Source organism: Oryza sativa, chromosome 1, assembly GCF_034140825.1.
Source record: "Oryza sativa Japonica Group chromosome 1, ASM3414082v1".
In the NCBI taxonomy this organism is placed as follows: Eukaryota; Viridiplantae; Streptophyta; class Magnoliopsida; order Poales; family Poaceae; genus Oryza; species Oryza sativa.
In genome coordinates, this window is record NC_089035.1 from 22,585,115 (window position 1) to 22,656,060 (window position 70,946).

Consider the following 70,946-nt stretch of genomic DNA (forward strand, 5'->3'; position numbering starts at 1 on the left):
TATAGCTAGCCAGTACTATATCTACTCCCATAATTAAGCATAGAGGCCCCATTTGTAGCGATGTGATTTAGCGATCCTACCAATATCATGCGTATATATGCACACGTGCCAATTAGCTGCAAATTGGACAATTACTACTCCCTTATCTGTTTCCAAATATATATATATTTGACTATTCCTATTATTGAAAAAATACAAATGTAAAACATATATCGTATATAAAATACCTTTAATAATAATAATGTCATAGTAAAATAAATAACATTTACATAGTGTTTTCAATAAAAATAAATGGTCAAACAGTATGTTTGAAAGTTAAACAAGCTTATATGTATTTGAAAACTGAGGTAGTAGTATCACTACTATAGAATTGGTCATCTTGATGCTGATAATGAAGATGTTTTGGGTTGATTTTCTACATGTATGATGATTCACTACTTCAACTTGTTTGAGGTCAGTCTAATATCTGACAGGGTGGTGCACTCATATGTGAAGTGTGCTAATTACTACTCGTCACAATTGTCTATCATCATTAATGGGTGTTGACTTGTCATAGGAATGAGGTATTCTCATCGGTGACCATTGATCTGTTATGTACTCCCTCAGTCTAAAAAAAGACAAACCCTGGTTTCCGTGTCCAACATTTGACAATCCGTCTTATTTGAAAAATTTATGAAAAAAATTAAAAAGACAAGTCACGCATAAAATATTAATCATATTTTATCATCTAACAATAATAAAAATATGAATTATAAAAAAATCATATAAGACGGACAGTCAAAATTGGACACGGAAACCCAGGGTTTGCTTTTTTTTTTGAGACGGAGGGAGTAACCAATAGCCATCATAAATGTGGGTTATGACTCGTTATCATGAATGCTAATTCCCTTTAGTGTATATAGAAGAGGTACACATGTATGCGCACTTAAAGCATGGCTTGCATCTACGTTTACATAAGAGCATTCCCAATAGCTCATCTGTCACACACGCAATCTTGAAAATAGCATACCGAAGGAGAAAAATGGGCTCTAGTAGATACGTCATCGCTACTTCCAAATTTGACGTTTCTCTCTCCACACCATCTTGTAACCGCCTAAAAACAGATCAAACTTCCGCCCCCATCCGAATCAATGGACTCATCCACTGCCGTCAACACTATCCCGTGTAACCTCGACTCCTCATTTTTCATGGCGATGACCAATGAGGACAAACCTAGTCGGCCACTCCGCCACCCGCGCTACCCATAGTGATGCAGACTGTCTCCCGATATAATACAATTGTTACAGTAGAGGATACCGATAGAGTGACCGTGGATATCACGGTAGCTTTCTAAGAAACGTGGTGAGGAGCGCCGGCCTAGGGACAGTAGTGGGGGTGGGATGGAATGGGGAGGGGAAGGGAGGAGAGCTAGCCAGCCGCCCAGCGGGGATATGGTACACACACGCAAGCGTACGTGCACGCGGTGACTGCAGGAACATGTCCAGGATATTCCCGGGCGTGTCGGCAACAGACCATGTACAGTATGTACTGCACGCATGCTTGTGCAGTTACTACCGGACTGGTGGTAAATCCTTCGTCCCGCCAAATTCCTGCTGTAAATGTACTGGCATATTGCATATATATACGTAATATATTCATATATAGGTGACTTCGCACATATTTTGCTGGAAGTGAATGTTTTTCACTGTGCATTTTCAAAGACTATATGTCCGAGCAAGAATAATGTAGCAAAACTATAATTTTTTTTCTATTAATTATAGTATGAAATGCCCAAATTAACGATTCAAGAAAAAAAAAAGACCCCCACCTATTCTACTAATAACTATTTCCTTCATCCCAAAATATAAATATTTTTAGCATAGTAAAGTCAAAACATTTTTAATTTTGACTATTAATAGAAAAAAAATCAATCATGTAAAATTCATGTTACTAGATTTATTATTAAACAAACTATCATAATATGTAACTCTTTTTATTTAAAACATCTTACTTTTATATATATTATTAGTCAAAGTAACATTTCGGAGACCATGTCAGAGTCCAAAATTGCTTATATTTTGGGACGGAGGGAGTAGCTAGTAACATATATACCACTGATCAAACCCATATATATAAATAAAGATATCTAGCCTATAAGTGTGATCGAGGATAACATATTAGATTGTTGGATAATGATTACGTATATGTTACCCAGGTAAATGCGTGGTGGGAGGAGGGGATTGAGATCCTCTTCCTTCACAGACACCATACCTTTGTTACTGACAGATAGGTTCAGGGTTCATCGGGTCCATATATAAGTGATAAAGTTAAATGTATTTGAAGGTAAAGGAGCCTGATCCGGGAGGAGGGGGGCAGAAGGAGGACGACTTTCGCTTGCATGTGATCTGGACAACGCGCTCCTCTGACATGCACGCAGTATATAGTAGTCCTGCGCGCAGAACGGCTGAGGTGTGTGTTGATCAGTTCAGTGGAGTACGTACGTTGTGCACAAGTCGCATGCACGAGCAAGCAAACGAACGTAAAACATAATGGTAGTATGGTACTACTACTAGCTATAGCTGACAGCGCTGCATGCTTCACACAGATGGAGTCATATAGATATAAGATGTTGCACATGTATACACTACTGGAGATACAATCTTTGCTGGGTTAGCTAAAAACCACATTAGTCCCGGTTCCTGTAACCGGTTGAAAAGCCAACGTCACTTTTATAATCTTTAGTCCCGGTTAGTGTTATCAATCAGGACTAAAGATCATTTTTAGTCCTACAGGTTCAAAAAACGTCCAGCCCCTTATTATCTTTAGCCCTGGTTAGTATTGGTATTATCAACCAGGATTAAAATTCAATGCTTCATATATAATCCCTCGCATTTATCCTCTCCTTCTGGATCACAAACATTTCATCCTCATTTTTTAACTTCCTCCTCTCTTTTCTCCTCTCTCGACTCTCTCTTTCCTCTCTCTTATCCTCTCCTTTTCTTTTTCTTGCAGCAGCAGCAGCCTGGAGGAGGGGGCAGCCTGCTCAGGCCTACGTGCAGCGGGCGGCGGCCTGTGCAGGAGCCAGCCCCGGTTGATTTAGTTGTTAGATTTTGTTGATTTATCTATGAATTTGTTGATTTATGATGTCTTTTAATATGTAAATTTGTGATATGAATTATGAATGTGGATGTGGACAATTTTGTGATGTTTATGTGAATGTTGATGATTTTATTGTTGAGTTTGGTTAGAAATCAATATATAAAAAACAATAAAAAAAGACTAAAGATGACATCGTCAGCCACGTGGCGCTATCATCTTTAGAGATAACCGGGAGTAAAGATATGCATCTTTATTTCTTGATTCGGATTTCGGTTACATATCCAAGATTAATTAAAGAAGTTACGAACCGGAGAGTATAGATGCATTCTTCAGCTGTGACATGAGATAAATACGCGTGTATACATCGTACTGAGCTCCAGGGCCAATGGAAAACATTATTGATCACACATGCATAAGCATATGCATGCATGCTGCCGCACACGTGGGACGTACTGTGCTTGGCTAGTTGCACTGTTGTACATGCATGCATTTGCCGGACGGTTGGGACTTGGGACTTTGGGACCAACCCCAACCCAATGCATGGGATCCGGCCGGTTCACCTGCAGTCCCAGCTCTAGCCAGTGCGACTGCAAGTTAAGCAATCACACTAGGATGTCCAGTTTAAATCCAATGATTAAATCATTCGAGATATCGTTGAAAAAAAAAAGGTTTTTACTGTAGCTTTAAATCTAAACCCTCCATAGAAAAGATAGATAGCCAAGATTAGATCTTGTGCAATCGTTATCTTGCGGTCCCTAGTGGAACTGTATTTGATCTCAATCCTAACGTATGTAGTTACACATATCATTGAAAGATGAATTAATGTCGATCGTTTTCTTTATTACAACTTTTTTATTTCTTAAATTTGGAGTGCACGCTACAGAAAATTATTTGTGGAGGTGTCTTACATATTTGTCTACAAGCATATCCTAAGATGCACCCGTATGTTGCTAACGCAGAGGGACCTTTAGGCTAAATGAACACCTGCTGTAATATGTTATGCGAGGCAGATGATGAATAAATTCGTCCACCGTGACTAGATTATGAAAAGTATGTTGTATATTGTATTCTCATGTATACGATCAAAACATTAGGTTAGCAGATATTATAAATATAGGATCATTTCCTTTTCTTCAGTTTGATAGCCACACGAGGGAGCATGGAGGTGACTTATTGCAAATGTGAAGCCACGGTGGATTGCCATGTCAGGGGTCGTAGCCAGTCAGTCGTGCTTTAGTTTTTAGCCCTATGTACCATGATATATTAAGTCAAGATTACGGCTCCAAATATATGATTCACAAGATTATGGATCTAAGTGGTACCACGACACAATTAAAAGAGTACTAGCTACTCTAGGTTTACACTTTATTTTATAATACACTTGTGAATAGAGCGAGAGAGAAAGAGAGGTACTCCCTCCGTTTCACGATGTAGTTCATTTTAGCATTTCCCACATTTATATTGATGTTAATGAATCTATACCACATTTATATTGATTACACCGTGCATCAACAGCTGGGCCACAAAGCTGAGCCAAAATTACACCGTGCATCTAGACATATAGACATAATATAAATGTGGTATAGATTCATTAACATCAATATAAATGTGAGAAATACTAAAATGAATTACATTGTGAAACGGAGGAAGTATGTTGGGAGGGGGGCATATTAATTCTCTCGAAAAGAAGAGAAGGGATATTAATTGGTTGAGTCCTGTTGAAGACACTATACATGAACAATAGTATCAGCTGACCCTAAAAGTCGGATATACTAGTAAAATGCCTTCAGAAAGCCACTAAAATACGTACGGCTATGTGTCAGCATTGACAGTGCTGCATGCACACACACTTGACCTCACACTTGGCCAAGTGTCTGTTTGATGGATAGAGAAGAGCAAGCAAGCAAGCTGCAGGGCAGCAGCTCTGCATGGTGAGAGCCAGCTGGGGTAAGACTAGCATCACATGTGGGCATATGTATGGTCCGGTCTCGCACGTACGTACGTACGCCTTGCCCTTCGCTCCATGTGCACGCCAGCGTCGTCATCGCCGGAACCGGTCGTGTGTACGTCTCTCCCCTACGAATGTTGAAGCTCGATCGAAACGAATTAAACTAGCTACTTCCTCCGTTTCAAAATGTAAGACTTTCTAGCATTACCCATATTCATATAAATATTTAGATTCATTCATATCTTTATTAACGTGGGCAATGCTAGAAAGTCTTACATTGTGAAATGGAGAGAGTAGATCCTTACTCTCTCTTTTCCCTCAGGTCGTAAATATTTGACACTTTAGATAAGATCCGATGAAACTTTCATTGTCAAACAACAAACCTTTAATGTATATACTTAATAACTACTTCCTCCGTTTTATATTATAAGACCTTCTAACATTATCCACATTCATATATATGTTAATGAATCTAGACATATATGTATGTGTGCCTAGATTCATTAACATCTATATGAATATGGACAGTGCTAGAAAGTCTTATAACCTGAAACGGGGGTAGTAATTAGTTCCAAAACATAAAACTGATACCAAAATACATAAGAAATAGTGCACAATGATGTAAGAAAAGAGAGTAAATTATGATTTAGGGGATATATATTCTTGCTAAAGTTTTACTTTTTCCTCCCTCCATTTTACAATGTAAGTCATTCTAGCATTTTCCACATTCATATTGATGTTAATGAATCTAGACATATTTACATCAATATGAATGTGGAAAATGATAGAATGACTTACATTGTGAAACGTATATGTCTAGATTCATTAACATTAATATGAATGTGGAAAATGCTAGAATGACTTACATTGTGAAACGGAGGAAGTACCACTCTTGAAATGTTTTTTCTTTCACTTTGGACTAGCTACATAAATATTTTTTCACTTGGGACTAGTAGCTACGTATTGTTGCCAGTGTTGCACTTTGTACCTTATGTCCAAGTGGCCCATATATAAGTGAGACACGGACACCAGAGATGGTTAGTCTCATTGATATATTGGTCATCGGTTTAAAGTTTAACTTTTTGTTGAAAATACCTAGTCCAAAGTAAAATAGATACTTTTAAGGTGGTTTGAAGTGAAACTTTAATATGGCAAAGTGTAATTTAATTTTAAAGAAGATGTGCTAAAAAACTGTTGACATTTTTTTCCCAAAACATTCAGTTTGTGGACTGTTAGATCGCGTGGAGATTCATGCAAGGGAATGAACAATTCTTTTTACATCGCCATGGGTGGAACTACCACTATGACATGCTGTGGCGCATGCCATAGCTAACCTTCTTCGCGAATACCCCCACCCCCAACTTCCCAGAGGTGTTTTTTTATCATCGCCAGGAGCGGACCTACCACTTTGGCATGCTGTGGCGCATGCGATAGCTAACCTTCTTCGCGAATACCCCCACCCCCAGCTTCCCAGATGAACCATCGCTTCAATGAGGTATTTCGTGACTGCAATGTGGGCATTTTTACGTTTTTTCTTTGATTGGAATGAAGGGGGTGTTCAGATTCCGGGGTGTAAACTTTTGGCGTGTCATATCAGGTGTTATATAGGGTGTCGCATGGGATGCTCAGGTATTAATAAAAAAACTAATTACAGAATCCATCAGTAAACCACGAGACGAATTTATTAAGCCTAATTAATCCGTCATTAGCAAATATTTACCGTAGCACCACATTGTTAAATCATGGAGCAATTAGGCTTAAAAGATTCATCTCGCAAATTAGACGCAATCTGTGCAATTAGTTATTTTTTTAGTCTATATTTAATACATCGTGCAGGTGTTCAAACGTTCGATGTGACAGGGTGAAAAATTTTGGTGTGGGATCTAAATAGGGCCAAAATGCTTTGAATCAACTCGTTTGTCTTCGCCATAGCTATATTTTTATCCTGGGTCCGCCACTATACATCGCTATGCCGGCTGGAGAGTGAGAGCCCGCAACCTCTTGGGTGAACGAAAATTGCGTTAGCCAGCAACCAGGTTTTTGTTGATCTTATAGTAGTTACATACAAATTATAAGTATGCAATTACATTCTAACTATGCATTTAAAGTTTTTCGACAAAAAAATGTCGGATGTCATATAAGTACTCCAAAAGAATTCACAGCTACAAGCTACATAGAAAACGCATCTACACACACCACACCTACTGACCAACACAAACACGCACGAGTACGTGCCTTTCAACTGAGTTTAAAGCTTTCACAAGCAACCCAATAATGGTAATAATACAAAGGTTGCTTTAACTTAATCCCTTGTGTTAGTTTGGTGTCTCCAGAGGAATGCTCTAATTCGATTTATGCAAAAAAGAACCCAACACTTCGAGCAAGAACACCTGGAATCGGAGCATGTCATATATGCCATCGATCAGGACCTTAGTACTACATGGCACGACACGATGGACATGACATGACACGACACGTTGGGTAGACTGTCCCGAATAATGCATTTCCATGTGATCGACGCAACTACAATAATTCCATCATTCCACGTCCACGACGCACTCATGCGCCGAGGAAAACTGTCGGTCGGAGCGCCATCAGCAATCCAGTCATTATGTTTCAACAAGGAAGGCATAATTTAGCTCACACTTCAGAAAAAAAGAAAGAAGAAAGGCACAATTAGCTCACTGGTCTGGTCATGTCCATTCTACTATGATTGCTCTCCTAGACTCCATCCATTGCATTTTACAAAACTGATGAGATAATACACAACATATGTCAGGTCAGGTTAGCGGCTCACCCTAAATAAAGGCAGGCAAGTTGGCATGTATGTAACCTAATATCGCTGGCATTAGCCAGCTTGGTGCTCCACCTGAGTACCTGATAGAAAGAACTCTAGGGTACCAAACAGCTGAAGTTCTCTTTTTGTGTGGTTAGCAGCTCCTAGATCATTCAGTCTGATGGTGAAAGCATCTTGGATCGATCCGCAAACCATACTTGCAACACCAACAATCTGTGGACAGAATATTTGAATGAATACTAGCTGCAAAACAATTTTCGGTATGGTGTGCATCAGATGCATGCAAGTCACCTGCAGACACCTCAGCGGAATTCATCATGAAAATAGTCTTCGTCGTCGCTAAGGAAGACGCTGCCATAAAATGCATACGGGTTCTCAATCATCTCATCCAAAGTTAGTCTTCCATCATGATCTTTGTCAGCCTGCAATTTTTGGATTAGCCAATTGAACATGTCATCCTCGGGGAACAAGAGACACATCATGCATCAGAGGAAAGCACATAATACATTGAGATTTTTCACAGGCAAACTTTTGGACAACCTTGTGCAAACAGGAACCACGACAGATTATCGAGTTTTTTTTTAACTTTTTAATATATTTGACAATTGAACTCTACCGAAACATTATTTACATATCTAAACCTTTAGCTTCTTCATTCTCATTAGTGTGGCAGCACAATGCTGAAGCATGGGTTAAAAACCTTGGTGTGGCAAAGATTTGGTCATGCCGCTCATAGAGTCATACTGATGTGGTAAATCAGGGTTGATATGGCATGAAAAGAGTCGGTACAGTACCTTATATATCTCCACTATTCATGGAGTAGCAACATTTGCCCTCCACGTGTGACAAAAGGTGTATTTTTCAAAATAGGTTGTTTTTGAAATTTTAAATAAGAAGGCTCAAAATAAAAAAAAATCTCAGATTATCTGTGATTTTTTCTATGCATAAAAAACTAGATTTATTGAATTCTGGATGATACTATAAAATGAAAAGCAAATGATTTGCGGTGGACGGGCAACTTATACACCTATTTAATAGGGTATTCTTATGTCCCACTATACTGAGATTAGATAGTTACAGCCTGTATTAGGTTTTGACAATATCAAATCAGGACATGTCAAACCTATTAAAGACTAAAAGTTCATCTACTGCTATGTTCAGGAAAACTATAGAAAGCTGTAGACATGCATGACAAAGGGAAAATAGATTTCAAGATATCAAAGAACAATAGAAAAAATGTAGAAATTCCAGGAAAACAATGAGAATCAAACCTCTGAAATAGCATGGGCAGCTTGTTGTCTAGCATAATAACGTTCTGAAAGATGGAGCTTATCAAGAACAGGTTCTAGTTCGTGCTCTGAAATAAACCTACATAGGCAAAGAGTTTATCTTAAAAATATAAAATGAAAATACTTCAGTAAATAATTATATCAGAGGAAGTCATTAATTAAAGCTCCACTTCCATACCCATCACTGTCTTTGTCAAGTTTGGAAAACCGCTCCTTAGCTACTGTATTGTTCCCAATATGGGAAATATCTGCGTTCTCGTAATCATAACCATGTATATGGTCATGTAGCCCATGAAAATATTCTTCAAAGTTTAGCTTTCCATCACCATCCTTGTCTCTCTGTCTGGGTATGGCACGATATGTAAGGAATTTAAAATGTCAGCTCAAGGAACTGCGGTGTTATCCTACAATCCACACAAATAAGGAAATAATGATAGGAATCTGTTCCTTCCACGAAACATATAGTGATATAATATTGCCAACTTTACAGAAAAGGCAAAATATATTTATGTGCGTTTGGAAGTCCATAGCAACATGCCTTGCCCAGGAGTGTTACTTGGAGTAGCCCTGGCTTGAAGAGGAATAGATTCTCTAATTAATAGTTTACTAGAACCTAGCATGTTCATTGCAATGAATTTAAGATAGTGAAAATATGGTTAACGTGCCATGATTTTTTTCTTCAAATGAAATATGAAGGAGGAAGCAGATTTTAAAGCTACAAAAACATTAGACTTAACTTTGCTAACACTTCAAGGCCAAGAATAATGGGTACCAATATCTAACATGGTTGCTTAAAAGAATATGATATTACAAAAGTATAAGATCAATTGCTTTCTAGAAAGGATTAAATTACAAATGTGTATTTACTACCACTAGGTAACGATCTAGAGATAAATGTTTAATCACACAGCCAGGAACCAAAGCAAGTCCATCTGAGCAATGACCTAAGCCAAAACTAACTTGACCTGTTGAACCAAGTGCAGTCCAGGTCAACTTAATCTTGTCCTAGGCCCATCCTAGGACTAACCAACTAGGAATAGACCCTACCAGCTTATCCCACCCAAACCCACTATTTCCCTGCTTTGTTCACTTGTTAATCAAAAGGCCATTGTAGTACTATGATGCGGAGCAAGAGTTGAGCTTTATTTGTGAGCAGGGTTATTCTGTTAGTAATAATTGATTGATTAGTTCATTCTAACAGACACACAAGAGATTATCCAATTTTATGATATGGGACAACTCAAGAAAAGAATAAATGCTATAAGGATTTACATGAGCCCTGACCAACGATAAATAGCTTTATTGAAGGCCTTGAGGAGAACATGCTCATAGCACAATGGTAAGACCTCCAGGTATGAGGCTGCCAACCAGGGCTCAAACCTGGGATCACGCAAAGAAAGGCCCCTTGCTGTGTATGCCCCATGGTCGTGGCAGGTCACTATTCACTAAAGCGATAGCTGGCTTTCTGGGCCTTTTCTTGACCTTAAAGCAATGCTTTCGGAACGTCTCTCCACTTGGATCGAGTGTTATTATTATTAACAATAATATTAAAGGCCTTGATGCCAGCATTCACTTGTTCAATGAACCAAATTAACCACTTCATTTTGAAGTGTTATATCATCTACATAAACATGATCATGTTAAATTTTAGTTCCTTCAGTTTTTTATTCCCTCCTTTTCATATTATAAGACGTTTTGAGTTTGTCCTAAGTCAATTTCTTCAAGTTTGACCAAGTTTATAGAAAAGCATAACATCTACAACACCAAACTAGTTTCATTAAATCCACCATCGAATATACTTTTAAGTATATTTGTTTTGTGCTGAAAATGTTGCTGCATTTTTCTATAAGCTTGATTAAACTTGAAGAAGTTTTACTTAGAACAAACCCAAAATGACTAATAATATGGAACAGAGTGAGCATTATGTTTACGGGTGGTAATGGGCTTGGCCCATGGGTCCTTTCACAGCCCAATTTTCTAGGCTAAAATGTTGGGCCCTTTACCACCCTTAATTCTGTTAGGTGTCATACATCAGGAATTCAGGATTACTTGCAAAGTGGCAAGTTCTACCTTGTATTAAAATGCAGCTGTCATGTGTGTGAGCACTGAGCAGCAACCATGAAACTATAGCAGCAGCTTTGTTGGTTGTCATCTAATCTCCTATTTGCAAATCTTATTTAGCAACCTGGAGGGATATGATATTATCTGGTTGAGAATGTCTATCTCCAATTGTTAATTTGTTAAGACAAGCTCTAAATACACGGACCTTTCTTATGTAATAAAAGATGGAGCAAATCTAAGTCCCAACCCCCTTTGTCCGTCCCATTATCTAGTCTCTACTCTATTCCCTTCTTTAGCGAAACCAGCTCCACCTGCTTTGTATGTATCCTGGTGTTTACTTCATCATGATCTAAGGATCCTTACAGTGGAACAGTAAGGAGTCAAGGGTATACTAACAAAGTGGAAAGTTCTACCTGTCAATAGTAGCTTCCAAGTTTTAAATGTGAACAGCTCTGGAACTGTTCTTAGAATCAGAGAGCAATTATAGTGTTTTGAACACTAAGGAAGTAAGGATTTCTGATCAGATACTCAGACCTCAAACAAAAGGGCTTCAAATTGAGGTTATGTACGTTACTGAGTTTCTGGAATGTTATCCAAGCAAACAGTACTACGAAAAGAAACGGTCATCGGGTTGAAGAATTAAGCACCTTATTTCTTGTTTGCAGAGCAAATTGATAATTTGGGGATTCTCTGAATCGCTGGGATTAAGGAAGCTGAAGTTGGAGCACAACCATTCAAACATTAGCATTAATGGCACACTAAATAATCAAAATAAAAAAAATGATCTTCAAATAGAATTCAAATGAATGCATACTCATTAAACTCGGTTTTATTAAGGAAACCATGGCCATCTGCATCCGAAGCATTGAAATGCTCCTCTTTCCACCATGGGAACCCCAGCGAATTAACCTCTCCTGCAAATCATTAATTAAAACACTTACTCCAAATTGTCTCATGGATTCGCTTCCAGCCTTATTGAACTCGTTTTGAACTCCTGGACAGATAAAAAAACCAAAACAAAAATTGCCACATTACCACTCGATTCGTTGTGCTGAGCCCGGAAGTCCCCGTAGGAGACAACCCCGTCGCCATTCTTGTCGTAGAGCTCCATCTCCCGAGCGGAGCGGTGGAGCTGGTCGGCTCTGGACTGCTCGAGGTTCCACCTGGTGAGCTCGTCGAGGGAGGCGAAGCCGTCGCGCGGGGCGAGGTCGATCTTGGGGAAGAGCGCGCGGATGCGGTCGCCGAGGTTGAACCGCTCGTCGTCGTTGATGAAGTCCTCGTCCTCCCTGAGGAACTCCTCCCATTCCCTCATGTGCTCGTCCGCCTCCCCTCCGCCGCCGTCGCCGTGCAGGATGCGGTAGTGCTCGCGCTCCCACTCCTTGTCCTCCAGCCGCCGCTCCAGCTCCGCGATCTCCGGGTCGAAGGGCGCCGCGTGGTGGTGGTTCTGCTGCTTCTGCGGAGCCCCGTTTCCTCCGGTGGGTGCCCCCGCGCCGGCCCCGGAGAGGGAGGGGTTCCTGGGGTGGAGCTTGAGGCGGCGGTGGAGGCTGCGGCCCCGGTGCGGGATGCTGGGTGAGTAGGAGGTGAGGAGGAGCAGGATGACGAGCGCGAAGGTGACGTAGAGGAGGAGGGCGGAGAATGGGGACCTCCGCCCCGCCGTGGCCGACGGCGGCGGCGGCATCGCCGGCGAGATGGGGGTGGAGATCGGAAGTGGGGTCGGGGGCTGAGAGATGTGGGGTTGCGGGTTGTGTGGGTCGGCGATTTTGGACTAGTGCGACTGTGCGAGGGCAAGGAGTGACGTGGTGACGTGGAAGGCGATGCGTTGGCCAATGGCTGCTCTACACGTCAATCAAACCGCATTGAGTTGCCAAGTTGCGAAGCATTACTAGACTTTTGAAACCAAATCATTGTAAAATAATACTAGTAATTTGAAATTTTTTGTAATATAGAATAGGTGTGCTGAATCCAATTCTTAGATGGAGTAAGGTACAAATAGGAGTAGATTTAATACGATACCGAACATAATTATATATACCAAGGAGCAACGTTATACGTACAGTCTTATGTTTACTATACTTGTACGATCAAAAGATTCTCTCCTAGCGTTACTGACAGTGTTACGTTTTGGTTCCACATGAAAATTGGTTTCACTTCCACAGGGATGGTGTGGTGTTTGATCGTATTGAAATCGTACAGCAACATCGTACGCATAGCATTTTTCTATACCAAGTGGTACATGTGTGACACCAGGGTGGTACTACATATACCAATATGATACATATGTGGTATCATGCCAATCCATGCACGAAACTTTGTTGTAAATGAGGACATGCTCGTATATGGACAACATCTCCGATAAAACGGGCCAGAACGCCTCGTGCTTCAGGGTCTCTAGGCTGCAGTACCACGTGAGACCACAGTTCTTTAGATTTAGCTCTGTGGCGGCGGATTGGGAGGTAAGGATCTACAGGGCTAGGCCTCCTGGACGAGCTCCTTCGCAGTTGAGCCAACAAGCTCATGTATTGCAGCAGAAGTTGGTGGTCGGAACGAGGGGAATAAAAGGCTCCTACGTGCACTGTGGGTGGGGACGTGGTTGTGGACGGCAAGCGGCATGCCGGAGGGAGCATAAAGCGAGTGTAGGAGATATTGCGCGCAGAGATGGGGGACATGATCCTATCCCTAAGATTCATGTATAGATAATGACTCTATGCTCCACTGTGCAAAATATGGAAGAATAAATCTAATATGCATATGTGTTGCCCCGTTAATGCCGTTGTCGAGCATGGTCTGGTGTTGAGGAACAAGTGGCATCTACGACTATGGTGTAGGTGCGCACCAGGCTTCGTTGGCCTGGAATCTACGGCTGAGCCATGAGAAGGGGAACAAGCTCCTCGCTGGCCGTACAATATCGTGTGTCATGGATGTCTCCACTATATGCATCCATTACAGCCACAGCACACTAAATATGGAGATCCGTCATAGCTTTTCTGACGCCAATGCATGTGCCCTATCTCCTGAGTCTGTTTCTCAATCGTGCGTCACAGTTCTCTCGTGTCTTCATCTATACTACCGACGTCTAAAAGATAATAGTGATGGTGCTGGTGGTTAGCAAGACCATTGTGTAGGTATAAATTGTAAGTGTTTGGTCAGCCTTTGTATATATTTTGTATATACTATGCAGTCTTTACTTTTACTCTGACAATTCTTTAATTTTCTATTGATTTGCCTCTTGTTATCTTGATTAAAAAATCAAAAAAATTTATGTTTTTATTTTAATTTAAAACGAGATAGCTAGACAACGCAATTTATTGACAAGTACATATTTTATAATTACAAGCAAATACACTTGTGTATTACAACACGTGAAGAAAATTTTCACGATTAATAAAAACTCTGTCAATTTAAACAACAAACCAAAACAAGACAAACAAAACAATAGCAAACAAAGTCAAAAATCATATATAACATTGAACCCGGTTATACTCGATGCATGCATCATCACATGAAGAATCCCTTATGTACATCTTTCCAAAGCTTCACAAATCGATCGGGTGGCTATTTCATAAGTTGGTGCATGTGCATTTATATATATATATATATATACATATATATATATATATATATATATATATATATATATATATATATATATATATATATATATATATATATATATATATATATATATATATATATATATATATATATATATATATATATATATATATATATACCTCATGGACCAAAAATTGAAATTTGATTATTCAATTTGTAAAATGTTTTTTTACTATAGATGGAAAGCATTTGCGAAGTAACAAACTTGCCGCATAAAAATATTTATGAGGAGAGAAAAAGGAGGAGAAAAGATAGGAGATTGGAAGGAAATGGAGAGGATCAGGATTACCGTGAGTAAAGAAAGGGAGAAAAAGAAAACAAAAAAAGGGAAGACGACAAAAAAAAGATGTCGATCGTGGGAGGGGCGCGCACGGTGCCCAGTGGAGGCGTGCGGGATGGTGTGGGACGGTTAGTTTGGGCTGGCGGAGGGGGAGGGGTTAGGTTGGGATAGGAGTATATAATAGTTATTCTAGAATCAGGTTGAATTTGATAATGACGACGTATAATCAACTCAAATATGGATGACGTACTAAAATTCTGGTGGAAACATCTTCAATTTTTTTAATAGTAGAGATAGAGATATCAAAAGACATCTCTTATTAGCATGATGGGAGTCATTGATCTATATGGAAACTAATACTATCTTTTTTTAAGATGAAGAAGCTAATATTTTTTTCAACAACAACATACTCCCTCCGTTTCACAATGTAAGTCACTCTAACATTTCTCACATTCATATTGATGTTAATGAATCTAGACAGTCTAGATTCATTAACATCAATATGATTGTGGGAAATGCTAGAATAACTTACATTGCTAGAATGGCTTACATTGTGAAACGGAGGAAGTAATTGTTTTTGCTGTTTTGAATAACCCGTAGCAACGCGCAGGTATTTGGCTAGTTATGAGATAAGGAAAGGATGAGAACTTGAGAAGGGGTTAGGAGAAAGAACATAGTGGATTAGAGGTATTCTAACCATCTAGATTGTCACATGATGGAACTGCTGCCATATGAGTACCACATAGGATCAATATTGTCTTAAGATAGGTTCAAGGTATATTTTGTATGGAATTGCTAAATCACATTCAACATAATTTTTTAGGGGATTTCTCGCAGATTTGTGACCTTATGATCTGCTTCATGATTTGTGTTTCAACTCCAGCTCCTATAGCTTTGGGAACCCCTTCTCTACTTCTTACGACCCAACAAATGATAGTAGAGTTAGGGTTTAGGGTTTCGAGTTGGGGTAGGAGAAGTTGGGGGGGGGGGAGGAACATAGATGAGATCACTAGGTTTAGAGGGATGGTCGTGGGAAGTGGTAGTGCGGTGGATGGTGGACACATGTGGGTTGCGAGACGTTGGCAGCGGTGTTAGAGTTGTGAGGATGGAGGAGAAAAGATGGGTGTTAGAGTTGTGAGGATGGAGGAGAAAAGGTGGGCTCTTGTTGTTGACAAGGCAAAGCGGAGTTGTGGTTAGAAGGCGGTAGGTGGTAGTAGTGGTGTATTTAGCGATGAGGAACCACCGGAGACAGGTAAGATTGGAGGGCTGGGACTCTTGCCACCCTCGGCTTGAGGAGAGGGGGAGAAGAAGGACAGGGAAGGAGAGAATACCGCCTGACTGGGTTCTTGCTGGTGCCTTTCAGCTAGCCGGAGAGACCAGACGGCACAGTAGTGGGGAGTAGGCGGGTGCATTCTAATGCAAATGTGAAGGCAGTGGGGAGAAAGAGGGGGAGGAGAAGAGGGATATTAGGTTGGAGTGCTGCACGGGTATCAAAGCAGTCCAATAGTCTATAGTTTGTGAAATTTGTGAGGGTATTTTCTATCGACAGCCATATACTAGGTATAGTTTCTATTTGGTACGGAATGTTCATTGAGGTGTTTTATATATATTTGGTATTTATAAGTTGTGATTTATAAGGGGATTCTGCTATCCGGGCGACCAGGCGGGGGGAGCAAAATTGGGCGCTCCCCCCGGCCCCGCTCCCAGCGCGCGGCCGTGCGCCTGCATGCCGCTGGCCCACCACAGTGTCTGGCCCACCACAGTTGTCGGGTCCCAAAACTAATGATTTGGAAACCGACATATTAAAACTGTATCAAGCCTTGGATCAGTAGATTGATACAGGTTTAACAATTTGGATCCTCATTGCATACATTTAAACATGACTCCGAAGGATATGTTATTACAAAATATTTATGGGTGTTTACAAATTTGTGGCTAATTAATACAACAGAAGCTATAGAATGACTCAACTCTACTATTTTGCTATAGACTTAAACCATTTATCTAGTCTATACTTGAGGATTAAGTTAGAATGGAACTAACTTATATGATTGAACTCCCAGCTTCGGTAAGAACATCAATTGGACTCTGAAAAAGGGGGTTGAAGCAAGGGTGAGTACAACGTACTCAGCAAGCTATTATATTCAATAATGAATGCATGAAATGGTAATATCTGAGTAGATCTAGGTTTACTTGCAGAAATCAAAGAATATAGAGGAATAAAGCCTAGAATGTTTTAAATGCAACAATATTTAATAAAGTTTGGAATTAAGTTTCTAACCAAATACCATATGAGTCCCAATGCTCAAATCCGTGAGCACGGCTATTCGAATAGATTCATTTATACTTTACTGCAGTAAATGTACGCTTTACCCGCAATCCATGACGTGCCAAACACATTAGCCTTGTCATGGCAAAGCTTTTCGGTTACTAACATCAGTGGTACCTGTTCCATGAACTCTAGTCCCCATGCGCTCTGAACGTAGCGTTATCAGCAGCGAGAGGAATTCTGGCGTTCCCGAGGTTTTTGAAGAGAACTGGTTGAGAGACCCCCGTCATCTCAACCAGGTTTTCACAATACACACACAGTTTGTGATATCACAATTTATCTCAAATATTTACCTGCGCCTCGGTAAATATTGCAATCGCCCTGCTCAGCGTAAGTTTGCTTCCTGCGCGAGGACTTAAGAAGAACCACTATACAAAGGTACCACATTTGCTAGATAACTTAATCAGCTAGGTCTATGCCCATACGAGAATTGCGGTCGTACTCGTATGTTCTTCACATGTACTTGGCAATTTTATGTCGGTTGGAACAGTACTAGCCACCCGGAAATCAACCATTTCTACAGTACTGTTCCAATCTAAGTTTATTATATTTTATGCAATCTAACTAGGCATGGCTAAGCAAAATCTAGCATATATCTGGTTTGCTATATATTCAGGTTATGCATTCAAAATCATGTATGGCTAATGCACAAGATACTGGAGATATAGAATATAGGATTATTATGCTCAAAGGAGAGGAATAATAACTTGCCTTGCTCCAACGCAAATAAATCCGAGATAGGCAACCTGATTATCCGATCCTTGAAATACCACAGGTTGCCATCCAAAATATAACAGACTCTACGTAGAAGAGAAAGAACCAAATTCAATAAAAGTCACAAAATAATAAGAAAGCGATAAAGGGCGAGAAAGGCTGGGTTTGGGGTATAAATATCTCCTTTAAAAGGTATAGGGATTATTGGCTAATATTTCTGGGTTCTAAAGGGTTGGAGGCTAAGATAGAAAGGGGATCAAGCAACAAATGTCACTTATATTTCATGTGTGGGTCTTGGTTGTTCGGAGAGTAAGAGATATGACTGGTTAAGCGAGTATGTAGCTAATATTGGTTGGTGGCAGGTTTAGGTAGTATAATATCTAGGGTTTGGTTATATTTAGGCCGATTGGGGATAGGACAGCATATTGGCTAGGCTCTATATTTTATGTATAGGTTCTAGGTAGTTAGAGAGTAGGTGACTGAGAGTAGGGTGGATAGGCGATACTGGTGGGTGTGGAATTTGGATGACAACTGGGATTTAACTAGCAAGGTGTCAGCTAGGGTTTGGTTGTGTGCTAGTCGATGCTAGTGTTGAACAGCATAACGACTAGATTTGGTGTCTTCTCTCGCCGGTGTCAGCAGACAGCATATCGGCTAGAGGAATAAGATGTGGGTGCAGGTTAATTTAGTGGGGCGGAAGTGTTACTCCGACAACCGTGAGTGGCGGCTGAGCAGCTAAGATCACACAGAGCCCGAGAGCTAATTGTGCGACGTGCTGTGGAGGTCGAGGGAATAGTGAAGCTCCGACAGTTGTACGCATTGAGGCGTGGGGTACCCGGAGCAGCACTTTGACCTTGGGTTTGGGTTTTGCCGGGCTTTACGACCAACGGTTCGACATCGGGGCCGATAGACCGCAAACGTCTCCATGAAAGGCGTAAAGTTCCAACCGGCGGCTTTTTACTGGCTAAAGGGTATTTTGGAGTAAAAGGAGATATTTGAAAAGCATATGACATTTAAATAAATCAAGGAAATTCAAATAAAATATTTAAATAGCAAATTTGGTATCAAAAGGTAGGGTTTGAATTTAGATGAATTTAGGTCCAAGTTTGACTAGAATCAGATCTACGGTTTAGGAGATATGGGCTTCTAAAGAATAGGATTCAAGTTAAATCTAGAAAATATAAAGTAGTACTGTACAGGGGCCCACCTGTCAGACTTTTTCTTTTTCTCTCTTTTTCTTCTTCTTCTTCTTTCCTGCTTCTTCTCTCTTTCTCCACGAACAAACAGAGAGAAGGGAGAGGAGGGGCGCCGGCTCTCCGGTGGATAGAAGACTGTGACGCCGGCGGCAACACGCGTTCCCGAGCAACGCGCACTCAGGGAGGGTGGTTTCCGGTAGAGAGGGTTAGGGAGGAGACCGGAACGGCGAAGGCAAGAGCTTGCTCCGGCAACAAGAGGAGGTGGCTGTGATGGTTGGTTTCGGAAGGGGAAAGGAAGGGGAAACTAGGAAAATGAGTTCGCCTCGTCGAGGCAAACCCGATGGCGCAAGGGCTTGGCCAGAAACACTCCGGTGAGGGAGATCGGCAGTGGCCGGTGGTGGCTAGACATAACAGGAGAGAGAGAGCTCGAGGAGCTCGGCTCATATGTGGAGAAAAGGGGAGGGCTGGCCTTCTATTTATAGGCCTCAGACGTCGGTTGTGAAGGTCGGTTGTAGAGGAGAAGATGGAGTTGGTCTTGGTGGCGGCGACGTGGAGAAGGAAGGCGACGGCGCCGGCTGTGGCTTGTGATTGGTTGGAGATGTCGGTTTGCTCCAGAGGCTGACGTCGGCGGCGTGAGGTGGCAGATGACGTCGGCGGCGATGCCTTAGCGGCGACGACAGGACGTTGGCGGCGATTGCTTGGCGTCGAAGGCAATATGGCGGCGGCGGTAGCTGAGTTGTGCACGGCGGCAGTAGCGGGCGCATGGCGGCGCCTGGAAGCGCCCACGGAGGAGGAAGGGGCGGCTCGGCTGGGCTGGGCCGAAGAGGAAGATGGGCCAAAAGGAAGAGATAAAGGGATTTTAGCCCAATTAAATTTAGAAATCAATTCTAAATTTTGTAGGTTATTTGTATGATAGAAATTGGATGAGATTAGTATTTGGAAGGAATCTGAATAGGGAATTTTGAAAGGAAATTATATTTGGATATAATTTCCAAAAGAGATATTTTCTAGTTTGAGTGCAATATTTTGAGAGATAGAATATAACGGAATTTATTTGATGCACTCAAATGAGAGGGAGAGGAAATAAATGGAGGAAGATAGATAGGATTTTTAGCCTCAAAATATATGGCATGGGTTTCAAAGAATTGTCTGAGGCTAATAGGATATTTGGATAGAATTTGAATTTAAAGAAGATTTGGATGACAAGGATATAATATATTATCTTAGCACAAGAGCAATTATTCACAATGTTTGTAATAATATTATTCTTGTGCCGAGAAGGAAATCAAGCCACAGAAATTAGATCACCGGCTAGATCAAAAGGAAGAATTTGGATCAAGAATCAAAGGATATGTTTAAGGTCAAAGGATGGGCTAACAAATAATCCCGATAAAATTAGAATTACTTTGGTTTAGGTTCAATGGCAAAATTGGGAAGGTTTCTTGGATCATAATCCATAAAAAATAGTAAGGGTTTTGAAACTAAATTTGAATAAAAGAATTTTAGTCGAAGGAAGGTTTTAAATTAAAACCAAATCAAGAAATACCTCAATTTAACCAAATATATTTTTAAATGAAAAACACAAAAGAAATTGAATACCAGAGAAGGATTTTATGCAAGTTAGTTTTAGAAGGTCCCTCTAATTATATTTTCCTAGGTTTAAGAAGTTATTAAGAACATAAGACTCAGCATGGTGCAGAGTTAGAAAATGGTTAATTTTCGGTATGTTACAACAGTGCCGGTCCCCTGCAACAAATCAACCACATATTTTGGAAACTCTCTATTAAGTAAATTTGGTTTATTTTTGTTCCACAAAAAATGTTTCACCTAGTGCACTCACAATGTTTCACTATGTATAGATTTAATGTTGCAGTGAACTGAAATATTCCATTGCAACAAAAAAACCAACATATTTTGGAAACCCTCTATTAAGGGAATTCGTTTTATTTTTTGTTCCACCGAAAAATGTTTCACTATGTGTGGATCAAATGTTGCAGTGAACTGAAACATTCTTTCGCTATTTGCCGAAACATTGTTTTTATATAAGGTGAAACAACACCTGATTTAAACGAGTGAAATATTTTCGATCTACTTAGTGAAACAATTCCGATATAACTAGTGGAACATCGTACAACACTAAAAAATAATTCAATAATAAGCTAATATTTTTTTTCATCGGAATATATCCATATATGGTCTTGTTTTGAAGATTTAATTATAACGAATTTAATGGTACAATCGGATTATGATTTTGATAAGTAATTTAAGAGAAAAATCAGTTTAAAATAGTTTTGCACGTAAATCGGACGCTAACGTCAGCGCCCGATTTTACTCCGAATTGATCGGGCGCCCCAGCCTAGGCTGCCCCGATTTATAATTCGGGCATTCACGATACTTTAGCCATAATAAGATAATAAAGAGACTTCATTCAAGAATGAGCCTATACGTATAGTTGGCCATGTGGGCCGCCCGGCACGGCACGGCACGGCCCAGGCCCGGCCGTGCCTGGGCCGAGGCTTGTCGGGCCGGCACGGCCCGACCGACGCACCGGGCCGTGCCGTGCCAGCCCACGTGCCGCACTCACGGCCCAGGCACGGCCCAACACGCCTCGGGCCTTGCCGAGCCGGCCCGAAGGCACGATGGGCCGTCGTGCTTTTCCTCAGAATAAGTCTAAATTTCCTCCCTCCTATTGGGCTGTGACATATGTACAGCTACAAAAAGTCTATTTTACCTCCCTCTTCTTTGGGCTGGGGTATATAAATAGCTAAAATAAGTCTATTTAAGGTCCCTATTCTTTAGACTGTTACATTTATATGTCTATTTTTAGTCCCTATACTTTATGTACCGGGCCTGGCCTGTCGGCCCATCGTGCCGGGCCAGCCCAGCGTGCCGGTGGGGAGGCCCAGGCACGGCCCGACGGTCGGGCCGGGCCAGCACGGGCCCGACCCAAGTCGGGCCGTGCCGTGCTTGGGCCGGGCCAAAAAGGCGTGCCATGGGCTGGGCCTTCGGGCCTCGGGCCTTATGGCCAACTATACCTATACGCCATCTCCAACCTCTGTTTCGTTCAAGAGCCTACGGGCTAAAGGCCCAAAACACTGAACTCTAGCTAGCTAGGGTTCGTCGTTGCGACGGCGTATCTCGCTCTCCGGCCGTTTGATCACTAACCAAAAACATCCCGTGCAAATCGGAAGGCATGCAACCAACCCTACGCCGCCGCAGCCGCGTCCTCATCAAATATCCACCGCGACACACGGGGCGATTGCCATGGGCGACGAGGAGGCCGGGCCGTCCTCGTCCGGACACTCCTCCCCCACCTCCAACACCAGCACCACGCCCCCACCTCAGCCGCCGCCGCCGCCGCCTCCACCGCCGCACCCGCAGGCGTGCGCCGCGTGCAAACACCAGAGGCGGAGGTGCACGCCGGAGTGCCGGCTGGCGCGCTACTTCCCGGCCAACCAGCCGGCGCGGTTCCGGAACGCGCACCGCCTGTTCGGCATCAAGAACATCCTCAGGGTCATGGCCTCGGCGTCGGAGGAGCTGCGCGACGACGCCATGAAGTCGGTCGTCTACGAGTCCGACGCGTGGGTGATCGACCCCCTCGGCGGCGCCGCCGGCATCGTCAAGGGCCTCAGCCAGGAGCTCGCCCGCTTGAAGGCCGAGCTCGACGCGGTGAAGGGGCTGATCGAGCTCCATCGCCGTGCCGCGGCCCAGCAGCAACAGCAGCCGCCCGTCGCCGTCGCCTCCAATGGGGGCTTCCTCCCCTCGCCGCCGCCACCGCCACAGGGGCAGCAGCAGCTGCTGTTTCTGCCGCCGCCACCGCCGACGATGATGCTACAAGATGGCCACTGCGACGACGAGACGGTTGAAGATGATTACCTCGTTGATCCACCCGCCGTAGATGCTGCTGCGGCGACGTCGACGGCGCCGGAACGCCATGGGGACGGACATGCGCCTCCTGCCAACGTCAAGGAAGAAGGCAACGTCGACCATACCTCGTCGATAAGCTTCCGCGATAGATGAGATTGTCACGACCGGTCTCAACTGCTGCATATTTGCCCCATTTGTATGTGATTAGCCTTCTATTTTTTTATTAGACTGCTACAACATCTTTGATTTAGCAAGATAGCTCTATGTTTTTTTTTAAAAAAAATAAGTAGTCGTCGCCGGATCCATGTTCTGACAAAAAAAGAGTAGTCGCCGGACCGAATCTATGTTTTGGAGAAAAAAAAGTAGTCACCGGATAGTTCACGGGTCATCTCTTATGTCAAAGTCTATATTTTCAAACGAGAATATCCTTTATTAGTAACACACTTGCTCTCTTGCTAGTCATAAAAGCGGTCGTCTTTAGACTTTTTTTTAAGTCAACAAGCTTGACCACCTAAAATCCTTTTACATAAATCCAAAATAAGTAAAATTTTTTTATTTTAACAAATCAAATTTATTATTTTCATATATATGCTCAAAATCTATGTTCTAAACAATAATTGTGGTGAAATTTTAAGTTACTTTTGTAGACCCACGCGTAATTAGCAAACACCAGTCTACTCGATCGGTTTAGCCAGCCGAATTGCCACAGCCGCCTCTGATCCCTTTCTTTTAGGAAAATTTGTAATGATAATTGTTATGCAGTGGTGTCCAAATTATTCAAGAAAAAAAATGGTTTCATATCTCTAATGTTTAGTTTTGTACCTTCATTTTTTTATTTGTTGGCTTGTCGCACCAAAGTTGTGTGTTAATTCCCGCATAGTTCCACATTTTTCTTTATTCTTTATACTTTGTTATTGACAACATGTTTGGTTTAGATTATTAAGTATATCATAAACTAAATATTGATATATAATATAATTAATAAATAGCTTAAAATAAGTGGTTAAAATACAGTAGAACAAAGTTTTTTGAAAAAAATATTTTTTTAAAAAAAAAGTTGAACAAATAATAATAATGAATAAGGCCGACATATATTGCTGATCAGTATTCACCGAATGCAGGTTGCGGTCCTTGCGTTGCTTGACTCCTTGTGGAGCAGTGGAGGAGTGCTGACCGTTGTTGACGCCATCAAGGAAACACAGCTTATAATTACCCTTTATAATGGGAAAATATGTAAAAGTACCGGCCGATTGGGGATGAAACACTGAAACAGTGAATAACTTGACTCAGGTTAATGGCAAGTCTTATGTAGCGTAAAATATAGAGGCAGAATTTTGATGTTGTACGGATTTTTGTTTTATTTTAGGGTATTAGGGTTGTGAGAGTTTTGCGCTAACTCTACTCCGATCCACATCAACATTACGCAATGCTGATATAAATTATGACAGATCCAAAATCACTATTATACAAACATGCAAATTAATATAAATTTAATCTACATAAAAACAACAAATAAAAATTTAATCGACATTAAAAAATAAATTCTATTTGTGTGCATGCACAGTACTATTATTATTTTTGTTGCTTGGTTTTATTATTTTTGTTCCTTTCATTGTAGACTGAATTTATCCTTCATGTTTACCCCGTTTGAAGTTGATTAGACAAAGATTAAGCTAGGGCACAAAAAACAAGAAAACCATTAACATTAATTTAGTTTTAATTACTATAAACTTAAAAATTAGATTTATTTTATATTTTAAATCAACTTTAATACATATATATAATTTTCACACAAAATATATCATTTAGTAGTTTGAAAAATATCCAAATCAAGATAACATATGTATCTTAATTTCACCAGAATGGACTTATTAATCCTGTCCCAATCAATTTACCATTTTTTTAAAAAAATTCTATATAGCTAAGTTATACAAATAACGGGTGCGGCCTTGTATGTGTAAAAAAAAAAATCGATCCCATTAAATTTCTCCATTTAATTTGGCCCAAATTCACCTCAAGCACGTCCTGTGTTATCTGTATATATATCCCGACGCATGCAGGTGCACGCGGCCGCATATTTCGCCGCGAACTCTCCGTTCCGGTGCCCCAACTTACCAATCCGACGGAGACCCAGCTCTCGTCTCGCCGCCGATCTCCATGGCCCAACCTTGGCGCCCGTTCGTCGCCGACATCTCGCCGGTCGCAGTGGCCGACGACGACGACCCACCGGCGGCGTGCGCCGCGTGCGCCCACCTGGGGCGCGCGTGCCCGACGGGATGCCCGCTGGCGCGCTGCTTCCCGGCGGCCGGGGACCAGCCAGCGGACGGCCGGCTATTCCGGAACGCGTTCCGCCTCTTCGGCGTCGGCAACGTCGTCGGCTTCCTGCTGGCGGCCGGCGGGGACCCGGGGAAACGGCGCGACGCCGCGGTGTCCGTCGCCTACGAGGCCGACGCGCGGGCCGACGACCCCGTGCGCGGCGCCCACGGCGTGGTGATGGACCTCGAGCGGGAGCTCGACTGCCTGAAGGCCGAACTCGCAACCGCGCAGAGCGCGCTCGCGCGGCACCGCCAATACGCCCAGCCGCCGCCGCCGCCACCCGACGCACTCGATCGAGCTCGAGCCCTTAACTACTTCTGCCATGGATGCTGCGGCGACGTCGACGGAGCGGCCTGAGGAGGGCCGCGCTTTGATCAGATCAGATGCTTGATGCTTCGCCGGCCTTGTGCCAACGAAGAAAATCTTAAATTCAGACGTGCTGCTACAATTATTAGCCTCTGAATTCATCAGAGTTTAGTTTATTGTAGGTTTATGTCCAGATTGCATTAACAGTGTGGCTCCTAGGTTTTGGAAATACAGTTTGGCTCCTATGTTTTGGAAATAGATTACTAGTGCGTCGTTAAAGTAGTCTCTTGTTTCAGCATTAGTAGCAAGTAGCCCCTGAATTCAGAGTTTAGTTTATTGTAGGTTATCTCCAGATTGCATTAATAGTAAATTACTAGGGCGTCGGCAATCTTCAAATTGAACCATCACAATGCACCTATCGTCGTAGCCAGGTGCGGGCGAACCCTCCCCTCCTCTCCCCCGCCTCGCCGCCACCGGATCCAACCCCCCCCCCACTCGGCCCCTCCCTTGCGGCTGGAACCGACCCGTCGCCGCCGGATCTGGTCAGCGAGCTAATGGCGGCAGAAGACGCGGGCGATGGCGCGGCTGGCCGGTGCGGCCGACGGTGAGGCTGGCGGTTGTCGGGCAAGGAGCCGTGGTGGTCATGTGGCGCCGGTACCCAGATCGCCCTCACGGCTGGGAACGGCGTTGGTGAGGTCGGCGGCTCTCGGGGACCGTGCGTGTTGGTGTGTGGTGGAGGTGGTTTGATAGTTGCGCCTTCGGTGAGGCCGTGCCCGCGGGGAGCTCCGAGGTTCTTGCTCGCCGGAGGGTCGGTTAGTCAGGGCTAGTGCGGCATTCTTGCAACAGTCGTGTGTGCGGATTGGTTAGGTGTGTAGGAGCGGACAGGGAACTGTAGGCGAAAGTCTTGCCGTGCCTTTTGGCCGGCTTGACGATGGGGACACCCTTTGGCACCGTCCCTCTCCTTGGAGACATCGTTATGGTGTGTTCCCTCTTATTCTTTCACCATTGTGCTCCAGGTGAAAGCCTTGCCCCAGTTTCCAGGTGAACGGCAGCGACGATTCACGTCGCGTCCCTGCTGTGGGTACCGTTTGGAGAACCTTTTCATGCGCATCTCTGGTCGTGGAGTTGGCGTTAGCTCTAGGGATTTCTACTTCCACACCAACGCTAAATAGGCCCGAAATGTTCGGCGAGGCCTTCGCTTTCCTGGATCCGCTTCTTGCTTGCGGCTGGCAGCCAATGCCTTTGTTTCAGTTTGCAAGGTGGTGTCGAAGTTGCTTTATTGTTGAGGCGCGATGAACCTCAGCAACGGTAACACGGTGCAGTCTCTTTCTAGGTGTGCTGGTGCTAGCAATAAGCAGGAAGTGGTAATATGATGGTTTTGGCTGATGTCCGCCGTGGGAAGTCGGAGCTGCTTGGTCGTTTCTATGATGAGCTCGACAACAACGATACAAGTTTGTGGTGAAGTCGGAGGTGCTTTGCTTTTGCAAGCTTAACAACGATGACATGCTTTCAATATGAAAGTCGGACCTGCTATCGCTTTTGTGCAAGCTTTGGCACTGATGACTTGCATTTGGGCTCCATCAGTGGTCTACTATGAGTGGGTTGTAGCGTTGAGTTGTTGTACGTGCTGTGAATTTGTTCGGTCGACAACGGTAGTATTTATTTTTGGGGAGCTTGGCAATACTTTCTCGGCACGATGCTTTTTCTTTATCGTAACCCGTTTGAGTTTTTATTCCTGCTTATTAAAAATATAATTGGCAGCCACTGTCTGCCGATTTAGTTTCAGAAAAAAAAAAGACTCGAGCAATTTGCTGCCGATCGATCTCGATAGCATCAACTGTTCTTCCGTATATACGATATAGCAACAAAATTGAAAGAAGAGGTTGATTTATCTAGCTAGCTGGTAATAGTATGCAGCTGGACGGAACATGTGAACAGGGTTACTGCAACTGCAATATTGCGGTGGATTTTGCAATGCCGGCCACTGCTACGATACGAGAGAGATGGAGAGCTCGAGACGAATTAATAAGAGAGAATCCGAGACTCGAACGATCCGTACGTACGTCGTCGCCCTATTCGGAATCCAACGCAGGTGCCCTTACGCGGCCGCATATTTCGGCCAGAGCTCCATGCATCTCTCTGTGTATTTTGCTCATGTGCCACCGGAGCGAGCCGATCGATCGACCAGCCTAGCCTAGCCTCGCAGCGCGCCGAAATTCCAATCTCGATCGAGATCTCATCGGCTTAATTGGATCGGCGGCAATTATACTTATATATATATATATATATTGGTTGATGACTGATCACCCGCCGTGCGCTACCGGTACGCGTGCCTCCTCGTCGGCGCGCGGGGGTCTTCCGGTCCCTGGTGGCGCGCGGAGGAGGTCAGCCCGGCCGGCGAGGTCGCTTACGAGGCCGACGCGTGGCCCGCCGACCCCGTGCGCAGGCGCCCACGGCGTGGTGAGATGGACCTTAGCTCGACTGCCTGAAGGCCGGTGCGGTGGTCGTAGGCCGCGAAGCCGTCGCCGGGGGAGAAGTGGGAGGTCTTGCTCACCGTGATCGAGCACCCGCTCCTCCGCGGCGCAGTACTCCTCGCCCACGATCTCGCCATTGCCGCGGCGCGCGCTAGCTAGCTAGCTGCTTGTTGCTTGCTTGCGTTGCACTGTCTCGCTTGCGTCGCGTGCTTGTCTGCCTCTTCTCCCACCTCTCATACTCTATCACCTCTCTCTCTCTCTCTTTCCCCTCTTCCTCTCTCTCTTGTGGGCGCAGTCGGGAGCGGCAGTGGCCGGGAGGCAGGCGGTGGCCGGCGGCGGGCGTGGTGAGGGCGCGGCTTGCGTGGCAGGGAGGCGGGCGTCGACCGAGCGAGCGAGCAGCCATGGCGATCTCGCCGGCAGCGACAGCATCCACCCCGCGCTGGAGCAGCAGCTCGACGATCTCGGCATGCCCCTCGCAGGCAGCGATGTGCATCACCGTGCTCGACCCCTCCTCCGAGATCTCCAACCACACCTCCACCGCTGCCCAATCCCCGCCGAAATCTGGCCGGAGAGGAGGTTGTGAGCCAGGCGAGCGCCGCGAGCTTCTGCAACGCTGTGATGGCGACCGGGATCTGGTCGGCGAGCTGGTTGTTGGGCAATGACAGCTCGGATGGGAGGTAGCCCGCAAGTGAGGAGTTGGCGAGCACCACGCCGGCAGGCGACCCTGCCGTCGCCGTCGTCGGTGCAGGTGACGCTGGACCAGCCGCAGGGGTCGTTGTCGGCTTCCCTCCACGTCAAGAGCGTGCCATTGGGATCCTTCGACACGCCCACACAACCTCGCCACGCCCGCCGCGCCCTTGCCGTGCCCGCCGCCGGCTGCCGGCCACCGCCGCTCCTGATTGCGCTCACGAGAGAGAGAGGAAGACGGGAAGAAGGGAGAGAGAGAGAGGTGCACTACTACAGAAAAGGTTTTTGCAGACGGCTGGAATCTATCTCCACATGCGGTTGGCTGGCCCGCATGCGCGAAATCGTCTGCAAAGATCAACATTAGCGCATGCGGCCGGCCTAGCCACATGCGAAAATCGATCTTCGCATGTGGTCACTTAAGACGGCTGCATGCGAAAATCGATCTTCGCATGCGGCCGATCTAAGCAGTCGCATGCGATAATGCATCTTCGCATACGGCTCGTCGACCCGCCCCCCGGCAGGGATTTTTGCAGGCACGGACACAAGTCACCCGCATGGAACCAAATCACCCCATCGTACGGAAAAACCATTTCTGTAGTAGTGGTGAGAGTACAGTAGGTAGGGCCCGCTCAGGGGTCTCCAATATGCCAGCGACTGAAAGGGCAAGAGCGACATTTTTTCTGCCCAGGCCCACATGTCAGAGCTGCCAAACGGTTAAACCCAAACAAAATAGCAACCGAATGGTGTGGAGGGCGCGATAAAGTTTGACGTGGGTAGAGAGGGAGGCTCGAACTTTTTAGTCGCACAGAGGCAGACACCATCTTTCTTAATGGCACACAAGGAAAAACCTCTTTTGGCCTTGGGGTTCGTGTGATTTTGGAGGTGGTTGTGAATTGCGATTGCGACGAGAAGCTGGAAAATGTTGAGGGATAGGGAGAGAGACATGTGGAAATAGACAAGGTGAACAGCCAGCTGCACAAATTTTCATGGACAACACTACAACTTGGGCCCACATGTCGGTGGCGTAAGTGGTCTGACTTGTCAACTCGGAGAGAGCTCTTCACTCTTTGTATATGAATTGCCCTGGTCACCTCAGCCGGCGAGCCCACGTGGCCACGCCGAGTCACCCACGCCCACCGACTTCGACTTCTCTCACCTCCCCTTCCCTCCCCTCACTTCCGGTGATCCCACGCCCACACCCACTGACCTCTCTTTCCATCCCCTTGCCATCGGCGAGCCCACACCAACACCCGCTGACCTTGCCTTCCATTCCCTCGCCGCCGGCCACTCCCGTAATTGCCCAAATCGCAGTCGACATCGGCGACAATGGTGGACGATCCGTCCCTTGCGCCCAAGTCATCTCCACTGCCGCCGCCTCCGTTCCCGCCGCAGCAGCAGAGGCCGCGATGCGCCACCTGCAGGGAGCAAAAGATGGGGTGCTCGCTGGAGTGCCTGCTCGCGTCATACTTCATGGGGACGAGAAGGTACGGCTCCTCAACGCGCAGCGCCTCTTCGGCACCCGCAATATCCGCCGTTTTGTCCAAGCAACTCTACCGGAGAAACGAGATGATTTGATGAGTTCAATCAAATACGAGGCCCAAGTGTGGGCAAGGAATCCCCAGTCCGGCGCCACCGGCGTCATGTGGCACCTAGAACGCAAGGTCGAGCGCGAGCTTGCCAAGCTCTCCAAGCTGCGTCAAAAACTGGAGATGTGCAAGAACCTCGCCGCCAAGAAGAGCATCCTCGAGGCTAAGGGCGTCGGCGTCCGCCAGGTGACATTCAAGGAGCAGGAGCAGGAGCGCCAATATCAGGCGTGCCCCGCGCGCATCAGCGCTTGGACGCTACGCTTGTTTGTTCACCGGAGTGCCTGCGAGATACCCATTTCCCAAATGGAAAGCCACATAGCTTGTATGCAGTTCTTCGGTAGGGCCTTCATGGCATTCGTTGGACAGATCCAGGAGGAGGCGATCAACCACGAGGCAGAGGACGCACACTATGACTTCTTCCCCCTCCAACCCCATCTGGTGCTCGACTCTCCCCGCAACCCCCACCCACTGGGGAGGCCGCCATTGACGCGCTCGCACAATGTGCACGGCTAGACACGTTGGCCTCAACAACACCGACCACGATGGAATGCCATAGGGACGGATGTGTGCCTCCTACCTATGTCAAGGGAGAAGGCGACGTCGACCATACGTCGTCGATGAGCTTCCACAATAGATGAGATTGTCATGACCATCTCAACTGCTGCATATGTGCCCCATTTGTATGTGCCCCATTTGTATGTGGTTAGCCTTCTATTTTCTTCTGATTAGAGACTGCTACAACATCTTTGATTTAACAGGATAAATCTATGTTTTTTTTTTTGAAAAAAAGTAGTTGTCACCGGATCAATGTTTTGGAGAAAGAAAAAAGGGGAAAAATAGTAGTCCCCTGATGATTCGCGGGTCACTTTTTTGTCTGTTAAAGACTATTTTGAGAGAAGAATGTCCTCCGTAACATACTTGCTCTCTTCCAGCCCAAAACCACGTTCTAAACAATAATTATGGTAAAATTTAAGTTACTTTTGTAGACTACACGTAATAAGTACTCCCTCCGTCCCAAAATATAACTACTTCTAGCCTCTAGAATTTGTCGCAAAATATAACAACTTCTACACCAATATTTTCTTCTCAACCAATCACAACCTTCCACCATTCAATTTTCTCACCTACCTTCAATTCACATCAAATCACAACCCTCTACTATTTAATTCTATATATTTTCATATAACCGTGTCCAACTCTAAAAATTCTTATATTCTAGGACGGAGGGAGTAGCGCAAGAACCTCGCCAGACTCTCCCTGCAACCCCCACCCACTAGGAGGCCACTATTGCCGCGCTCGCACAATGTGCCCGGCCGGACTCGTTGGCCTCAACGACATCGACCACGGTGTACGACAAGTTTGGGCCGACACCCGACACGGCATCGCCGGTGGGGAGCACGAGCGTGTGCACGCCGAGACCTTCGCGCTGGCGCCGCAGCCGCACAAGCAACATAGACCGGCATACCACGCGGCCCACTTCGACAACAACGACCTCCTCCTGGGCACTCACGCGGCCATCGACTTCTACGAGGTGGACGCATCAGCAGCTGTTGTTTCTGCCGCCGCCGCCGCCGATGCTACAAGATGGCCACTAGACGATGAGATGGTTGAAGATGATTACCTTGATGATCCACCTGCCATAGATGCTGTGGCCTACGTTACCTGGATACGGCAGAGAAGCCACGTATCTGTATCGGATGCGCGAACGGATACGGATACGTATCCCGCACGTATCCACCGAAACAACCGCATCACACTCGGCCGCAGTGAAGCAGAGCGCGCTGGCGCAAGCTAATGGGTGCACCAGCTAGCGCTCAGCACCTCCGCCGCCCCCACATAGCACCTCCGTCGCTAGGCACAGCACGGTCACCAGCGCATTTTCCTTTGTTCCAAGTGTCAATCAAGTGCTACCATGGATTTTGGAACTAGAACCTCAAGTGCTAGTGCATGTGTATATCTAGCAATCCTGGTGGTAGCGCGGCTGCTATTGACAATTACAAATTTATCATGAGACTAATAGAACATCAAGCGCAAGCAACATCTTGATCTGGTGGTGCTTGGTGGCTTGGTGCTAGCGTCATACCACCTATTAGACGATGCTTTAATTGATCTTGTAAATATGATGCATCAATTTATTGATCTTTCATGTATGTGTTCATGTGTTGATTTTTCTCTGATTTGTTGTGATGTGACCATGGCTACCACGGATGCAACCATTGCTCACATCATGGATGAACAAGAAGATATCAAGATCAAGTCCTCCAAGTGCTGGAATCCGATTCGGCCACCTACTACACTGCTGACTTCAAACGGCCGCCGAATCTGCATACGACCTCCGTTTTTGGCCCGTGAGTACTTGATGGAAAGCTCTTGGAGTCCTCTTTCCAATGGATCCAGCCTCATTGCGAAATTCCATCTTATTGAGCCGCAATTGAAGCAACAAGGTGCTGTGTCACCTATAATGGGCCTATGGGCTTGTAACTTCGTCTGGGACCCCGGCCCATGTGGGGTGCGCCCCAACCGGGTGGAGCACGACCCTAGGGTCCCCTTAGGTCATCCTCCCACCTCCTTAAATAGTTAGGTACCCCTTTACAGTTTCTTGGGTTTTGTTTAGATGAAAGTTTAGCCATTGCTACTTCGCTTGCAGCGCGCGTGTCGGCTAGACCGTCCGTCTGCTTGTATTCGAAACCCCAACTTATCGTGTGTATTCATTCCTATTTGCAGTTCAGATTGCTTTTATCTTGTTCTTGCTTGTTTCTTCGATTTGCTTGCAGGAATAAGGTTGATCTGCACCGGCAAGATCAACAACCCACGGAGAGGTGTATCGATCGCTAAGGCGCAACACAACGTCTCGTACGGTTGTAGTCGGATCGTCAACGTTTCTCCCAAATCGTAGTTATCACAACTCACCGAAAGATCGGGCCAACAACAGCCTTGAGTGTCGAGAGGAACTCAGGGTTCATCATGTTGGCAGCTGGCAAGTTAAATCAGCTCGCCAACTTGAATTATCTAGAGAGGAGAATTGGAGAAGATTGATAAGGAATCGGATGCAAAGAATGCTATCTATGGATTATTTCCTTACAAAGCTTCACTATTTATATATTTTTAATTATATATATAAGTGTATCCCCATATCCTTACTTTTAGAAAAATGACGTATCCACATATCGTCGTATCGCATATCTGTATCCGTATCCCCGTATCTGGGTAACATAGGCTGCGGCGATGTCAACGGCGCCGGAATGCCATGGGGACGGACGTGCGCCTCCTGCCGATGACAAGAGAGAAGGCACCGTCGACTCGTCGATGAGCTTCCGCAATAGAAGAGATTGTCATGACCGTCACAATTGCTGCATGTTTGCCCCATTTGTATGTGGTTAGCCTTCTATTTTCTTCTCATTAGAGACGGCTACAACATCTTTGATTTAACAAGATAGATCTATGTTTCTTTTTTGAAAAAAAAGTAATCATTGTCGGATCAATGTTTTGGAGAAAGAAAAAAGGGGAAAAATAGTAGTCCCCTGATGATTCGTGGGTCACTTTTTTTTTCTATTAAAGACTATTTTGAGAGAAGAATGTCCTCTGTAACATACTTGCTTTCTTACAGCCCAGAACCTACGTTCTAAACAATAATTATGGTGAAATTTAAGTTACTTTTGTAGACTACGCGTAATAAGTACTCCCTCCGTTCCAAAATATAACTACTTCTAGCCTCTAGAATTTGTTGCAAAATATAACAACATCTACACCAATATTTTCTTCTGAACCAATCACAATCTTCCACCATTCAATTTTCCCACATACCTTCAATTCTCATCTAATCACAACCCTCTACTATTTAATTCTATATATTTTTATAATTACCGTATCCAACTCTAAAAATGCTTATATTCTAGGATGGAGGGAGTAGCACAAAAACCTCGTTGCCAACAAGGGCATCCCCGAGGCTAAGGGCGTCGGCGTTCGCCAGGTGACATCCAAGGTGCTGGAGCAGGAGCACCATTGTCATGCGTGCCCCGCACGCATGGATGCCACGCTTGTTTGTTTGCCGCAGTGCCTGCTGGTTACCCATTTCCCAGACGGAAAGCCGCAGAGTTTGCACGCAGTTCTTCGTAAGGCATTCATGGCATTCGCCGGACTGGACCAGGGGGAGGTGATCAACCACGAGGCAGAGGACGTGCACCACGACTTCTTCCCACTCCAAGACCATCCAGCGCTCAACTCTCCCTGCAACCCCCATCCACTAGGAGGCCACTATTGCCGCGCTCGCACAACGTGCCTGGCCGGACTATTTGGCCTCAATGACATCGACCACGGTGGACGACAAGTTTGGGCCGACACCCGATATGGCATCGCCGGTGGGGAGCACGAGCGTGTGCACGCCGAGACCTTCGCGCTGGTGCCACAGCCGCACAAGCAACACATACCAGCATACCACGCGACCCACTTCGACAACAACGATCTCCTCTTGGGCACCCACGCGGCCATCGACGTCTACGAGGCGGACGCAGCAGCAGCTGTTGTTTCTGCCGCCGCCGCCGATGCTACAAGATGGCCACTAGACGATGAGATGGTTGAAGATGATTACCTTGATGATCCGCCTATCATAGATGCTGCGGCGACATCGACGGCGCCGGAACGCCATGGGGATGGACGTGCGCCTCCTGCCGACGTCAAGGGAGAAGGCGACGTCGACTCGTCGATTAGCTTCCGCGATAGAAGAGATTGTCATGACCGTCACAATTGCTGCATGTTTGCCCCATTTGTATGTGGTTAGCCTTCTATTTTCTTCTCATTAGAGACTGCTACAACATCTTTGATTTAACAGGATAGATCTATGTTTTTTTTTTTTGATAAAATAAGTAGTTGTCGCCAGATCAATGTTTTTGGGAAAGAAAAAGGGGAAAAAATAGTAGTCCCCTAATGATTCGCGGGTCACTTTTTTTTCTGTTAAAGACTATTTTGAGAGAAGAATGTCCTCCGTAACATACTTGCTCTCTTACAGCCCAAAACCTACGTTCTAAACAATAATTATGATGAAATTTAAGTTACTTTTGTAGAGTACGCGTAATAAGTACTCTCTCCGTCGCAAAATATAACAACTTCTACACCAATATTTTCTTCTCAACCAATCACAACCTTCCACCATTCAATTTTCCCACCTACCTTCAATTCTCATCTAATCACAACCCTCTATTATTTAATTCTATATGTTTTTATAATTACCGTATCTAACTCTAAAACTACTTATATTCTAGAATGGAGGAAGTAGCGCAAGAACCTCGCTGCCAACAAGGGCATCCCCGAGGCTAAGGGCGTCGGTGTCTGTCACACCCTGAAAATTCAAAATATATAAATTGTTGTTTAATTGGAATTTTTAGAAATAATTTTAAAAGTCTTGAAGAGAAGATCTAATTTTAATTAATAAATTCCAATATAAAATGAGGCCAGATAAAATTTCATTAAATACTTTGCTTAATTCTATAATTCCTAGATTTTTCTGGGATTTATTTGAGCTAAGGAAGTATTTTTAATAAATGGAATTGCATTTCATGAATAATTTAAATTGAAAAAGGTTTTAAAAAGTCTTCTTTTGGCTTTGGGCCGAAAGTCGGCCCAAAACCGCTCTCTCTCTCCTCGGCCCAAGTCGGCCCAGTCCGCCGCCGCGCGCGCGCGTCCGCCCGCTGACAGGTGGGGCCCACCTGTCAGGGTCGTCGTCTACCTCCGGCCGCCGCCGCCCGAAACCCTAGTTTCGCGCCGCCGCCGTTCCTTTCCAAATTCGGTCGATCCTTTCCTTCTCCGGCCGAATTGATAGAGGGGAAACAATATCCGGGATCTCCTCTACCTTTTCTCTTTTGGAATCATCGGCTAATTCTTTTTGGAAATCGTTGGATTCGAGTTCGAATCGGATTCGTCTCTCTCCTCCGAACCCTAAACTTTCCTTCTCGTCGCCAGCCGCCGTGGGCCTTCGCCGTCGCCTCCTAGCCCCTTTAAAAGGACCCCCGAGCTCTTCTCTACCCGCCGCCACTCTCGCCTTTGCCTCTCGTCGCCGGAAGAGCTCTAGCGCCGTGCAACCTAGCGCCGCCGTCGCCGCCGTCGCTCCAGCCGTGCGCCGCCGCCGTCTCGGTCGTCGTCATCGCTCGGGAAGGCCACCGTCGTGAACGCCAAGTCGCCGCCGTTCTCGTCCGCTCCTTCGCCGCCGCCGAAGACCGCCGGAGTACCGTCGCCGCCGTCGACCCGAAGTTTGCCGCCGCTTCCTCCTCGTCGCCGTCGCCGTCCGTTGATCTTCCGCCGCTCTTTTGGTCACCGGTGAGTTCGTCGCGTCGCGCTCTACCCGTTGGTGCCTTCCGTTCGCGCCGCCGTGCCGTCGTTCACCGGCAAGCATGCAAGCCCGAGCCGCCGAGCCGTCGCCGCCGGTGGTGACGTCATCGCTGACGTCATCGTCGCCCTCTTCCGTGAGCCGGTCGTAGACCGATCGATCTCGGCCGTCCGTTTTGGATGGATCGATCTCGGCCGTCCGTTCGCGTGAACCGTCGCCCGTGCGCCCAGTCCACCGAAACCCTAGCCCGCTGACGCAATAATCCTCCTTTTCCTTTTCAAAAATAATTCATTATTGCGTCCTAATTCAATTAAAATCAATATAAGTGTTTTAATCCGATTTAATCTTCAAAAACTCATAACTAATTCATCTTAGCTCCGATTTAGTTGGTTCAAGTCTCTAAATTTTTCTAAAATTGAGATCTACATGTTAAAAATATCCACATGTACTGTTCATGCTTGTTTATGTGCTGTTTTGGTGATTTTGCTCTTTTCTGTTTAGATTCCGTCGTTTCCGGAGAGTCCGTTTTCGCAGGAGAAGAGTTTGAAGAGTTCCAAGGCCAACAAGGCAAGTCACACAGATCCCAAACAACCCTTTGAGCATGTTGATCCCGTTTAAAGCTATTGTTTCTATTCAACTATTGCATTTATTTTTGAATGTCATTGGGTGGAATTAACCTATTCTTTGTTATAGCCCTTTTGTTCTTGATTACTTTATTCCTTGATACCTTGGGTTAATATAACTTGACTAGTTGAGCTTTATATATATTGGTTCAACTAGATATTAGATATAATTGCTTAGCCCTGCTTAGAAACATTAGCTCACTATTGGGATAACTCTTGACTCACTGTTAGTTAATGATGGCTTAATGATAGCTCACGATGGTCAATCGTGATTGGTTAATTAATTAATGTGCCAACTAAAACCTGATAATGGTGGGTTGTGAGCACATGGTTTTGATGGTCGTGCTCATGACAATTAAGGACCGGTTCACGAGTTTCGGTTGTGAAACATTAACCGTGCCAACCACAAGCCAGCATGGGCAACGGCTTTATCTTTTGTATAGCATGGTTCATTGCGGAGCACCAGACTGAGAAGTGGCGGAGATAAGCCCACGGGGGTCGCTGGGGAGTCCATGCCTTGTTTATAAGGGGGTGATTATGATCCAGGAAAGGTGCACTGCAGTGGATTGTGTTGTACGAGAGGTATTGTCACAATTCCTTTCAAAGGTACCGTGGTGGTATTGAGGCACATGGTGACATGATGTGGAGTTGTGTCTTGTGGGTACAGTGGTACACCTCTGATCAGAGTAAAACTATTCGAATAGCCGTGCCCGCGGTTATGGGCGGGTCTAACAATGTCTTTCGTGATTAGTTTCACACTTCTCACCATAATAAAAGATGCTATAACTGGTAATAATTTGTTTAACTCCTAGTTTGGAATGGTATATTCCTGGTTTGGAGATAGATCTGTACAGCCGGGTATGGTTGTTCATGATGGTTGGGCCTGAGCTGCATGGGTGTGCTGTATAGTGTTGATTAAAATTGATGATTAATTACTCTACTGTTTTATAATTCTCAAATGTTTGCTAAATGCTGCTTTTGCAAATGAAACCCTACTATGCCATCCTTTGTTATCCTGTGCACTTGCATATTTGCTGCGTGGCTTGCTGAGTATGTCATATACTCACCTTGCAATCATTCATCAGAGGAAGAGTTCTACAATGATGCTGATGGTGTGAAGGATTAGGTGTAGCCTTGGTCAAGCTGCTTGTGGAGTGGAGCCGTCTGCGCCGTTTATTTTATTTTCCGCTGCTTAGATCTTTATTGATTGAGAGGAACTATCTACCTCTGTAATGACATTTTAATCGCTTATTAATTAGAGTAATAATTGTACTCTATTATCAATTTGTTATTGTGTGCCTCGGCTGATTCCTAGACGAGGGTTCACACACATGTAAGCGTTTGGAATTTTGGATAGAAATTCCGGGCGTGACAAGTTGGTATCAGAGCCCCCTTGACCCTAGGTTATGCCAAATGGTTATCCATAGAAGCCCTCTAAAAATATTGGAAAAGTAGAACTGTTCTCCTCCCTTTCTCTTTTAATTAAACCAAACTAATGGCACATGCACTTCATAATCTCTTTTAATGGTTCTCATTCAAAATTTATTCCAGTGTTATTAGTACTGTACATCTATTACTGTACTAATGGCTCATTTACCAGCAAAAGTTTTACAATGTTGTTTTATTTAATCTTGCTGCAATAAAATAAATTTAGTATGTCGATTTTATAACTTTCTTTTATTTCTTTTGAAACCTGTTGTTCAAAAGTACAAAAATTGTAACCTTGTTTCCAACTATTTCAACTTATCTTGCAAGCTTGGTTTACTTTATTTACTTACCTTTTACTTTGATTTTCTAACTTTATTCAAATTAATCCAAAAACTTTGTGCTATTAATTGGATAAATATCTTAACTCCCTCCTTTCACTTGTCTTTAGAGTCTTTAGATGCCGCGCTACAAGCCTGAGTACCTGTTTGGTGTTGAGGGTTTTGTCCAGGAGTTGCGTACAATGTCCTTTGCCATAGGATTTGGGACTGCCCCTTTTTATGCTCAGATTCCTCATGATCGTCACGAAGAGAAGTGCCGAGTCAAAGTCACTTTGAACAGTAATAGTGAAGATATCCCCTCAGTGATGTTCGAAGCTGGAGGAAGAAACTACATCCATGCATGTCAGGAGGTGGCAAGGATCGCCATAGGAGAGCTCCGTGATCGCTACAGTGATCAGTTGGCCGACATGGAGTATCGCTATCATCCTCGCCAACCCCAGGGAAGTGACCGTGGCAGTTATCTTGAGACTGAAGGAATTGAGAATGATGCTACCACAAGGCATTTGGTTGAGATGCTGTGGGCTATGGATGAAAGTCGTGCAGAGACTGTGTTAGCGGCTCAAGATCGTGAAGACCGGAATCGTGGTAAGATTTGCAAGCTAGAAGACAAGGTGGATCGTTTGGAGAAGGAATTAGCCGCATTAAAGGGAGAAGCACCGCCGCAGAAGGCCAGGATTCGTCTTACCGCAAGGAAGAGAGCTCTATTTGTCCCTCGCTACCAATTGGCGCCAAAGGTCCGTGTGGTGGAGAAAGAAGTTACCCCAGCCCTAGCGGATCCTCCGGTCGTCAATGTAAGTGATGATGAAGGAGAAGAATCGAAGCGCACTCATTCCAAGATTGAGTGGGGAGCAACTCAAGATGATGAAGACGAGCCGAACGAGCCTTCAATCAACTCCGATGCTCGGAAGAACTAGAATGCCATTGTCAAGCCGTTGTCTTAGATCGTTGTGTTAGTTTGTTTGTTTAAGTTTGCTTGTGTGTGTCTCGCATGTGATTTACATCAGTGGTGAGATGTAAGTGCATGTGTTTGTTTGCTTTCGAGTGTTAGGAAGTTGGTGAGTTTAGTGGTGTGAGAGTCTTCTGTTTTGTAATAATGAAACTCAGTTAAGATCAATAAAAGTTAAAGTAAATCTCTGTCCTAAGTAGTTCCCCGGTTTCTCTTCTTGTGCCCTGCCCATACCAGATGGTGAATACTCGCAGCAACGGGAATGGCCCCAACAACAACAATAACAACAACAATGGAGAGAATCCCACACTTGCCCAAGTTCTGGCTCAACAGACTCAGTTAATGAACATGATGATGCAGCAACTTCAGAACCAGCAGAACCAAGGAAATAACCATGCACCTCCTCAGAATAAGTTAGCAGAATTTCTTCGTGTAAGGCCGCCTACTTTCTCTAGCACCACTAATCCTGTTGAAGCTGGTGATTGGTTGCATGCCATAGAGAAGAAGTTGGATTTGCTTCAGTGCACTGATCAGGAGAAGGTCTCATTTGCATCACATCAGTTGCATGGCCCTGCCTCTGAATGGTGGGATCATTTCCGCCTGAATAGGACTACTGCGGAACCTATCACTTGGCTTGAATTCACCGCTGCTATCCGGAAGACGCATATACCATCGGGAGTGGTGTCTCTCAAGAAGAAGGAATTCAGGTCGCTCACCCAGGGATCTCGCTCTGTTACGGAGTATCTGCACGAGTTCAATCGTCTGGCTCGTTATGCTCCGGAAGATGTGCGCAATGATGAAGAGCGCTAGGAGAAGTTCTTGGAAGGACTTAATGATGAGCTTTCTTACCCACTCATGATTGGAGATTATTCTGATTTCCAGAAATTGGTGGATAAGGCTATTCGTCAGGAAGACAAGTACAATCGCATGGAGCTGCTCAATTCAAGACACAACAGGGGAATAATCAGAAGCCGCGTCTTACTTTAGGACCCCAGTCTATGCCACAGGGAGGTTCTTCATCTGTTGTTCGTCCGTAGCGTCAGTTCTTCAACAACAATGCTGGCAACAACATCCGCAATCAAGCTCCACATCCTGTTGCAGCTTCGACACAGCAACAGCCTGCCAAGAGGGAGCAAGGCAGCAAGCCCGTGGTGTGTTTCAACTGTGGAGACCCAGGACATTATGCTGACAAGTGTCCGAAGCCCCGACGCGTGAAGGTTGTCCCTACCCAGAGCAACTCTACCGTACCAGCATCAAAGGCCCGTGTCAATCATGTCGCTGCTGCAGAAGCTCAAGATGCTCCAGATGTGATTTTGGGTACGTTCCTTGTTAACTTAGTTCCTGCAACAGTGCTTTTCGATTCTGGTGCTACACATTCATTCTTATCTATGAGTTTTGCGGGAAATCATGGGATGGAAGTAGAAGATCTTAGACGTCCTTTGATGGTTAGTACCCCAAGTAATCAAGCACTCTCTTTGCAACGTAGCCCCTCTGTCAAAATAGAAATTAAAGGAGTACCATTTCTGGCCAATCTTATCTTGTTAGAATCCAAAGACCTTGATGTCATCCTAGGGATGGACTGGTTAGCCAGACATAAAGGTGTGATAGACTGTGCTAACAGAAAAGTAACTCTCACTAGCAATGATGGTCGAGTTGTAACTGTTCATGCAATGTCTTCTGAGTCGTTAAGGTCAAGACTGAAACAGATAACTTTGGAAGAGATTCCTATAGTCCGGGAGTATCCCGATGTGTTCCCCGATGATTTGCCTGGTATGCCGCCTAAAAGGGATATAGAGTTCAGAATAGATTTGGTACCAGGAACAACTCCGATCCATAAGAGACCTTATAGAATGGCAGCCAATGAGTTGGCAGAAGTCAAGAGGCAAGTGGACGATTTGCTTCAGAAAGGGTACATCAGACCGAGTTCATCTCCATGGGGAGCTCCGGTTATTTTTGTGGAAAAGAAAGATCATACCCAGAGGATGTGTGTGGACTATCGTGCACTAAATGATGTGACTATCAAGAATAAGTATCCGCTACCCAGAATTGATGATTTGTTTGATCAGCTTAAAGGTGCCACTGTTTTCTCCAAGATAGATCTTCGATCAGGGTATCACCAGTTGAGAATCAAAGAGGAAGATATACCTAAGACAGCTTTTACCACTAGGTATGGATTGTTCGAATGTACTGTTATGTCTTTTGGACTTACCAATGCCCCTGCTTTCTTCATGAATTTGATGAATAAAGTGTTTATGGAATACCTAGACAAGTTCGTGGTAGTCTTTATTGATGATATTCTTATCTACTCCCGAACCAAAGAAGAGCATGAAGAACATCTTCGCCTTGCACTAGAGAAGCTACGAGAACATCAGTTGTATGCCAAGTTTAGCAAGTGTGAATTTTGGTTGTCTGAAGTGAAGTTCCTTGGTCACGTCATCTCAGCAGAAGGAGTTGCCGTCGATCCTAGTAATGTGGAATCCGTAACCAACTGGAAACAACCAAAGACAGTTCCAGAGATTCGCAGTTTCCTAGGCCTCGCAGGATATTACCGGAGGTTTATAGAGAATTTTTCCAAGATTGCTAAGCCCATGACACGACTGCTTCAGAAAGATGTGAAGTACAAGTGGTCGGAAGAATGTGAGCAGAGTTTTCAAGAGTTGAAGAATCGCTTGATATCAGCTCCTATTTTGATTTTACCTGATCAAAAGAAGGGTTTCCAAGTGTATTGCGATGCATCTAAACTTGGGTTAGGTTGTGTTCTGATGCAAGATGGGAAGGTGGTTGCCTATGCATCTCGTCAGTTACGTCCGCATGAAAAGAACTACCCTACTCATGATCTTGAGTTAGCTGCAGTAGTTCATGCGTTGAAAATTTGGCGTCATTATCTTTTCGGTACTCGTACAGAGGTATATACCGATCACAAGAGTTTAAAGTATATCTTTACTCAGCCGGATCTGAACATGAGACAAAGGAGATGGTTGGAATTAATTAAGGATTATGACATGGGAATTCATTATCACCCGAGAAAGGCTAATGTTGTAGCAGACGCTCTTAGCAGGAAAGGCTATTGCAATGCTACGGAAGGACGACAGTTGCCATTGGAATTATGCAAGGAATTTGAAAGATTAAATTTGGGAATTGTCAGTAGAGGTTTTGTTGCAGCCTTAGAAGCGAAGCCCACTCTAATTGATCAAGTTAGAGAAGCCCAAATTAATGATCCCGATATTCAAGAGATCAAGAAGAATATGAGAAGAGGAAAAGCTATCGGTTTCTTGGAGGATGAGCACGGAGCTGTATGGTTGGGTGAGAGAATCTGCGTCCCCGACAACAAAGATTTAAAAGATGCAATTCTGAAAGAAGCTCACGATACTTTATACTCTATTCACCCTGGTAGTACTAAGATGTACCAGGATCTCAAGGAAAGATTTTGGTGGGCAAGTATGAAGCGTGAAATCGCAGAATACGTAGCAGTATGTGATGTTTGTCAGCGAGTCAAGGCAGAACATCAGAAACCTGCCGGTTTGTTGCAGCCTTTGAAGATTCCCGAATGGAAATGGGAAGAAATCGGTATGGATTTTATTACTGGTTTACCCAGAACGTCATCGGGTCATGACTCTATTTGGGTGATAGTCGACAGACTTACAAAAGTAGCTCATTTCATTCCGGTAAAGACAACTTATTCCGGAAGTCGGTTGGCGGAATTGTATATGGCAAGGATCGTGTGTTTGCATGGCGTCCCTAAGAAAATAGTGTCTGATCGAGGCAGTCAATTTACTTCAAATTTTTGGAAGAAGCTTCAGGAAGAGATGGGTTCTAAGCTGAACTTTAGTACTGCTTATCATCCGCAGACAGACGGACAAACCGAAAGGGTGAATCAGGTTTTGGAAGACATGTTGAGAGCTTGTGCTTTAGACTTCGGTGGAAGTTGGGATAAGAATCTACCTTATGCAGAATTTTCGTACAACAACAGTTATCAAGCTAGTCTACAGATGGAAATCGTTGGATTTGAGTTCGAATCGGATTCGTCTCTCTCCTCCGAACCCTAAACTTTCCTTCTCGTCGCCAGCCGCCGTGGGCCTTCGCCGTCGCCTCCTAGCCCCTTTAAAAGGACCCCCGAGCTCTTCTCTACCCGCCGCCACTCTCGCCTTTGCCTCTCGTCGCCGGAAGAGCTCTAGTGCCGTGCAACCTAGCGCCGCCGTCGCCGCCGTCGCTCCAGCCGTGCGCCGCCGCCGTCTCGGTCGTCGTCATCGCTCGGGAAGGCCACCGTCGTGAACGCCAAGTCGCCGCCGTTCTCGTCCGCTCCTTCGCCGCCGCCGAAGACCGCCGGAGTACCGTCGCCGCCGTCGACCCGAAGTTTGCCGCCGCTTCCTCCTCGTCGCCGTCGCCGTCCGTTGATCTTCCGCTGCTCTTTTGGTCACCGGTGAGTTCGTCGCGTCGCGCTCTACCCGTTGGTGCCTTCCGTTCGCGCCGCCGTGCCGTCGTTCACCGGCGAGCATGCAAGCCCGAGCCGCCGAGCCGTCGCCGCCGGTGGTGACGTCATCGCTGACGTCATCGTCGCCCTCTTCCGTGAGCCGGTCGTAGACCGATCGATCTCGGCCGTCCGTTTTGGATGGATCGATCTCGGCCGTCCGTTCGCGTGAACCGTCGCCCGTGCGCCCGGTCCACCGAAACCCTAGCCCGCTGACGCAATAATCCTCCTTTTCCTTTTCAAAAATAATTCATTATTGCGTCCTAATTCAATTAAAATCAATATAAGTGTTTTAATCCGATTTAATCTTCAAAAACTCATAACTAATTCATCTTAGCTCCGATTTAGTTGGTTCAAGTCTCTAAATTTTTCTAAAATTGAGATCTACATGTTAAAAATATCCACATGTACTGTTCATGCTTGTTTATGTGCTGTTTTGGTGATTTTGCTCTTTTCTGTTTAGATTCCGTCGTTTCCGGAGAGTCCGTTTTCGCAGGAGAAGAGTTTGAAGAGTTCCAAGGCCAACAAGGCAAGTCACACAGATCCCAAACAACCCTTTGAGCATGTTGATCCCGTTTAAAGCTATTGTTTCTATTCAACTATTGCATTTATTTTTGAATGTCATTGGGTAGAATTAACCTATTCTTTGTTATAGCCCTTTTGTTCTTGATTACTTTATTCCTTGATACCTTGGGTTAATATAACTTGACTAGTTGAGCTTTATATATATTGGTTCAACTAGATATTAGATATAATTGCTTAGCCCTGCTTAGAAACATTAGCTCACTATTGGGATAACTCTTGACTCACTGTTAGTTAATGATGGCTTAATGATAGCTCACGATGGTCAATCGTGATTGGTTAATTAATTAATGTGCCAACTAAAACCTGATAATGGTGGGTTGTGAGCACATGGTTTTGATGGTCGTGCTCATGACAATTAAGGACCGGTTCACGAGTTTCGGTTGTGAAACATTAACCGTGCCAACCACAAGCCAGCATGGGCAACGGCTTTATCTTTTGTATAGCATGGTTCATTGCGGAGCACCAGACTGAGAAGTGGCGGAGATAAGCCCACGGGGGTCGCTGGGGAGTCCATGCCTTGTTTATAAGGGGGTGATTATGATCCAGGAAAGGTGCACTGTAGTGGATTGTGTTGTACGAGAGGTATTGTCACAATTCCTTTCCAAGGTACCGTGGTGGTATTGAGGCACATGGTGACATGATGTGGAGTTGTGCCTTGTGGGTACAGTGGTACACCTCTGATCAGAGTAAAACTATTCGAATAGCCGTGCCCGCGGTTATAGGTGGGTCTAACAATGTCTTTCGTGATTAGTTTCACACTTCTCACCATAATAAAAGATGCTATAACTGGTAATAATTTGTTTAGCTCCTGGTTTGGAATGGTATATTCCTGGTTTGGAGATAGATCTGTACAGCCGGGTATGGTTGTTCAGGATGGTTGGGCCTGAGCTGCATGGGTGTGCTGTTTAGTGTTGATTAAAATTGATGATTAATTACTCTACTGTTTTATAATTCTCAAATCTTTGCTAAATGCTGCTTTTGCAAATGAAACCCTACTATGCCATCCTTTGTTATCCTGTGCACTTGCATATTTGCTGCGTGGCTTGCTGAATATGTCATATACTCACCTTGCAATCATTCATCAGAGAAAGAGTTCTACAATGATGCTGATGGTGTGAAGGATTAGGTGTAGCCTTGGTCAAGCTGCTTGTGGAGTGGAGCCGTCTGCGCCGTTTATTTTATTTTCCGCTGCTTAGATCTTTATTGATTGAGAGGAACTATCTACCTCTGTAATGACATTTTAATCGCTTATTAATTAGAGTAATAATTGTACTCTATTATCAATTTGTTATTGTGTGCCTCGGCTGATTCCTGGACGAGGGTTCACACACATGTAAGCGTTTGGAATTTTGGATAGAAATTCCGGGCGTGACAGTGTCCGCCAGGTGACATCCAAGGAGCAGGAGCAAGAGCACCATTGTCATGCATGCCCCACGCGCATGGATGCCATGCTTGTTTATTCGCCGGAGTGCGTGCTGGATACCCATTTCCCAAACGGAAAGCCGCACAACTTGCATGCAATTCTTTGGTAGGGCCTTTATGGCATTCGCTAGACTAGACCAGGAGGAGGCGATCAACTAGGATGCAGGATGTGCACCACGACTTCTTCCCCCTCCAAGCCCAACTGGCGCTCGACTCTCCTGCAACCCCCACCCACTGGGGATGCCGCTGTTGCCGCGCTCGCACAACGTGCACGGCCGGATTCATTGGCCTCAACAACATCGACCACGGCGGACGACAAGTTTGGGCCGACACCCGGTACGGCGTCGCCGATGCAGAGCACGAGCGCGTGCACGCCGAGACCTTCGCGCTGGCACCACAGCCGCACCAGCAACACAGGCCGGCCGACCACGCGGCCCGGTTCGACAACAGCGACCCCTTCCTGGGCACCCCACATGGCCATCGACGTCTACGAGGCGGACGCTCTCGCCGTCGTCGATCCCGTTAGCGGCATCCAAGGCGTGGGGGTCCTGGTCAACCAGGAGCTCGATCGGCGGCTCGCGCACGGTGCAAGTGCAGCAGCAGCAGCAGCCGGCGTCCAACTTCCAGGACAACATCCTCCTCCTCAGCGGCGACCTCATCGCGAATGCCGGCCGCGAGGAAACCATCGTGTACGAGGCGGATCCGGACGCGCTCGCCGTGGACCTTGTCGACGATCGATCCGTTGGTGGATGAGGTCCTCACCATCGATGCCGGAGATATGGAGGCACTATTCGAAATTGATCAATCCAAGCCGTTTTTGAGGAACACCAGGAGAATCTGGAGCTGGAGAGGACGGAGAGGGCCAATGTTTTAAATAGCGGGTTAAGGCATTTAGCAGTTAGCTTCTCAAACAGTTATAGCGGTAGCTATAGCGGGCTAAATGGAGCTATAGCGGCTAAATTGTACATGAGAGCAAATAGCTAGAACCCTTCTTAAACAACTATAGCAGGAGATAGCAGTAGCTATAGCGGGAGATTTAACCCTGGAGAGGACGCTGATGCTCTCTCAGTCCCATCATACTGTAAGGCTGATGGGCGTACGTGTTTCACCCGTGAGATCTTATTGCCTTCTTCGTTTTTAATGTAAGTATCTCTTCATCCTCTTGGTTGCGTGTTTCACCCGTGGGATCTTGCCTTCTCAGTTTTTAATGTAAGTATCTCTTCGTCCTCTTGGTTTTGGTCACTGTGGTGCATTTCAGGGGTGTTTTGGACTTGATTGTTTCATTGGTTGGTCTTGTGGAATAAATAAACAAATTTTGCTTCTGATTTTATTAGACACAACAATTATTATTTCAGATTTTTTTTCATCTAATGTCCATGGTTCTTGAGTGCATGGACAATTAAAATTATATACCTGTTGCAGGCCCGGTCATTTTGCTAGTATATGCACAAATTTAATACTACCTCCGTTTTTTAATATATGACATTATTGACTTTTTGACAAACATTTGATCATTCATCTTATTTATTTTTTTTGTAAATATAAATTTTTTTAAGACATGCTTAAACAACATTTGATAACATTTGATGCTAAATCAACTCACAATAAAATAAATGATAATTACATAATATATCTATTAATTATAAAGTTTCTATGCGTAAACTTTTCTACATATAAATATTCTTTTTCTAGACCGGAGTAGCACGTTGATAAATTCATTCTAAATTTATATGTACAGATTTCATAGGTATAAAATATGCATTTACATAGTTACTCGTACAGAGTATCTATCTATAAAATTTGTATAAGTATAAATCGATGTATAAATATGTATATAATTTCTATATCCTTTAGAAAAAGTAGTGGTGGTGATAACGAATTTGTCACCCCACCTACTTCTATTATAAATTCTGCAAATCATCTCTTCAAATCGCTAATATTTAAACAATCAAAATCTAAATTGATATAGAGCCACATATAAAATCAAACGGATAGCCACATGCCACATAGTTTCTGTAGCAAAACAACGGGTAACACGTTTCATGGGAATTTTTGTTGTTTATTTTGTTTTACTAGCAAATATACCCGTGCGTTTTAACAGGAGATAGCTATTGTGATTGACCATATCGCAGTGTGGAATGTAGCATCATTAGTTTTTACTATTAGTTAAAAAGACAATAGGCAATTATGTTCTTAACTCTGTTTTCGTTCAATTATGATTTTGTCCTTGCTTTTTAACTAAAGCTCAAGTTTGCCTCCATTTCATCAAGATGACTTAGCCGTGTTGTAAATTTAACACTATTTTTTTCTAAAGAATTTATGATTGTGGTTTTGATTTGACAAAAGTGTGTTTTGACACGAATTTTTTGCCAGCCTGAATTTTCATATATTTTAAATACGAATGAACGTCGGATCGCCATTGCAGTGATCAGCCTAGCGTAGTGGTCCTGAGACTCACCGTTGGCCATGCACATGCAGCTGAATTTTCCCTTCAGCGTGTGCTAGCATGTGTGGTGGACTCGCTCCGCGCTGACGAACCTTGTCTTGAGGCACTCCCACACTTGTTTCGCCGTCTTCTTCTTTGCGACCCGCATGAGGTGATCCTTAATTTGGAAGCGCCTGGAGCAAGTGCGACCGGCCTCACCTTGTTGTCAAATGCCCTAATCTTCCATCATCGCCTGCACCCAGATCACCTAGCTTGTGTAGTTGGTTGCAGTGAGTTGCGGGTAGAGGAAAGCACTCCCCGTGCTGCGTCTGTCGTAGTGACGATCGACATAGCTCTGTTATCACTTGTTGCCTAGAACCTCAATCACACCTTGCGGGCAGGGACTCTAGTTGCCCGGCAATGCCAAAGAACAAAGAACAAAGAACTTAATTTGGGACCAATCTTTGTGACTTTGTGTGTTTTCTATTGAATGGAACAAGAGTTGCGATACAATTTGTGAGGAATAATGTTTCCTCTCCTTTTTGTAGCAAAGTCTAAAATCAGAATCCAGCACACGTGCATGCACACTAGCTCGATTAATCTGAAAATTCGGAACACCACGCACACACGCTCTGATCGCGCTCCCAGCATCTAGCTCGCTCCAATCCTGTTATATATATTCCGTTTTCCCTGGTTTCTTAACAGTGAATCCGACTCGGACTTCTTGATCGATCGTCTCTTTTCTCGACGTACGCACGTACACAGACCGAATCGGATTAATTATTTGTGGGCGAGCACTGTCTATATATATATCACTCCGGTGGCCCAAGCGAGCGAGCCGACAAGCCTAACTTGCCACAGATCGATCTCTAGCTGGATTTTTCAACGAAAACCCCTCGCTGACCTCACGCCGCGCGCAGCCGTCGTACGTACGTCGTCGTACTCGATCGTCTTCGACGACGGCAATGGCCGACCCGCCGCCGCCGCACCATCCGCCGTGCGCCGCGTGCGCGCACCAGGGCCGGCCCAGCTGCCCGGCGGGCTGCCCGCTGGCGCCCTACTTCCCGGCCGACCGGCCGGAGCGCTTCGAGTACGCGAACCTCCTCTTCGGCGTGGACGGCATCCTCCGCCGGCTGGAGGCGGCCGGCCCGGACACCGTGACCCGGCTCGCCACCATGGCGTCCATCGTCTTCGTGTCGGACGCGAGGGCCGCCGATCCCGTGCACGGCGCCTACGGCGTCATAAGGAACCTCCAGCAGGAGCTCGCCAGCGTCAAGGCCGAGATCGCCGCCATCCGGCAGAAGCAGCAGCAAGCCCAGCAGCCGCCGCCGGCGCTGGAGGACCCCCCCCCCCCCCCGGTCATTTTTTTCTCTTCTCCTCTCTAGTGTAGAGGAGAGAGATGTGCAACATTTTTTTTATTTTCTTCATACTTAGGAGCACGTAGGAACCAACCATGTAAAAAATAAACTTAAATGGACGGATTTTTCCAAAGCCCTACCAAAATAGGCGTCATTCAAGTGTCATTTCTTAAAATAGGCGTAACTTTCTCATACGGACTCGAAATCAGGCAAATAGTATATCTACGGACATCTACAGAAAAAATATATCCGAAGGAGAAAATTTTGTTTAGTTATTTTCAAATGGTGGGCATTATTGCTAGTATGTTCTAAAAAGGGTTTAATTTTAAAATTATTTAAATTGAAAAACTGCGCCGCCATGGACAGATCAACGCGCGCGGACGATCCCCGGTGGGGGACACCTCCCCAACAACCCGGAGTACCCCTGTCCCCCAGCCTAACAACTTGTTGGGCTGGACTGGGCTTGGCTGGGCTTCCTGGGCTGTCCGAATTATAATCAAAACTTTTTTTTCCTTTCTTGAGAGAAGAGAAAAAGACTACAACCCTTCTCGTCTCCCCCTTCCCTCGCCTCGCCATTGCCGCCGGCGAAATTTTCGCCTCCTTTCGCCATCGCCTCCGAACCTCCCCAAAATTTTTGCCGCCGTCACCACAGCTCTACTGAAAATAGGCGTCATTCGGGTGTCATTTCTTAAAATAGGCGTAACTTTCTCATACAGACTCGAAATCAGGCAAATAATATATTCACGGACATGTACAGAAAAAGTTACATTCGAAGGAGATAACTTTGTTTAGTTATTTTCAAATGGTGGGCATTACTGCTAGTAATTTCTAAAAAGGATTTATTTTTAAAATTATTTAAATTCAAAAATCGCGCTGCCATGGACAGTGCAACGAGCACGGACGATCCCCGGTGGGGGACACCTCTCCAACAACCAGGAGTACCCCTGTCGCCTGGCCTAACAACTTGTTGGGCTGGACTGGGCTGGGCTGGGCTGGTCTTCCTGGGCCGTCTGAATTATCCACAAAACTTGTTTTCCCTTTCTTCAGACAAAGAGAAAAAGCCTAGAACCCTTCTCGTCTCCCCCTACCCTCGCCTCGCCGTCGCCGCCGGCGAAATTTTTTCCTCCGCTCGCCGTCGCCTCCGAACCTCCTGCACCGACCCTTCGTTCCGCACAGATACTCCTCCCACCCACCCACCCCTAGGTGCTTGGTTGGTTGGGAGTCGGGGATCTCGTGGAAGCAGATGCGGCGCGGCGGCGGCGCGGGGGATTAGGGCTTTCTGCCCAATGGCGTGGCGGTGAGTTCTTTAGCATGTACGTTCGGCTTGTCTCTTTCCTCCGTGCGCTCCTCCTCTCACTCGCGCGCGCATGCGGTCGTGATGATGATAAACTTGGGATTAGTGACCTTAGCAAATTGCGCTTCACGAGGGTGCCTATAAATGTATTGGAAACGCTGCATGCTATGCCCGATTAGTTTGATGTTCTTTGATCCAACCAACGGTGATCCTGTTTATGTTTGATTCTTGAGGCTTTAGACTAATCGATTTGAAGCAGAAATGCCTCTTCGTTTCATTTCACGGTCCTCTATCTCCAACGGGATGGCACCAGGCTCTCTGGCACCGTCCTCCTGCCGACGTGGCGGGGCCGTGCTGAGGTGGCAGGGGGAGCACGCCAGCCACATTGGCGTCCCCCTTCCCCGCCATTTTTTTCCTGTCTTCTCCTCTCTAGTGTAGAGGAGAGAGATGTGCAACATTTTCATTTTTATTTTATTTTTTTCACACTTAGGAGCATATAAGAACCAACCATGGAAAAAGTAAACTCAAATGGACGAAATATGTGACTTGTAGATTTTTCCAAAGCTCTACCGAAAACAGGCGTCATTCGGGTGTCATTTTTAAAATAGGCGTAACTTTCTCATACGGACTCAGAATCAGGCAAATAATATATCCACGGATATCTACAGAAAAAGTTACATCGAAGGAGATAATTTTTTTTTAGTAATTTTCAAATGGTGGGCATTATTGCTAGTAAGTTCTAAAAAGGGTTTATTTTTAAAATTATTTAAATTGAAAAATCGCGCCGCCATGGAAAGTGCAATGCGCGCGGATGATCCGCGGCGGGGGACACCTCCCCAACAACCTGGAGTACCCCCGTTCCCCGGCCTAATGTAACATCCTGAAAATTCCCGACAATAAAAATCACTAAAATTTCAAACTTTTTAAAACTTTTGCATCATACTGGTTGTTATGATTGCTATTGCTTGCCAAACCTTAAATAATCACAAAGAAAGCAAATCCAAACAAAGGGAAGGTTAATTACTAATTTAATTTATAGATCAAATATTAAATATTCGAACCATGCTGATAGCTTGATGCCATGATTAGCTAAAAGAAACAGTAAAATCAAATCTAATTCATATGAATCCAATCTCACATGAAATATAGGAACACATGAAATGATGATCACCACTATAATGATCGTGTTTATAAATAAGTAATTCACCGGAATATATAGATTGATACTTAGACCATTTCATCGAGTTCTTCATGACGTGAAAATCACTCATATAAAATAATGGTCATATAAATGAATTAAGCTTTATATATAAATAAGACTATGTGAGTGTTTAATTAAACAATTAGATTAATGTTGTACCGAGTATTTATAGAATGACTAGATCCACGTAAAATACATTGTTATACAAATAAGTTCATTCAATGTGCTATTGTAATAATAATGGCCACATTAGGATATTTTAATTAATTTTGGAACCCTCAAAGCCTCCAAAATTATCTAGGTTAAATTTTGGAATTAGACCTCATTTAAATAATGCAATAGAAAAATATATAAATAAATAAATATGGGTAATAATTTTGGATAAATTTTCATGAGGATTTAGTGCTTAAATTTAGTTAACATATAACTAAGTAAAATTAGAGTTTATAGGATTACAATTGTATAGGAGATAGGCTAAAATAGGGTTTAATTAGGGATATCACTATTCATTGCACATGAGGTGTTTGATGGAGTTCCTAGCCACCCTAGCCCTCTTCCTCCCCCTGCCCGCACCGCGCCTAGCTCGCCATCACCCCATCGCGCGCCCACCTCGAGCCCCGCCCGCGCTGCCGCACCGCACCTTGGCCGTGCCGTCGCCGCTACCGCGCGCCGCGCGCGTCATGTCGCCGTCGCCGCGCCGCCAAGCCATGTGCCGCTGCTGCGCCGCCGTCCCGTCGCCTCGCGCCCCGCGCCGCGCCGCCCGCCGTTGCGTCGCCGCTGCCGCCTGTCGCGCGTCGCCACGCGCCGTCGCCGTCGCCGACGCGTCCCGTCGTCGCTCCGAGCCGCGCACCGCCGCTGCCGCGCCGCGCGTGCCGCTCGTCTCGAGCCCCTCCCCTCCGCGCGCGCTGTCGCCGTCGCTCCCGCGTCGCGCCCCGTGCCGCGCCGCCTCGCGCCCCTGCCGCGCCGCGCGCGCCGCTGTCGACCGTCCCGTTGCCATCGCGCCCCATGCCGCCGCGCACGTCCCATCCGCCATCACTGCACCGGCCACCTCTCCCCTCCGCCCCTATATAAACCCATGCCTCCCCTTCCCTCCCCACACCTCCCAGCCCCCACGAGCTCGTCCTTCCCTCTCTTCCTTTTCTTTTTCCTCAGATACATTTCGTCGAACACCTTGTGGGCGTGCTTCATTTTCCTCTCTACTCCGCCACCGCGACATCGAGCATCACCGTCCCGCCGTCTCTCGGTAAGTCCTCACTCCCATGACTCCTCCTAATCCTCTAGGAACTACCTCCCCCAACTATTTCATCGATTAGGGCCATAATCGTGACAAGCCCGAGCTCCGAAGCTCCGCCCGTGGAGGTCACCGTGGACATGCCATCCGGGGGGGCTCTCCCTTCGATTTTTCTGGAAAAACGGAACCCTCATGCGCCATAGATGCTCACGCCCTCACCAATTTGGTCGCAAACCATTCCGTTCACCATAGCTGCTTGCAGCCAAGCTCGGTCATGACGTTGCCGTGCCGCAACGCTCGCCCCTGCTCCGCCTTGCGCCGCCGCCGCCGGTGGAGGGCCGCCTGAGCTCCTCCGCACATCCCCTGGACGCCGCCGTGCCGCCCCGGCCCCGTGCCCGTCGCGCCCAGCCGTGCCCTGGTGCTGCCTCCCGATGGCTGGAGGAAGAAGACGATAGGAAAAGAACGAGAGAGAGAAAGAGAGCAGCCGAGCCACTGACAAGACGGGCCCACTCCCTATTTTTCTCTAACAAAAATAATTCGGTAGAAAAGATAATAAAACCCCTGACCCCACCCGTCAGTGACTCTGATAGGTTCCGGATTAAAATAAATCCGCTATGAACAGTACTGTTTCGCAATTATTCAAATTTGAATCTTTACACTAGCATAACTTATTCATTTTAACTCGGATTTGAGTGAAACTTGAACCTAAATTTATCTAAATTCATAAGCTTTCCAATGGTATATAATTCACTATTTGATAAAATACATTTATTAAATAATTAATACTAAGATAATGCATAATAGTTAAAAATGTGCTAATAAATAAAATTGATATTGTACTATAAAGTAGATGTCAAATAATTGTCTTTAACACGCTTTTTCACTGTAAAACCTATGTAAACTAATTAGGAGCATTGTTTCAAATTAATTAAAGCATAGGAAATACTAGTGCCATTTATTAATATATGTCAATATATAATTATACTCCTGACGTCCAAATTGTATAAATAATGTTTAGCCTTGTACTTTGTGACTAAAAGTTGAACACACGTAGATGAGTCTTTAACTTGTTTATGAGAGATAATAACAGAGCTAGTGTGACTAAAATCACCCGCACGAAATTAATTAACGGTATTCCCTATACAGTAGTATATGTTTAGGTTGGAAATCGACCCTTAAGTTGTATAGACGGTAACTCACTCATAAATCCACTTAAAATCACATGTACTGCGTAGCTCGTAGTAAATAGCAACTATTCAAATAAATGATTCAATATTAAGATATTGTGCACACACCTATACTGTACATCCCATTATAGCTATGCGGTATAGTATTAATTTGCTTATTGCATACATTAAATTGGAGGGACTATATGACAAACATGAATATTAGATAAATACTAGTTATAAATCTTGATCTCATATAATTATAGTTCAATTGCAAATTAGGATTATTCATTGTAAAATTATGTGATGGGATAATCTGTAACCATAATATGATTAACCTAAACAACTATAACATACAAAGCATGGATAATTATTAACCTTTTCTAATTTATTGTGACAAGTAAAATATTTTCATAATTAAAGCAAAGCCTCCATCAATAAAATAATAATACAAATGGTCCCCTGCGATTAATTGCTTGATCCCAAATCCATCTAACAACAGAACCTCCGGTATGTAACCGTGCTATTTAGATAGATGTATATATAGCCATAATCCTTCCATAGCCATTTGATAGAATAAACCGCCGATTAGCTAAATATATATGTATCCCATAAATGCTATGTTGGTTAACTCCTAGATAGATCACGATGACAATAGAAAGATTAAGAAGCCTTAGCCCTAGCATGATTGAAATCCATTAGCAAAACGCGAATAGTATGAGCAACCCTAGGATCGACCCCAACAATTATCTTTTGCTTGTGCATATTTGCTTGTTGTTTAAATATTGGTTTTTCTCGCGTATTATAGACCTTGTGTATCGGTTAGTCGTGAGGCAACATCTGCAACTTCCAGGAGGTGAAGGTTGATCAAGATTATATCAAGAATAAGGACTATCCTGAGCAGGCAAGTCATCACTATTCCTTGAACATGTTGATCCCAATTGCGAAATTGTTTTGTTTACAAATAAAATTGCATGTAATTATGAACATCCTACTTGTAATTATGCCATGCCTTGATTATTGTTTACCCCTTATTCCTTCGTAACCATGTTTACGTATGAGTCTCTAGTCAATTATGACAATTGCTTAGAAATGCTATTCTAGAATCATGCATACTCACATTTATCAAATGCTATATGCTTGGGCAATTACCTTTGGGAAGGTAATTGAGATGCGGCATGTGGAGACATGAGTGCCACATTGCCATGATATTGATGACATGATTTGTGAAAGGAAAATAAAGTTAAACAACTGTTTTCGACTGGGGCGGCTGGAGGATTTGGGTGGTGTCCGGAAAAGGCTAGTGTCGTCCCTGGTCAATTAAGGACCGAGCCATGAAGTTAAGCATGAAACAACCCCCCGTACAACCGCACTTCTCGTATGGGTATAGACCTAGCGGAGTAGATAGCTGAGCGGAGGCAGTATCCATGCGTAGTGGTCTTCTTTTAGGTGTGTGATGTGGCAAGCAGTCTGCTGGCGGATGCCCGGTTCGGATGGCCAGGTGGATGGCGGATGCCCGTTCCGGATGGTCAGAGGCTGGCTTGGCAATACTACATGAGGATACCCATAAGAGAACAATCATGATGGACTGGGTTCAACGACAAGAAGCAACGTAGGAGTGTGTGTGTGTTTTTCCCTTCCCGGGAGCGCCAGAACTCCTCTCACTGCTAGAAACGTATGACGCCTAGAGTGCATGAGGATGTAAAGTTCATGGAGCGGGTACTGCCAATGCGAGGTTATCGAAAAGCTTTGCCATGACGCGTCTCATGTGTTGGGACGAGGCTCATGTGTTGGGCAGTCGCGGAGTGCGGGTAAAGTGTACATCCACTGCAGTGTGAGTAAACCAAATCTATTCGAATAGCCGTGCTGGCGGTTATTGAGCACCGGGACGTGTATTACACTTGGCTAGACTCTAAATTCTTAACTTGTGTGGGATGGGATATTGCATGATGATTTTTATGCTGTTGGAGCCACTTCCTGAGAGGCGGGAAGGTGGACGTCCTCAAAAAACATGACGACTCAATGGCGGGAAGCTATCCTTGGGATCACAATGGATGGTGGACAGAACCGTCATTGTTTAAATATGAACACTGGTACTAAAATTTGGTCAGTCTATGCTAGGTCTTAGGCTTGTGAAAAGAATTGCAAAACTAGCTTTATGCAAAAGAACCTAAAGTCATTCCTTGAAATACCCTCTATCATAGGCATCGTTGCTGTGGTGGCTTGCTGAGTATGGTTGGTACTCACCCTTGCTATTTATATATCTTTTAGGAGAGTGTTGAAGAGAAGCCCTTGTCGGTACGCTTGCGTATCCAACAAGATGATCGGAGTGCGGTCTTGTTCTAGGTCTCGTTCCCCAATCGACTGCCTGTGGCATGTTAACCGGGCCCTTATATTATTTTGTCTTCCGCTGTTGTTCTCTGATAGTTGTTGGCCTACCTGGCCCTAATGTAAGTATTTAACTCTTTTAGCCTGAATTCATTCATGATATGTTGTGATCCAACTATGTATGTGTGTACCAACTATTGATCCAGGGATAGGTACGGATAAACACAGAAGATTTCCGATTTCGAAAATCGGGGGTCCACACCTAACAACTTGTTGGGCTAGGCTGGGCTTCCTGGGCTATCCGAATTATCCACAAAACTTATTTTTTCCCTTTCTCGGGGGAAGACAAAAAGCCTAGAGCCCTTCTCGTCTCCCCCTCCCCTCGCCTCGCTGTCACCGCCGGTGAAATTTTCGCCTCCGCTCACCGTCGCCTCCGAACCTCCCGCGCCAACCGTTTGCGGCCTAACAACTTGTTGGGCTGGGCTGGGCTGGGCTTCCTGGGTCGTCCGAATTATCCTCAAAACTTATTTTTTTTCCCTTTCTCGGGAGAAGACAAAAAGCCTAGAACCCATCTCGTCTCCCCCTCCCCTCGCCTCCGAACCTCCCCCGCTTACCGTTCGCTCCACACAGATACTCCTCCCACCCACCCACAACAGGTGCTTGGTTGGTTGGGAGTCGGGGATCACGTGGAAGCGGCTGCGACGCGGCAGCGGTGTGGGGGATTTTGGCTTCCTGCCCAATTGCGTTGCGGCGCGTTCTTTGGCAGGTGCATTCGGCTTGTCTCTTTCCTCCGCACGCTCCTCCTCTTGCTTGCATGCGCGTGCGCGTGCGGGGGCGGTGCGTAGTTTAATTGGTGGACTCGATCAATCTTAGCGATGTGGTGGGGTTTTAGGTGGTGTGTTTTGATGGTTGCGGTCATGATGATGATAAACTTGGGAGGAGTGACCTTAGCAATTTGCGTTTCACGAGGGTGCCTATAAATGTATTGGAAACGCTGCATGCTCTGCCCGATTAGTTTGATGTTCTTTGATCCAACCAGCGGTGATCCTGTTTATGTTTGATTCTTGAGGCTTTAGACTAATCGATTTGAAGCAGAAATGCCTCTTCGTTTCATTTCACGGTCCTCTATCTCCAACAGGACGGCACCAGGTTCTCTGGCGTCATCCTCCTGCTGACGTGGCGGGGCGGTGCTGAGGTGGCGGGGGGAGCGCACCAGCCACATTGTCGTCCCCCTTCCTCGCCGTTTTTTTCCGCCTTCTCCTCTCTAGTGTATAGGAGAGAGATGTGCAACATTTTTATTTTTATTTTATTTGTGACTTGTAGGTTTTTCTAAAGCTCTACCGAAAATAGGCGTCATTCGGGTGTCATTTCTTAAAATAGGCGTAACTTTCTCATACGGACTCGGAATCAGGCAAATAATATATCCACGGACATCTATAGAAAAAGTTACATCCGATTCTTCTTAGCCTTGTCGGGTTTGGATAAATTATAACCTCTAAATTCCACTTACAAGATTGTGTTTTCGAGGTGATGAGCTTTTCGGTAGAGCTTTGAAAAATTCTACATGTCATATATTTCATCCATTTGAGTTAAACTTTTCTATGGTTAGTTCTTGTGGGTTCCTAAGTGTGAAAAAATATCAGAAAAATAAAAATAAAATAAACAAGTTGCACATCTCTCTCATCTACACTAGATAGGAGAGGAGTGGATAAATTCTACAAGTCACATATTTCGTCCATTCAAGTTTATTTTTTCTATGGTTGGTTCTTGTATGCTCCTAAGCGTGAAAAAAATATCAAAAAAATAAAAGAAAAATAAAAAAATAGGGGAGAGGGGGCGCTAGCCACATTGGCGCGCTCCCCCTGCCACCTCAGCGCTGACCCGCCACGGTGGCAGGAGGACGGCGCCAGCCGCTGTCCCGTTGGATGACGGTGCCAACGACTCTAGTGCTCAAAAAGAACCATTTTTAGATAAGTTTTTCAGGGATCTATTTCCGAAATAAGTTTTTTAAAAGGACTAAATTGTGAAAAATCCATGGATAACCCGCAGGTTAATAACTGGCATGTAGTCTTCCATGTACTAAATATATGCCTAGATAAATTGGTGCATTCCTCCTTTTTCTTTCCCAGCATTAATAAAAGCTATCAAAATTGGCATAATTTTATTATAATTTATTGTAATGTTTTTCTGTATGCAGCACCACCGCTTTCAACTCGGGATAGAAACCAATAAAAACCTGAAAGATGTCTTCCCTAGTAAGGAAACCCGACACCCGATGAAAACAGACATGGGCTCCGACAGAGCCCAAACTTTGGCATTTTTTTCTATTTTGATCCTAAGTGGTAAATTTGGGTGTAAACAGACACATATGCGAAAGTGGCAAATAAAATTAAAGAATCCATCTCACTCCAATGACAAATTTATAAGTCCAAACCTAAAAGAAATATTTGGCTAATTGACAAACGTAAAATTGGCAGATAGTTAAATCCCCTTCCCCCCTCCCCCTCCCCCGCCGCCGCCCTCACACAGGGGTCTTAGTTTTCCTTGTGGGTTTGGGATCTCATCGAGGCGGCGGCGGCGGGATTCCGGCCGATGGCGTGGAGGCGCGTCCTTTCGCAGGTGCGTTTTTCTTCCGGCCTTTCTCCCTCCTTTTGTCCGCTGCGCGTCTCTCCTCGCCTCGTGGGTTGTGGTCGGGGAGGAGGACTCGATCTTGCGCGGTGGGCGCGGGGAGGCGGGGGAGTTGGTGTCGTCTCCTGTTAAGAGTAGTAATCTTGGGAGATGTTCGCGTGGGTGCCCGTATTGGATGGAAGGGTTAGATGCTCCGCGCCGCGATTAAGCTGGCTGTTTCTTGACCTGGATTAGCGTGATCCTGTTCGTGCTGGATGCTTTGTGGTTTTAGACTAATCCGTTAAAAACAGCAACGCAACCTTGTTTTCATGGTTTGGCGTTCTTTCGCGTAGTCTAATTGGGGGACTCGATCGATCTTAGCGATGGGCTGGGTTTTAGGTGGTGTGTTTTGATGGTTGCGGTCGTGATGATGATAAACTTGGGAGTAGTGACCTCGGCAAACTGAGCCTTCACGCGGGTGCCTATAAATGTATTGGAACGCTGCATGCTCTGCCCGATTAGTTTGATGTTCTTTGATCCAACCAGTGGTGATCCTGTTTATGTTTGATTCTTGAGGCTTTAGACTAATCGATTTGAAGCAGAAAAGGCCTCTTCATTTCATTTCACGGTCCTCTATCTTGGTGTGTTAGCTTGTTGTTGTAGGCATGCGTTTTGTGGAAAAAGCTAATTTGAGCATATCGGTGCTGCAATGATTTGCTTTATTGCACTGTATTTTCTGTTTCTCTTCTAGTTTTTATATGCATTACATTAAATGAGTATCCGTGCTGCAATGATTTGGTTTATGACGCAAGGTTGCTTCTTTTCTTTTTTCATAAAAGCTTGCGAGGAGTCGACCAGCATCCACAATCTACAATGAACTGATAACCTCCAGACCTTCGTGGCTGCTTAGAGGTGACGTCAACGGTGGTATGTAGTCTTTGTATAAAGCTCAACCATTCTAGTCATGCAGTAACACTATCCTGCAACAGCAACCTTCTAAAATTATGGTACATAAGAGGTTATGTCTAACTTGAATAACTGGCATGTAGTCTTCCATGTAAATATATGCCTTGATAAATTGGTGCATTCCTCCTTTTTCTTTCCCCTTTCCTGTGCTTTAAGAAAAGCTATCGGAATTGGCATAATTTTGTTATAATTTATTATAATGTTTTTCTGTACGCAGCACCACCACTTCCATTTATGCTTGTTGTGGAATAATTTCTTTGCACTTCCTTTATTGAGTTGTGCTTAATGCAGGTGGCACACTTAAAAACTTAAATGAGAGGTATCAGTCAAGCTTTGTTGGTAGCTTAGCACGCAGGGTGCAAAACCTCGACGTTCCAAGTGAAGCCTCTCTGCTGAAAGAAATATATAAAAGTGACCCAGAACGTGTCATACAAATATTTGAAAGCCAGCCATGGTTGCACTCCAATCGTTTAGCACTTTCAGAGTATGTTAAAGCTCTTGTCAAGGTTGATAGGCTGGATGATAGCACCTTGCTTAAAACACTACGGAGAGGTACCGATATCCACAAACACCTTATCTATTTCACGGCTATGAAGCATTACATCTGCTGCTTTTGTTGGGCTATATTAGTTTTCCTTAATTAAACAGTGAAGGGTTTAATCAGTTTGGAAAGCACTTGTATTTAATGGTGCTAACTAACAAATTCTTTGTGGATGTGACTTATTACAAGTATAATCTTTCAGTTTGTCATTAAGTAGTACAAGGGAATTACAGGATATTATAACAGTAAACAATTCTCTATATGATAGCATATAGATGTTGCCTCGAAACCTTCATCTCGTGTAGTGTGATTTGTATATCTCCATGGCCCATGGAAAGAAATTACAACATATATAGCATATAACAAATTCATAGATGTTCGTCCTGACGTACCATATAGATTTTGCCTTGAAGAAACTATCAGACTCTACTTTAGTTCCTATTACTTTAACTTGTAGTTCTTCATGGCCTGTAACCTTGTAGTATCTTAATTTTTGGTCATTGGCTTTTACAATAGTGGCATAAATCATAATCTTGCGCTACATGTTCTGTACTTACAATGGCAATCCTATTTTTCTCTTTGGTATTTGATTTTGTCTTCTCGAGTTTGGGTTCAGAGAAACCTATTTGTTGTACATGTTGAGAGTATCTTGTATGCCATTGACTAAACTACTTTTACTTTGAAGCCTGTGTATGTTTCCTTCAGTTATTAATGGTGACTATTTGATTAAACTGGCATAAAGCTTCATTGATGTGTTATCCGTACAGGTATGGCTGTTTCAGGAGGAGAGGGAGAAAGAGTTGGTAGCTCTTCTGCATTAAAGAGTGCTGGACAAGCGACAAAAGATGGAATTCTTGGCACTGCAAACGCACCCATTCACATGGTGACATCAGAAACAGGCCATTTTAAGGATCAGATTTGGCGTACCTTTCGAAGCCTTGCACTAACTTTCCTTGTAATTTCGGGCATTGGGGCTCTTATAGAGGATAGAGGAATAAGCAAAGGTTTGGTTTTCTGAAATATCTGAATGACTAATTTTCTAGACCTTTACTGGACTTCTTTGCTGTGATTCTGATCGATGAAATTTGTGTAGGTCTTGGTCTAAGTCAAGAAGTTCAACCAATCATGGATTCTAAAACAAAATTCAGTGATGTAAAGGGTGTTGATGAAGCCAAAGCTGAACTTGAGGAAATAGTTCACTATCTTCGAGATCCCAAGGTAATTGTTTCTGGACACCTGTTGTGAAAGATGGTAAAATTTGTCTGGCTGCTTGGATACAGAGTTATGTCAATTTATACGATGTGTCTTAAAGGGTATATTTCCTCACTTGACAATGGTTTTAACAGTTACTTATTTTTAGTAATAAACATTAATATGAGGTAATTTCACAAAAACCACATGCTTATAGTCCAAGTTGCAGAAACCTCTGTAGGTTTAACACTTGGCACTTAATCACTATAAATTTCATAAAAGTGCAGTCTTAACAAATTTAGCTATTTTTGCACGTGTGGTCCATCTGCAAGCTGGCCTGGATTATTCTTTTCCATGCTATGATGTAAACTGTTCTGCAGGAGATTCATCTGAAATGTTGTTTTTCTGAATCTTGAGGTGTTGATTTTGTTGATAGTATCAATGTCCTGGTCCATTCAAAACTTTTGCTTGATTTTGTTGATAGTATCCAGCTTGTTTATCCTATTATCTGGGTCCTATAACTTTGACTTGGCACTATCAAGTGCATGGCTTTTTCAATTGCTTTCTTAAATCAATGTTTTGTGATTTAGACCATATCTGTGGAGATAATATCGTGTTATGTCAGTCTCTCACAGATATGTTGTGCACTTTAATGCATATATGATCTATCATTTCATAACTGTTTTTGTCATATACTTGTGCTATATGGTGATCAGAAGTCACAAGCTGCCTCCTTCTTTTCAGCGTTTTACTCATCTTGGTGGAAAACTGCCAAAAGGTGTCTTGCTGGTTGGCCCTCCTGGCACTGGGAAGACCATGTTAGCGAGGGCTGTTGCTGGGGAAGCTGGTGTCCCTTTCTTCTCATGCAGCGGTAGTGAGTTTGAGGAGATGTTTGTAGGTGTAGGAGCTAGAAGAGTCAGGGACCTTTTTGCTGCAGCTAAAAAACGTTCTCCCTGTATCATATTCATGGATGAAATTGATGCAATCGGTGGGAGCAGAAATCCAAAGGATCAACAGTACATGAGGATGACCTTGAACCAGTTGCTTGTCGAACTGGATGGCTTTAAGCAGAATGAGGGAATAATTGTCATTGCTGCGACCAACTTTCCTCAGTCCCTAGATAAAGCACTAGTGAGACCTGGGCGCTTTGACCGGCATATTGTTGTTCCGAATCCTGATGTTGAAGGCCGGCGGCAAATCCTAGAGTCCCATATGTTGAAGGTAATTCTTGAGAACTTTTGGTATCATGTTTGTCCAGGCTAAAATGGAATGTCTTATAGTTATCCTTATACACATATGATTACAGGTCTTGAAGAGTGATGATGTGGATTTGATGATCATTGCCAGGGGAACACCTGGATTCTCAGGTGCAGACCTTGCTAACTTGGTAAATGTGGCTGCTCTTAAGGCTGCCATGGATGGGGCAAAAGCCGTTACAATGAATGACCTTGAGTATGCCAAGGACCGGATCATGATGGGCAGTGAGCGCAAGTCAGCAGTTATTTCTGATGAATCCCGGAAATTGACGGCGTACCATGAGGGAGGGCACGCCCTTGTTGCCATCCACACTGAAGGTGCTCGCCCTGTCCACAAAGCCACCATAGTGCCCAGGGGAAGGACCCTTGGGATGGTGTCCCAACTCCCAGAAAAAGATGAGACAAGCTTCTCACGGAAACAGATGCTGGCATGGCTGGATGTCTCCATGGCAGGACGGGTGGCGGAGGAGCTTATTTTTGGGGATAGCGAGGTAACATCCGGTGCATCGTCTGATTTCCAGAACGCGACCAAAATGGCAAGAGCAATGGTTACGAAATATGGCATGAGCAAGCAGCTTGGCTTTGTCTCTTACAATTATGAGGATGATGGAAAGAGCATGAGCACAGAAACAAGGCTTCTGATTGAGCAGGAGGTGAAGAGCCTGCTGGAGAATGCCTACAACAATGCAAAGACCATCCTCACAAAACACAGCAAGGAGCACCATGTTCTAGCCCAAGCACTTCTTGAGCACGAGACTCTCACCGGAGCCCAGATAAAGAAGATCTTGGCCCAGGCAAATAGCACACAGCAGCAGCAGGAGCATGCTGTTGAAGCTCCACGGAAGACGCCAGCTGCGCCGTCGTCTCCAGCTGCGTCGGCGGCCGCAGCGGCGGCGGCGACGGCGGCCGCCGCAGCAAAACAAGCTGCGGCGAAAGCCAAGGGTGTTGCTGGTATTGGATCTTGAGCGCATGGAACATCCACCGATTGGCAGCATAGGAGTACAATCTAAGTAGCAGCTAAGGTAGGAGATTTGAGCAAAATGTGTAGTGTTCACCTGCTCTTCTGCGCAAGAAATGTCTTTTGGTACGTTCTCACCAGGTCAGAGCTGTTTTGTTGCTGGAGACCTTCCCTTCCAGGCTCCAGCGAGGGGCCTATGTAGTGTTGATATATTGTAGTAATAATTTGATAGCTAACCGTAGTCCATGTCCTTTGTTTATTTATCTTTATTTAAGAAACTGACGACTATTAAAAATAGAGGGGACATAGGACCAATATTCAGGAAATATTATTAAGGTTCAGGCAATTATATTGGACTAGTCTAGGGTCGCACGTATAATTCGAGTTAAATTATCGGTTGATCGATTGTTCAGTACTTCAGTTGATCATGTATATGAAACACTTGCTAAAACGGGGTCCCAAATTATCAAAGCATTGGAATTTTTTTTGAAAAAAACAAGAAACAAATTTAATGTATAAACTGTAGCACAAAATAATTAACGAAATATCGTAAGACCACAAGTGCAACATTCCACAAAAAAGATGGAGAAAAGTACTACTTCAATCCTTAAGATTATTTTCCATGCGCAATATTACTATCCGTTCTCGTCACGGCCGATTACTATCCGTAGTTTTGACAATGAAGCAAAGTGTTGTTGGGAAAGAAAAAAAAAAGATATGACTTAGACCACACTCTATTGTCTTAATCAGAGACTCATCTTAGACCTGATTGTATACCAGTACACCAAATGATACATGTTTTTTTTCTTCTTGTAAATTTTTCTTTTAAATTATTTATCCGATTTATAATCCACTTACACAATTGTGTTCATTGCAATTAAATCTTTATAACAAGATCTTAGATGACTATATTTTAATAAAAGAAATATCTATGTTGTAAATTACTTTTATTATATATGTAAGTTACTTTTATCATATATATATATATTACTTTTCGATTTGATTAAATTACTTATTATACAATCATAATGTTGTGAGTTGTTTATTTTATTATCTTTTTTAGTCAATTCCATAATTTGTGCTGATTAAATTTAATTTTTAGATAGACTCACGTTTTTACCTCCATAACAGATCTATTTTTAATGTCATGACAAAGTTACTTCTTTTTTATCTTAAGTTACTTATATAATATATGTGAATTACTTTTAAGCTTTACTGGAATTACTTTTATATGTCTAAGAAGTAATTTAGTGAAATCTAAAAATAATTTAGATATACTATAAAAGTAATTTGTATTTTTTTCATCAAAATATATTTATGTGAGATCTTGTTGTAAAGATTTAATTCTTACGAACACAACTGTCTAATCGGATCATAAATCGGATGAGTAGTTTAAGAGAAAATTTCATTTAAAACATAGGTGATAGGATTATATTTTGGCAAAATTTGTTACAGGACACTAAAAAATTATGTAATTAGCTGTGGGACACCCGAAAAACGTGAATTTGCCCGATGACACTCTAAAAGTGTGGTAATTTATTGTATGACACTAGGCGCATTAAAATATAATTTCCACTAAATTGATGAGAGAGAAACCACGTAAAATGGCGGTTTTGCACCTTCTCTCCCCCTTCTCCTCTATTTTTTTCCTCTTCCTCTCATTGACTCTCCCTCTCTCTCTTTCTCTGCTTCTTTCTCACACAAAGGCAGCATAGCAAGGCGAAGTGGCGCGTGAGTCGAATGCTGGTTGGCGTTGCACGGTTTCCCGTGCTCAGCGTCCTCGTCATCGTCATCGCCCATGCCACCGCCCATGTCGTCGCAAGAGACGACATCGAGGTCGTTGCTTCCGGACAAGCTCATCTTGTTCTCCACCTCTGACACGTCCCTCGCCTTCGTGCGTCCTCCTCCTCCACCGCCGCCGTCCCGGGCTACCACCGCATCCACTTGCCATCAAGCGAGGAGACCCGCCACCGCCACGCCCTCCTCCTCCTCCCCGCTGCTCCCGCACCGCGCAGCAGACGGGTGATGAGCCCGGCGACAGCGGCTTCGATGGCGGTGGTGGTGAACAGAGGTGGCTGCGGCCTGGCAGCAGCGATCAGCAACGGCGGCGTCGGCGAGCGTGGCTGCCGCGGCTTCGACGATGGCAGATGACGAGCGGCACTGAGATGCGGGTGCAGGCAGTGGGGATTAGATAGGGCTAAGGGCAATTTTGTCTTTTTAAAATTTCTCTCCCATCTTTTTTATTAAAAAATGATAAAATATTGTCTCAGGTGTCCTACAGCAAATTACATGAATTTTGTGGTGTCCATCAGCAACGACATGATTTTACAGTGTCTCACAGCCAATTACACAATTTTTGTGTGTCCCAGGGCAAATTTTGCCTTATATTTTCTACTTACTTGATAGGGACTAGTACTACAGTTAAGGCAATCTACATAGGGTCTCTCGTTAGCACTAAAACGAGAGGCCTCTTGATATAGATTTTGCCAAAAAAAAAACTTACTCTCATTTTAATTCTGCGTATGTACTAGTAGAAAACAAAGCCGTACCACACCACAGCAAAGGAACACACTTTTTTTCTCTTCTTCTTTACAGTGCCCCTGGGAGGCCTAGCAGAGATTTTTACCACGTGTCTCAACAAATAGCCACATTTTAAAAAGCAAAATTGGGAAAATAAAGAAAGTCGCGAGGGCTGTTGGGCTGGGATGATGGGCCTATGGGCCGGGAAGCCCGTCCCAGAGTAGAAAATATCGCAGATTCTTATCACGAAAGAAAATCACCACATATTATATTATTATTATTATTTTCGGGCAAGAAAATCACCGAGAACTCCTCTCTCCGGTCGGTGTCCCCCTGCGCCGCGTGACCGTCAACTGACGTGGCCCATCCCTCCTCTCTTCCCCCCACCTCGCCGCCGGCGAATTCCTCGCCTCCGCCGCGACCGAGCCCCCGCCGCTCTTGGGGCTTCGCTCGCTTCTCCAGCGCAACCCTCCCCCCCCTCCCCCGCCGCCGCCCTCACACAGGGTTCTCTTGCGGGTTGGGGATCTCATCGCGGCGGCGGCGGCGGACTAATAAGGGATTCCGGCCGATGGCGTGGCGGCGCGTCCTTTCGCAGGTGCGGTTTCCTTCCGGCCTTTCTCTCTCTCTCTCTCTCTCTCTCTCTCTCTCTTCTCTCTCTCTCTCTCTCTCTCTCTCTCTCGCTCGTGGGTTGTGGGTTGTGGTCGGGGAGGAGGGCTCGATCTTGCGCGGTGGGCGCGGGGACGCAGGGGGCTGAGGGGTGGGGGTTGGTTTCGTTTCCTGTTAAGATAAGAGTAGTAATCTTGGGAGATGTTCGTGTGGGTGCCCGTATTGGATGGAAGGGTCGATGCTCCGCGCCGCGATTGAGCTTCTGTTTCTTGACCTGGATTAGCGTGATCCTGTTCGTGCTGGATGCTTTGTGGTTTTAGACTAATCCGTTGAAAACAGCACGGCAACCTTGTTTTCATGTCATATGGCTTGTCTTTTATGTTTCGATATTTATCGGATTGGCATGACAATCTCTATGAGAATTTTGTTGGAGATAGCTAAAATTGAGTCCAGGACCCGCTTAGCTTGTAGGCATGCGTTAATTGGAGCTTGTAATCATCAAAAGGGGACTGCAATTGAATAAGGATTGGTGCTACAATGGTTTACTGAACGTAAGGTTATGCTGTTTTTCTCATCACAGGTCGCAAGGAACCGATCCGCATATGCAATCTGCAATGAAATAATATATGCCAACCCATCGAGGATTCTTAGAGGTGACACCATAGCAGGTATGCAGTCTTTGTATTATATATGCCAACTCAATCATTTTAGTAATGCAATAGTGGGTTCTAAAATTGCAAGTTTCAAAATTTATGATAGATATGAGGTTCAGTCTTGGATATCTGGCATATAGTCCTCCCCATATTAAACATATACCTTCATTGGTGTGTTCCTCCTTTTTCCTTTTCTGGAGATGTCTTTAAAGCTGTATTATCATATTACTTTCTTATGAGCAGTGCTATTGTTTCCATTTCCTCCTGTTGTGATGAATTTGTTTGCACTTTCATATTGAGTTATGGTTTTTGGGGTGCTTAATGCAGGTGGAACACTTAGAAACTTACATGAGAGGTATCAGTCAAGCTATGTTGGTAGCTTTGCACGCAGGATGCGACAGATGGACTCACCAAGTGAAGCCTCTCTGCTGAAAGAAATATATAGGAGTGATCCAGAACGTGTCATACAGATATTTGAAAGCCAACCTTCATTGCATTCCAATCCTTCAGCACTTGCTGAGTATGTAAAAGCTCTTGTCAGGGTTGATAGGTTGGAGGATAGCACCTTGCTGAAAACATTGCAGAGAGGTACTAATACCGACCAACACTTTATCTGTTTCAGGACTATTCTGCTGATTTTTGTGTGGGTTATGCTACTAGTGTTTATTTTCCTTATTTGAAGACTGGAGAATGCTTCATTAGCTTGCCAAACACTTCCAATGTAGATCTGTTGTCATGTTAGTCTTACATTTGGTGTCATGATTGTTCAGTTTGTCATTAAGCCACACAAGGAAATTACAATATAACAGCAGTAAACAATTCTTCATATGCTAGCACATATATGTTACCTTCAAAACTTCATCTCCTACTGTAGTTCAGCTTACTGTAATTTGTAATTCTTCAAGCCTGTGGACTGTGGTTACCGTAGTTCAAGTCTTACAAGGAAATTACTACACATTTCAGCAGTTAACAAAATCATGGATAATCATCTTAATATGGCATAGAAATTTTGCCATGAAAAAAAATCATCCTCTATTAGTCTATTGTAGTTCCAATTATATTTTTTGTAGTTCTTCATGGCCTGTTGGTTATCATGATGTTTGGTTATTGATTTTTACAACTGTGGGATGGGTCATAATCTTGACCCACCTATTCCTATCTTACAAGGGTAGTCCTATTTGATTTTGTCTTCTCAAGATAGGTTGAGAGAAACTAATTTGTTGTATAGTACTGTCCTTGTCTGTTGTTGACTAAACTACAACTTTGAAGCCTTCTTACAGTTCCTTCAATTAATAATGGTGATTCTTTGATTAACTTGGTCTAAAATTACATCCTTGCTTCATCCTTACAGGAATTGCTGCTTCAGCAAGGGAGGAAGAAAACCTTGGTAGTGTTTCAGAAAATCTTGGTAGTGTTTCAGCATTTAGAAGTGCTGGTCAAGTGACAAAAGATGGAATTCTTGGCACTGCAAATGCACCCATTCACATGGTTACAGCAGAAACAGGTCAATTTAAGGAACAGCTTTGGCGTACCTTTCGAAGTATAGCGCTAACATTCCTCCTGATTTCTGGCATTGGAGCTCTTATTGAGGATAGAGGAATAAGCAAAGGTTTGAATTCTGAAAGATCTGAATGGCTAATTCCTTGTTTACTGAACTTATTCCTGTGTAGTTCTGATTGATAAAATATGTGTAGGCCTTGGTCTAAATGAAGAGGTTCAACCAAGCATGGAATCTAATACGAAATTCAGTGATGTAAAGGGTGTCGATGAAGCCAAAGCTGAACTTGAGGAAATAGTTCACTACCTCCGAGATCCCAAGGTAAATGCTTTTGAGCCCCTAGTCTTGAAAACTGGTAACATTGTCTAGCTGTTTGGATGCAGAGTTATCTGAACATGTTTCTTACAGGTTTGTTCCCCCCATCTGATAATGGTTTTATATTGCAGTTTTTGTTAATAGACATTAATATTTAAGAGGT

At 44.5% G+C, this 70,946-nt stretch overlaps 6 protein-coding genes and 1 long non-coding RNA gene across 7 annotated transcripts in view; 5 read left to right on the top strand and 2 right to left on the bottom strand.

Moving 5' to 3' along the window:
* Positions 1-7,611: 7,611 nt before the first annotated feature.
* LOC4326305 (uncharacterized) lies at positions 7,612-12,929 on the bottom strand. Its single transcript, XM_015794305.3, has 7 exons — positions 12,209-12,929; positions 11,988-12,087; positions 11,821-11,886; positions 9,291-9,455; positions 9,095-9,191; positions 8,115-8,245; positions 7,612-8,036 (listed from the first exon to the last, which is right to left on the bottom strand). Exons 1-6 carry the CDS (start codon positions 12,849-12,851, stop codon positions 8,126-8,128), a joined length of 1,191 nt encoding a protein of 396 aa, XP_015649791.1. The 5' UTR covers positions 12,852-12,929; the 3' UTR covers positions 7,612-8,036; positions 8,115-8,125.
* Positions 12,930-16,898: 3,969 nt separating this feature from the next.
* Positions 16,899-19,752, bottom strand: LOC112939441 (uncharacterized). Its single transcript, XR_003243155.2, has 3 exons — positions 19,316-19,752; positions 18,106-18,194; positions 16,899-17,153 (listed from the first exon to the last, which is right to left on the bottom strand). It is a non-coding gene; the product is annotated as an uncharacterized lncRNA (long non-coding RNA).
* Positions 19,753-22,568: 2,816 nt separating this feature from the next.
* LOC107275883 (LOB domain-containing protein 1) lies at positions 22,569-23,324 on the top strand. Its single transcript, XM_066307928.1, has one exon. The coding sequence runs from the start codon at positions 22,569-22,571 to the stop codon at positions 23,322-23,324; it is 756 nt and encodes a 251-aa protein (XP_066164025.1).
* A 2,004-nt stretch (positions 23,325-25,328) lies between these two features.
* LOC107280880 (LOB domain-containing protein 24) lies at positions 25,329-25,844 on the top strand. The gene has a single exon (XM_015782824.1). It carries the CDS (start codon positions 25,329-25,331, stop codon positions 25,842-25,844), a length of 516 nt encoding a protein of 171 aa, XP_015638310.1.
* Positions 25,845-50,059: 24,215 nt separating this feature from the next.
* LOC112937924 (LOB domain-containing protein 22) lies at positions 50,060-50,479 on the top strand. The gene has a single exon (XM_026023149.2). The coding sequence runs from the start codon at positions 50,060-50,062 to the stop codon at positions 50,477-50,479; it is 420 nt and encodes a 139-aa protein (XP_025878934.2).
* Positions 50,480-60,125: 9,646 nt separating this feature from the next.
* LOC4326310 (ATP-dependent zinc metalloprotease FTSH 4, mitochondrial-like) lies at positions 60,126-65,590 on the top strand. The gene is made up of 7 exons (NM_001401647.1): positions 60,126-60,291; positions 61,119-61,206; positions 61,537-61,797; positions 62,554-62,790; positions 62,880-63,004; positions 63,722-64,198; positions 64,284-65,590. Exons 1-7 carry the CDS (start codon positions 60,265-60,267, stop codon positions 65,196-65,198), a joined length of 2,130 nt encoding a protein of 709 aa, NP_001388576.1. The 5' UTR covers positions 60,126-60,264; the 3' UTR covers positions 65,199-65,590.
* Positions 65,591-68,025: 2,435 nt separating this feature from the next.
* Positions 68,026-70,946, top strand: part of LOC4326311 (ATP-dependent zinc metalloprotease FTSH 5, mitochondrial-like) — a 5,978-nt gene continuing 3,057 nt past the window's right edge. The window contains exons 1-5 of the mRNA NM_001401648.1: positions 68,026-68,306; positions 68,898-68,985; positions 69,298-69,558; positions 70,322-70,579; positions 70,665-70,789. Of these exons, the coding sequence (NP_001388577.1) occupies positions 68,280-68,306; positions 68,898-68,985; positions 69,298-69,558; positions 70,322-70,579; positions 70,665-70,789 (759 nt within the window). The 5' untranslated portion in view covers positions 68,026-68,279. The remainder of the gene's footprint in view (positions 68,307-68,897; positions 68,986-69,297; positions 69,559-70,321; positions 70,580-70,664; positions 70,790-70,946) is intronic.

What these genes read in the sequence shown, in the direction of transcription:
- LOC4326305 (XM_015794305.3), bottom strand. Translation starts at nt 12,851, where the DNA reads ATGCCGCCGCCGCCGTCGGCCACGGCGGGGCGGAGGTCCCCATTCTCC. An exon ending in TCAGCACAACGAATCGAGTG is followed by an intron (nt 12,088 to 12,208) that starts GTAATGTGGCAA and finishes AATGATTTGCAG; the next exon opens with GAGAGGTTAATTCGCTGGGG. An exon ending in CTCTGCAAACAAGAAATAAG is followed by an intron (nt 9,456 to 11,820) that starts GTGCTTAATTCT and finishes TGCCATACCCAG; the next exon opens with ACAGAGAGACAAGGATGGTG.
- LOC107275883 (XM_066307928.1), top strand. Translation starts at nt 22,569, where the DNA reads ATGGGCGACGAGGAGGCCGGGCCGTCCTCGTCCGGACACTCCTCCCCC.
- LOC107280880 (XM_015782824.1), top strand. Translation starts at nt 25,329, where the DNA reads ATGGCCCAACCTTGGCGCCCGTTCGTCGCCGACATCTCGCCGGTCGCA.
- LOC112937924 (XM_026023149.2), top strand. Translation starts at nt 50,060, where the DNA reads ATGGCCGACCCGCCGCCGCCGCACCATCCGCCGTGCGCCGCGTGCGCG.
- LOC4326310 (NM_001401647.1), top strand. Translation starts at nt 60,265, where the DNA reads ATGGCGTGGAGGCGCGTCCTTTCGCAG. An exon ending in GGATAGAGGAATAAGCAAAG is followed by an intron (nt 62,791 to 62,879) that starts GTTTGGTTTTCT and finishes AAATTTGTGTAG; the next exon opens with GTCTTGGTCTAAGTCAAGAA. An exon ending in ACTATCTTCGAGATCCCAAG is followed by an intron (nt 63,005 to 63,721) that starts GTAATTGTTTCT and finishes CCTTCTTTTCAG; the next exon opens with CGTTTTACTCATCTTGGTGG.